Below are 63,548 nucleotides of genomic sequence, written 5' to 3'. Positions count from 1 at the left end.
TTTGACCCGTTTGCCGCCGCTGCTCCTCTCTACGGCGCGCCTCCCATGTCCAGGCTGCCTGCTCCTGGACACGCTGCTTGGTCCTTTTATGGTGGGTTTTTCTGTCACGATCGTCTAGAACAGATGAAGAGGACCAAGGCGCAGCGTTGCAGGCAAACATACTCATTTATTAGTGAAACGCGATCAAAACAACAAAAGACGGTAACGTGACAGTAAACGGTCAAACACAACCAACACGACACAAAAACCCACAAACACAAGGTGAACACAGACAGTTTAAATATGGCTCCCAATCAGAGACAACGAGCCAACAGCTGACACTCGCTACCTCTGATTGGGAGTCACTCATTCAAACAAAGAAATACAACCACCTAGAACAACCCAACCAAACAGAACACAACGAAACGAACACACCCTGGCTCAACATACAAAGTCCCGGAGCCAGAGCGTGACAAGAAATTGATATTTCAGGGCTACAATTTACAGCCACTACCCTCATTTGCTGTTTACTCAGCATCCACTAAGTTATGGCAGCAGGGAAGAATGGAGTTGGGGGAAAAAGAGAGGATTTATTGGTCTGTTGTCTGCGCCGGGAAGAGTATGGTGCCACTGCCTCTATAAATTACCCCAATACAGGGTGGCGTCCCAAATGGCACCCTACTGCCTGTGTAGTGCATAGGGCTCTCATAGGGCCCTGGTCAAAAGTAGTGCACTATATAGGGAATAGGGTGCCATTTGGGAAGCGGGCCAGAGAATTGCCACTGATGTTTTTGGCCTTGCACTGGTTCCGGAAGGAAACATACACAGAGCCTGTCTAACAGTGATCTAGTCTTAACACACACAGAGCCTGTCTAACAGTGGTCTAGTCTTAACACACAGAGCCTGTCTAACAGTGATCTAGTCTTAACACACACACAGCCTGTCTAACAGTGGTCTAGTCTAAACACACAGAGCCTGTCTAACAGTGGTCTAGTCTTAACACACAGAGCCTGTCTAACAGTGATCTAGTCTTAACACATAGAGCCTGTCTAACAGTGATCTAGTCTTAACACACACAGAGCCTGTCTAACAGTGGTCTAGTCTTAACACACAGAGCCTGTCTAACAGTGGTCTAGTCTTAACACACACACAGCCTGTCTAACAGTGGTCTAGTCTTAACACACAGAGCCTGTCTAACAGTGGTCTAGTCTTAACACACAGAGCCTGTCTAACAGTGGTCTAGTCTTAACACATAGAGCCTGTCTAACAGTGATCTAGTCTTAACACACACAGAGCCTGTCTAACAGTGGTCTAGTCTTAACACACAGAGCCTGTCTAACAGTGGTCTAGTCTTAACACACACACAGCCTGTCTAACAGTGGTCTAGTCTTAACACACAGAGCCTGTCTAACAGTGGTCTAGTCTTAACACACAGAGCCTGTCTAACAGTGGTCTAGTCTTAACACACAGAGCCTGTCTGACAGTGGTCTAGTCTTAACACACACAGAGCCTTTCTAACAGTGGTCTAGTCTTAACACACAGAGCCTGTATAACAGTGGTCTAGTCTTAACACACAGAGCCTGTCTAACAGTGGTCTAGTCTTAACACACAGAGCCTGTCTAACAGTGGTCTAGTCTTAACACACAGAGCCTGTCTGACTGTGGTCTAGTCTTAACATACAGAGCCTGTTTAAAAGTGGTCTAGTCTTTGCTGTGGTGTCGTTCGCTGGAATGGTGTGGCTGCCCTTGCCAAAACCAATGTTCAGGATCATCATGGAGTAAAAGTAATCATGTCAAGTCAAGGCTGACTGACTGAGGGGAAGACAGAGGATGCGTCCCAAATGGCACCCTATTCACTACCTACCCCAGAGGTCAAAAATAGTGCACTGTATAGGGAATATGGTGCCATTTCAGATGTAGACAGAGTGAGTGGACAACGTAAGACTTGAAGGAGCACGAAACGTTGGCGTTTCCATGGTGGAGTGATGTGATGGGTCAGTGGCCAGCTGTGTGTCCTCTTCCTGCTGGCCGGAGGTGCCAGGGTTTTAAGGCCCAGACAGACAGCTCAGTGTGTCTGCAGTAACACACTGTCTGCGTCCCAAATGGCACCCTATTCCCTATATAGTGCGCTACTTTTGACCAGGGCCCATATATGACGCCCCTATTGGCCATGGTCAAAAGTAATGCACTATATAGGGACTAGGGTGCCATTTGGGATCCATGTATTGTCTGTTCCTAACAGCAGGCCTGCTCTGCTCAATCTGGATACACACAAACGTTCAGGGGCGCTGAGCTTGCTGCCAAAAAGCAGATCAATGTCTTCATTGCCTCCCTCCTACAATGGAATGGCAGGAACTATAACCATTTTTTATTTAAACAAACAAGTTGTATCGATGTTTCTCTTGAAATTTAAGCTCACCTTTACATTTCAATTCCTTCAGTCCTCCACTCAAGATGTCCTCTTGGCAAATGTATTTCAGATATTTCAATATTCAATTTGTGCACTATATATACAAAAGTATGTGGACACCCCTTCAAATTAGTGGATTCAGGTATTTCAGCCACATTGGCAGTAGAATGGCCTTACTGAAGAGCTCAGTGACTTTCAACGTGGCACCATCATAGGATGCCACCTTTCCAACAAGTAGGCCACACAAGCTCACAGAACGGGACCGCCGAGTGCTGAAGCACGTCACAAGTAAAAACCGTCTGTCCTCGGTTGCAACACTCACTACCGAGTTCCAAACTGCCTCTGGAAGCAACGTGAGCACAATAACTGTTCGTCGGGAGCTTCATGAAATGGGTTTCCATGGCCGAACAGCCGCACACAAGCCTAAGATCACCATGCATAATGCCAAGCGTCGGCTGGAGTGGTGTAAAGCTCGCCGCCATTGGACTCTGGAGCAGTGGAAAAGCGTTCTCTGGAGTGATGAATCATGCTTCACTATCTGACAGTCCGAAAGATGAATCTGGGTTTGGCGGATGCCAGGAGAACGCTACCTGCCCCAATGCATCGTGCCAACTGTAAAGTTTGGTGGGGGAGGAATAATGGTCTGGGGCTGTTTTTTATGGTTCGGGCTAGGCCCTTTAGTTCCAGTGAAGGGAAATCTTAATACAATGACATTCTAGATGATTCCGTGCTTCCAACTTTGTGGTAACAGTTTGGAGAAGGCCCTTTCCTGTTTCAGCATGACAATCCCCCTGTGCACAAAGTGAGGTCCATACTTGACTTGTTATGATGGAAAAGAGCCCCTTAGTTAGGCCTAAACTGCCACAACACACATAGAACGGTTCAGAAGACAGACTATAGGCTTTTGCTTACATCTAATGTGGGTCAGAGAAGCCACAGAGGTCAAAAATGTGGAGGTGTGTTAAAATTGACAACACACTGTCAATGCCATAGGTTGCACATATCTGAGAGGTTCCTAAGTTTCCCCCCAAGTATGGGGCTGTGTCCCAAATGGTACCCTATTACTCCCTACAGATGGTACCCTATTACTCCCTACAGATGGTACCCTATTACTCCCTACAGATGGTACTCTATTACTCCCTACAGATGGTACTCTATTACTCCCTACAGATGGTACTCTATTACTCCCTACAGATGGTACTCTATTACTCCCTACAGATGGTACTCTATTACTCCCTACAGATGGTACTCTATTACTCCCTACAGATGGTACCCTATTACTCCCTACAGATGGTACTCTATTACTCCCTACAGATGGTACCCTATTACTCCCTACAGATGGTACCCTATTACTCCCTACAGATGGTACCCTATTACTCCCTACAGATGGTACTCTATTACTCCCTACAGATGGTACCCTATTACTCCCTACAGATGGTACCCTATTACTCCCTACAGATGGTACCCTATTACTCCCTACAGATGGTACCCTATTACTCCCTACAGATGGTACCCTATTACTCCCTACAGATGGTACCCTATTACTCCCTACAGATGGTACTATATTACTCCCTACAGATGGTACTCTATTACTCCCTACAGATGGTACCCTATTACTCCCTACAGATGGTACTATATTACTCCCTACAGATGGTACCCTATTACTCCCTACAGATGGTACTATATTACTCCCTACCTACATGTAGTGCACTACATTTGACATTTTAGTCATTTAGCAGACGCTCTTATCCAGAGCGACTTACATTTTCTTACTTTTTCATACTGGCCCACCTTGGGAATCCAACCCAAAACCCTGGCGTTGCAAGTGCCATGCTCTACCAACCAGGGCCCAGGTCAAAATAAGTGCACTATATAGGGAATAGGGTGCCATTTGGGATGTAACCTGAGATATTTCCCCCACGTGTAGACACATTCATCTTAGTCCTCCTTATGGGTATAAGATTATGGGCTAATTTGTCTGATATGGAGCCCAGGAATTTCACTGTAGGCTGCTTCAATAGGGTATTTAATGCATTCACCGACATCTAGGCTTACCACAGACCCACTGATTGATTGTATTTCCCTCTGTTGTAGGAATAACTGACTTGACTGCTGAATGCACTGTAATTACTGTAGTTAATATTGTATTAAACCTTGAATCATGTCTGAACTGAAGATATTCATCAACTGACACCAAAAACCCTGATGAAGGCCAAAGGCCGAAGCGCTTTCATCAACTGACACCAAAAACCCTGATGAAGGCCAAAGGCCGAAGCGCTTTCATCAACTGACACCAAAAACCCTGATGAAGGCCAAAGGCCGAAGCGCTTTCATCAACTGACACTGTCCTCCAAGAGGAATCTCCTCTTCAGTTCAGACTGCTCCTCAGTTCATGCACCTTGGTTGGACAGAGAGGTAGCGGCAACGTTCCTTTCCCTTCAACTGACAACAAAGGCATCTGCTCCAACCACCTACAGTAGCCTATGTATTTAAACTCTGGGACATGCATTGGAACTGGCTCGTGAATAATCAGCAGGGCTGATAAGCCACTAACTCTCCCCGCTAAAAACAGTCTTTGTGAGAATAGTTCCCCCTTCTGGTGAAGCCCTGCTAAACTGGCCAAATACAAAAATACAAGTTGTATCAACAAGGTAAGAAAAGTTATTTATTTGTAAAAATGCATTTCAGAAATCACAAAAATATACATAAAATATATATTCCAGAAAGGAGTCACACAATTTCATTAAGTGATTATTATGATAATTTTGCTATGTAGTATGTTTAACATAGTTTTCCATGTTGCTCTAAAAAGTCTAAAAAGTTAGACATTCTACAAGGGGAAAATATAACTATAGCATCACATTATTGTTATTTAATCAGTTATAGGTTTCTTCTGATCCAGGGTTTAATTATTTTACAAGGAATCAAACACTAATAAATAAAATCTACAATATTGATCACAGAATTAAAACATGTTGGCCTCAGAAACCAAGGACTAATATATGAAATACAACATCTGGTAACCTAACCATAACTCCTGATGTGCTCTTATTACATGAGAGATACAACAAAGTGCTCTGTCTTGATCTCATAGCAAGAAATATAAACTTGATGCAAATATCACTATACAGAAATTCTCTTTAAACAATGTTGTTATACACATGTAATAAACAGACAATGTGACAATGTCTTGACAGTATGGTCGGAGTTTGAACTGTAATAATGTAACGGTTTTGTTTTCTTTCTTCTGTGTCACATCACATCTTCCACCTCCTGAAGCCCATGAACAAACTGCAGGCGTAGCAGAGTGTCACCACAAAGGCAAATATCTAGAGGAGAACCAGGACAACAAAGGTTAGGCTAACTCACAGAAAGCCTTGAGCAATGACACCTAATGTAATACCAGCAGTTATACATTGCAGCAACAACAACATCACAACGGTATATCAGTGAACCAACTAGTAGTATAGAGAAGAATCAGGAGAACAATGGGCAAACATTAACTCATGGAATGCATAGGCCTACAGCTCTAATTACTAAAAAACATTGACTTAGATTAGGAGTTTCCTACAGAGCTTTTTGTTTGGTCTCCTTGGTAACGTGGTGTTCCATTCTGAAATAGCTTTGTGCAGTGTAGGAGCTACCAATACAGAAATGCAGGCTGCTGTCAGGTCGAAGCACAACATCCGTTCAACTCTCAACAGTTGAACACTGATTAAATGTAATACTACTACTACCTCACCAAGGCTCCAAAAACATCCCCATGTTACAGCAGTAACAGACCTGGGTTTCAAATACTAAAACAATAAAACATCCCCATGTTACAGCAGTAACAGACCTGGGTTTCAAATACTAAAACAATAAAACATCACCATGTTATAGCAGTAACAGACCTGGGTTTCAAATACTAGAAGAATGAAAACATCTAACAGTTCCACAACAAAAACATAATACACACAAATCTAAGTAAAGGAATGGAATAAGAATATATAAATACATGGATGAGCAATGTCATTATCAGAGTGGCATAGGCTACGATGCAATAGACAGTATAGAATACAGTATATACATATGAGATGGGTAATGCAAGATATGTAAACATTATTAAAGTGGCATTATTAAAGTGACAAGTGATTTTCAAATCTGTATGTAGGCAGCAGCCTCTCTGTGCTTGTGATGGCTGTTTAAAAGTCTGATGGCCTTGAGATAGAAGCTGTTTTTCAGTCCCTCGGTCACAGCTTTGATGCACCTGTACTGACCTCGCCTTCTGGATGATAGCGGGGTGAACAGGCAGTGGCTCGGGTGGTAGTTGTCTTTGATTATCTTTTTGGCCTTCCTGTGACATCGGGTGCTGTAGGTGTCCTGGAGGGCAGTTAGTTTGCCCCCGGTGAGGTGATGCGTTGTGCAGACTGCACCACCCTCTGGAGAGCCCTACGGTTGTGGCCGTTGCAGTTGCCGTACCAGGTGGTGATACAGCCCGACATGATGCTCTCAATTGTGCATCTGTAAAAGTTTTTGAGGGTTTTAGGTGACAGGCCAAATTTCTTCAGCCTCCTGAGGTTGGAGAGGCTCAGTTTCACCTTCTTCACCACACTGTGTGGGTGGACCATTTCAGTTTGTCAGTGATATGTATGCCGAGGAACTTAAAACTTTCCACCTTCTCCACTGCTGTCCCGTCGATGTGGATAGGGGGGTGCACCATCTGCTGTTTCTTGAAGTCCACGATCATCTCCTTTGTTTGTTGATGTTGAGTGCGAGGTTATTTTCCTGACACCACACTCCCAGAGCCCTCACCTCCTCCCTGTAGGCGGTCTCGTCATTGTTGGTAATCAAGCTTACTACTGTTGTGTCGTCTGCAAACTTGATGATTGAGTTGGAGGCGTGCTTGGCCACGCAGTCATGGATGAACAGGGAGTACAGGAGGGGGCTGAGCACGCCCCAGTGTTGAGGATCAGCGAAGTGGAGATGTTGTTTCCTACCTTCACCACCTGGGGGCGGCCCGTCAGGAAGTCCAGGACCCAATTGCACAGGGCGGGGTTGAGACCCAGGGGTTAACACGTTTAAATGTCTTACTCACATCGGCCACGGAGAACCAGAGCCCACAGTCCTTGGTAGCTGGCCGCGTCGGTGGCACTGTGTTATCCTCAAAGCGGGCGAAGAAGGTGTTTAGCTTGTCTGGGAGCAAGACGTCGGTGTCCGCGACGTGGCTGGTTTTCCTATTGTAGATGGGCAGGGTTTGCAGTTCTGGGACTTTTCCATTGGTTTCTTAATCCAGGTAAACTCACACAGGCACATACAGTATGAAGTATTTATACAGTATGAAGTATTTGAATTGAAACACCGGTCTGATCAGTAAACCCCATCATTTGCATTACAGAAAGCCTTGACATTTTGTGAAGGTGTACACTTACCGTAGCTGCCACGTTAATACTGTATTGTCTGTTGTCCAGGAAGGTGAGTATATTCCCACTAGGGGCTGTTATACATCCTGATATGGAGCTGTTAGTGGTACTGTTGACCCCTCTGGCAGCTGTAACAGCAGCCTCCAGCACCAAGGCACTGAAGTAGAACAGCAGTGCTGTGAAGTGGTAGAACATATCCTGCAATAAAGACGGAAAGAGAGGGTTATAATATGGATTGAGAGTAGTCAGGTCTCATTGAATGGATTGGGAAAATCACGTGTGCATTTAGGATATCTTATACCATGCTAATAAACAAATGTAGCTAAGGCAGGAATGAGCAACTCCAGTCCTTTGCCCTAAAAACACACCTGACTCCAATAATCAACTAATCATGGTCTTCAGTTTACAATGCAATTAGTTTAAATCAGGTGTGTTGGCTATATGGCTGGGTAAAAAGTGTGACCCCAATCAGGCCTCCGAGGACTGGAGTTGCCCATCGCTGAGCTAAGGTAACGTTGTTGTGTAGTTAATGTTGCTTAGTTTGGAGACATCTTGTTAACCAAGTTATAGCCTAGGGTCTAACCTTTAAAGAAGGGTTTTGTAATAATGGTCCCAAAGGTCCTTGTTTTTTGATATAGCATTACACAACTGATTCTACTAATTAAAGGTTTGACTACTACTACCATTACTACTGCTGTCATTACTACTACTACTACTACTACTGTCACTACTACTACTACTACCATTACCACTACCACTACTACTACTACCATTACCACTACTACTACTACCATTACCACTACCACTACTGCTGCTGTCACTACCACTACCACTACCATTACCACTACTACTACTACTATTACCACTACTACTACCATTACCACTATCACTACTACTACTACCATTACCACTACTACTACTACCATTACCACTATCACTACTACCACTATCACTACTACCACTACTATTTCACAACCATAAATACCAGAGATGGAATAGGACGCAAGACATCCCACTCTCTAGTTTTTTCTGGTTCATATACAGTCAATGAACTAAGCAGACCAGTCCCAGCTGCTAAAGCATTGGTGCCTATGGGAGAGTCACCACCTTAAGCAGACCGGAACTGACCATTTTTTCCCAATGGTAAACGGCCTGAGTGGGACATCTTAATTTATCCACAGTCTTTGATAAATACTTAAAAGACTAGCAATCAAGCACATTTATTTCAGGAAAGTTTCTTGTTGATTATTGGAAACAGGTGTGTAGTGCTAGGGCAAAAAAACAAATTGGCACCACTTTGGTCCCATGAGCAGTATTACGAAACACTAATTTAAAGAGTTAGTGCTACTATTCCAGTACCACCGATTCAAAAGAAAGTCACCCTTGATTCAGCCTTGTCTGAGGACTCAGTTCACAGTGTTTAGTTTACAATGTCAACAGAGAGATAGGGGGGTTACAGTAAGAGACTGGCTGCCTCCGAAATTGCACCCTATTCCCTATATAGTGCACTACTTTTGACCTACTTTTGAGCTGAGCCCTATGAATAGGGTGCAATTTCGAACGCAGCCACTGACTCTGTTCTGTTGACAATGGGGACTCAGGGCCCACAGACTGGCCATTGTCTGGTGTGAGCTCACTATTCCCTCAGTGGCTGTGTCACAAGCTATGTTTTCTCATTGTCTGTGAGATGACAACACACACACACACACACACACGCATGACTACATTTACGAGAAGAACTGGAGCCTGGTGGGTCTGAGGCCCGTCTGTGGCTACGTCCCAAATGGTACTCTATTCCCTATATAGTGCACTACTTTTGACCTGGGCCATTTGGGACGCACCCAGTGTCAGTACTGTACTGCAGCTTGTACTGAGGTCAGTACCCTTCAAGTCAACCTCTAGTGCAGTCAGTCATTAGCAGTTAATGTGTAAGTGTGGCAAAATCGTTTTGGATAAAAGCGTCTGCTAAATGGCAGAAATATCACTAAAATATGAAAGTGTTAATACATGTGGAAAAAGCATTGTGGATACATTAAGCACAGTAGCATTAACAGCAGAGCTGGGATCAGGGCCAGTAGCATTAACAGCAGAGCTGGGATCAGGGCCAGTAGCAGTAACAGCAGAGCTGGGATCAGGGCCAGTAGCAGTAACAGCAGAGCTGGGATCAGGGCCAGTAGCAGTAACAGCAGAGCTGGGATCAGGGCCAGTAGCATTAACAGCAGAGCTGGGATCAGGGCCAGTAGCAGTAACAGCAGAGCTGGGATCAGGGCCAGTAGCAGTAACAGCAGAGCTGGGATCAGGGCCAGTAGCAGTAACAGCAGAGCTGGGATCAGGGCCAGTAGCAGTAACAGCAGAGCTGGGATCAGGGCCAGTAGCATTAACAGCAGAGCTGGGATCAGGGCCAGTAGCATTAACAGCAGAGCTGGGATCAGGGCCAGTAGCATTAACAGCAGAGCTGGGATCAGGGCCAGTAGCATTAACAGCAGAGCTGGGATCAGGGCCAGTAGCATTAACAGCAGAGCTGGGATCAGGGCCAGTAGCATTAACAGCAGAGCTGGGATCAGGGCCAGTAGCAGTAACAGCAGAGCTGGGATCAGGGCCAGTAGCAGTAACAGCAGAGCTGGGATCAGGGCCAGTAGCAGTAACAGCAGAGCTGGGATCAGGGCCAGTAGCAGTAACAGCAGAGCTGGGATCAGGGCCAGTAGCAGTAACAGCAGAGCTGGGATCAGGGCCAGTAGCATTAACAGCAGAGCTGGGATCAGGGCCAGTAGCATTAACAGCAGAGCTGGGATCAGGGCCAGTAGCAGTAACAGCAGAGGTGGGATCAGGGCCAGTAGCATTAACAGCAGAGCTGGGATCAGGGCCAGTAGCAGTAACAGCAGAGCTGGGATCAGGGCCAGTAGCATTAACAGCAGAGCTGGGATCAGGGCCAGTAGCAGTAACAGCAGAGCTGGGATCAGGGCCAGTAGCATTAACAGCAGAGCTGGGATCAGGGCCAGTAGCAGTAACAGCAGAGCTGGGATCAGGGCCAGTGTGAGGACTGACTGGCACAACACTAACTGGGGCTGCCTGTCTGTCTATCTGTCTGCCTATGCCTGCCTGCCTGCCTGCCTGCCTGCCTGCCTGCCTGCCTGCCTGTCTGTCTGTCTGTCTGTCTGTCTGTCTGTCTGTCTGTCTGTCTGTCTGCTTGTCTTACTGCCTTCCTAAGACTGTTGTTTTTCAATAAATGAATGACTGAAGACGGTTTTACATGATGGCTCACCCACCACATGCAATGCGTCCTTGCCGTTATAATGTGCACTAGGCTCTACCCTGTTATTATACAGTTACATGGCTTTAAGTTTCTTGACAGACTAGTAGAGCAAGCTCTCTAATGTTTCAGTGTTTCTGGTCAGTTTTGATACCTGCATCTGTAGAGGCACCCTCATGACTAAAGTTGTGATGAGATCATACTCATTAGGTGTGGTGACATACTCTGTACTGTAATTAGGACTATCACAGAGCGGGATTGTTCTACACCTGTAGTGACATGTTACTGAATTGAACATCCTTTCAGGAGTTAGGGGGAACTGCCATGGCGTCTGCAGCATTTGAATGTGGCTCCTGAAGAACACGTAGCCTGATTATTCTAAGCTATTGTGCTTGATTTGCAGGGGATCTCCAATTCATCGGATTCAAATAGCAAATGTCCAGACTGAAGACTACTATTTGTTTATCATTTGAATTGTGTTAGTGGAACTAAACCCTGCACCAACCAGTAGCTCTCCAGGACTGGAGTTGGACAGCCCTGAAGTGATAAACCAAGCAGACCAGGAAGACTGGAGTTGGACAGCCCTGAAGTGATAAACCAAGCAGACCAGGAAGACTGGAGTTGGACAGCCCTGAAGTGATAAACCAAACAGACCAGGAAGACTGGAGTTGGACAGCCCTGAAGTGATAAACCAAACAGACCAGGAAGACTGGAGTTGGACAGCCCTGAAGTGATAAACCAAACAGACCAGGAAGACTGGAGTTGGACAGTCCTGAAGTGATAAACCAAACAGACCAGGAAGACTCTACCTCTGATAAAGACGTCATGTGACGTCGAAATGTCAGTTTACCTGTGTATATATGATTGTAAGAAGATCTGTATCTCTGCCGGTTTTTCAGTGCTCCAACCTGTTTACCAAGAATGAGTTGTTTTTGTGAAGTGTTCCTTGGGTAAGCCTTGTCACTAGACTCACCATAAAGTTCCAGTCAGTGTTGATCCTGTCAGCCAAGCCCAGGAGGAAGAGGAGGAGGTACACGGTGGAACAGAAGAACATGGTGAGAGAGACAAACATCACCCAGCCCTGTAGCAGGGGCACGGGCACGTTGGAGGAGGCCACCAGGATCCATACCAGCCCTCCAAATATCTGGAAGAACCGAATGGAGAAGATTTGTTAGACAAGTCATCATATGCGAGACTGATTGATATTTGTGACATAATACATGCTTAACAATTTCAAGACTGTTTGACCAGACTGTGTGATCTGATCATGACATGAACGTCAGTTTATTTAAAATGCGTCCTAGGCCTGACACAGGGTTTGATTTCCATTTGTGAAAAGGAGTAGGCTGTTATTGAACAGAACACAGAGTATTTATAGGCCTAATAGCACACTGCTATAAGACTTAGCTGGAGAACAGTTGTATCTATTTTGTCATTTACTTCACAATGACATTTACGTCATTTAGCAGACGCTCTTATCCAGAGCAACTTACATTTAGTGAGTGCATAAATTTTTTCATACTGGCCCCCCGTGGGAATCGAACCCACAACCCTGGCGTTGCAAACGCCATGCTCTACCAACTGAGCTACACGGGGCCATACTGAGTACAGTATGTTCAGTTGCTTATCACTACTGCACTATCAGATTGTACAATAGGGAGTTGCCTATATGCCGTTAATAAAACACGGCCCAAGTTGTAAGGTTCTGTATTATTTTCTTAGTCAACCTTGTGTTCTTGAACGTAGCCCTGTTTCTTTGTGTTCTTGAATGTAGCCCTGTCTTTAATTTTTGTTCATTGATTTCACCTGTGTTAGTTACTCATCTGGTCTCATTAGCTCCTTATTTAGTTCAGTTCATTCTGTTTGAAAAAAAAATACATTGAAAAAAAAAGGAATGCACTCTAACTGTAAGTCGCTCTGGATAAGAGCGTCTGCTAAATGACTAAAATGTAAATGTCTAAAATGTAATGTTTGTGCCTTGTGAGGTATTGTTTGTTTTGACTCTACTCAGCCTTTTTCTAGCTCGTTTGTGAGAACCAGTTATATAGCCTTCAGTCCTAGGGAAAGGGAAAGCGCAGATGTGATTTGTTTTTGATTCTCCTGCCTGAAAGCGCAGATGTGATTTGTTTTTGATTCTCCTGTCTGTTTGCCTACTACCTGTGTATGACCATTGCATGCCTGTGACCACGATTCCTGCCTTTTGCCAAGGCGAAATAAATACCTGCCGCGCTCTGCGCGTGAATCTACACCTTTTCCTCCCTGAGTATCCATTACTATGAGGCGCCCTGCCTGGCGCCTCTGATACTGGTATACATAACTAACTGTACGATGATAAGACGATGAAAAAGCAAATCCTAAAGCTCAACTGAACAAAATGAACTAAGTAGAATTAATAAAGACTATCGATTAGACCGCAGTTTCCCAATTAGGCCTACTTCAAACAAGGGTGTAACCAGAATCTTATCTTACCACCGGTGATGCATTTGCTTACAACACTCGTAGTCAGAAATAGAGATGCGACACTCACAATTTCCAAGCAGATCAGAGCACCGGAGTACGTCCTCAATATTTGTAGTCCCAATGGCAACGATATCGTCGGCGCTGGGAATGCTGTCGCCGCAGGATTCGTCGCTGGCTCCGACATCCTTTCCGTCTTGTATCTCGACAAAGGACACCAACTCAGGCAAATTATTCTGCAGTCATGTGTCCCTAACTGGTCTGACAGGTGCACGGCCACTCCTTTCACTTTCTCCAACTCTACCGGCCCGAGGAGTGGAGGCAGTCGCAGATACCGCACCTCGATCTCTCTCTGTCGCGACTCGCTAAAGATGAATCCGCTACAAATTGAACGTGCCTGACAAAATGAGAGATAGGCCCTACTATACAAACAGGCGGACTAGATGCAGTGATGCTGATCAACCTTCGCAGCTGTTGATAGGCCAGTTTAAAGTCAATATTAGTCTACCTGCAGAGGAGGAAATTCCAAGGTGAGAGGAGTCTGAGATACGGAAAGGGAAAGCGCAGATTTGCAACCTGAAACAGCTTCATGGTGTCGGTAAATAATTGCACAACTTTAAGTGTTTACTCAGGAACCATGACCCACAGTGACGCGTCACCAAATGGCACCTTATTCCCTATATAGTGCACTACTTTTAGGGTGCCATGTGGGGCATAATCATAGCCCACACCGGCAAGCCTCTGAATTTAATAGAACAGGAGTCCTGTCTGTCACTATTGCCAGAGAGAGTGAGAACAGTATTAAGAGAGAGTGATATTTATTTTATATAGGGGCAGTAACAGGTTGGTGGGCTTTTCTAAAGCCCCACCAGGTTAATGTTTACCTGGAATATGTGGATAAACTCAGCTCCTGTTGACATAACCCCAAGCTGCAAATGCTGTTAACAATGTTAGACAGAGTTGGTCCAATTAAGGACTGAGGTATTTCACTGACTGTACTGTATTCCTAAAGTTAGTAGTGCAATTCATGTTTTGCTTTTTGGTTCCTCTAGTGGTTTCTTCCTTTCTTCTAGGGAGTTTTTCCTTGCCACTGTGCTGCTGCTCACTAGAAACAATCTTACCTGTTCTGATCTGAATAAATGGACAATCAAAATTAGGTGGTTGATTTGTATGGTGTTTATTACAGAAAGGAAAGGTTTCATATGCTATCCCAAATATAAAAGGTTCAAGTGTCAAAAGGGATACCAACTTTTATCTCTAGTTAATATCTAATTACAACGAGTAGGCTAGGTTATATCAATGACCTTTGTCTAGTTACTATAGGCTACATGTTTATCTATAAGTTAAAGTACTATTGGTTTCTGTCTTAGTATAAAGGTATAATGTCCACATCAACAACCTTCGACCGACTCCCAATGGAATTTCTTGATGACATCACAGCACGGTGGCGAGACCTCTCCTGCTCTTCTTGAACTCACACACGTAGTACATGGTGGCGTCACACTCCACCTGGTTCCAGGTGCCTGTGGGTGATTACAATCAGGAGGACTAGTCCAAATGGAAGTGTTGATGGTTGCGTTCCCCTGCTCAGATGTTGCCGACGCATTGCAGGTCTCACAACACCTGGATAGGTATTTTATGTATCAGCTTTAACCATATCGTGTGTCATAGCAATCTGGTGCCAGACGGCACAGTCGATGACGTGGCACGCAACCATTGGTTGATACATGCAACGTCTGAGCAGGGGAACGCGGCCGATATCTTGACTCAGAAATGGTCCTAGTCCAAATGTATTTATTGGTTGTGTCTAAAGAGGCACCCTATTGCCCTAGCCTAGCGCACTACGTTTGACCAGAGTAGTGCACTCTATAGGCCAGGGAATAGGGTGCCATTTCAGTTTTGCCCCTTTATATCTAGAATTAGAATTAGGACTAGTCAATAGTAGTGATTAAATGTTAAAATGTCTTGCCGTACCTGTGCTGACCATCTCCACACAGCTGGTGTTGGTAGGGGCCCCTGATGGCTCCTCTAGGCCCCAGGCTGTATAGTTCCTCACTGGGGTCAGGTCTGCATAGACAGGCCCTCCCCCCTTCTGCCCAGCCTGCAGCCCAATGAAGACCCGGGTAAGGCCAGCCTGGGTGACATAGTCTGCTATCAGGGAGTTGGTGTCTATTGTTTTGGGCATGGCGAGCATACCGCCCCTCAGCTTACAGTTCATCAGAGCCTCTCTGTACTTTCTGGCCTCTTTCACAATCAGGTAAAATGTCTCCTCTGTTTCCTTGATGCCTAAAATGACTGAATATGACATATGAGATGTAATAAGTTGGAGTCAAAACTCCTTATTCATTCAATCCAATATCAGTCAAAACTCCTTATTCATTCAATCAAATATCAGTCAAAACTCCTTATTCATTCAATCCAATATCAGTCAAAACTCCTTATTCATTCAATCCAGTATCAGTCAAAACTCCTTATTCATTCAATCCAATATAAGTAAAAACTCCTTATTCATTCAATCCAAGTCAAAACACTATTTTTTGTGTTGTAGAATGCCAGTTTGATTTACACTGGGCTAAACATTGGCTGAGATTTTCTTAGATTAGTTTAATTGTTTTCTAATGATCTGACTTGAAATGATGATTTAAGCAGAATAAAATGACTTACCATTTTTCACAAATTTGACTGCATTCTTCAGCTTTCTGACATTGATGTCCATCTGTCCAACTACCTTCCTGTACCTCCCACAGTCACATGTTGTTCCTGTCAGACATGCATGTAGTCAGGTACAGCAGTGTCTTACAATAAACATAATTATCTTTCAGGAAAACCCTTTTTGCAACTCTAGCCCACTCCAGAATGTGAAGACACAACATTGTGTGCTAGTGACTTGGAGGTGCTATCTCCATTGGTTTGGAAACATACATGAACAAAGAATAAGGCTGAATAATAAACGAGTTCACCTGCTTTCCCTTTCAGTCCAGAGGGTCCTTCAACTCCTGCTTCTCCCGCGTCCCCTGGAATTAACATGTACAGTTAGACTACATATAAGGGACAGCAGCATAGCCCAGTAAGGATAGCGACCAGCCATATCCATTTTGCTGAGTAGATCTCTGCTTCAGGATGAAAACTATTTGCAGTGGAAAGATATCACCACTAGACAGCAGCACTCCACAGTGCTTCACTTCACAGAGCAGAGATGTGGCTGGAGGGTGAGTCAACCTCTCCCTACAGTAGGTGTTTACCCCCTAACTGACAGGAGGGTGAGTCAACCTCTCCCTACAGTAGGTGTTTACCCCCTAACTGACAGGAGGGTGATTCAACCTCTCCCTACAGTAGGTGTTTACCCCCTAACTGACAGGAGGGTGAGTCAACCTCTCCCTACAGTAGGTGTTTACCCCCTAACTGACAGGATGGTGATTCAACCTCTCCCTACAGTAGGTGTTTTACCCCTTAACTGACAGGAGGGTGAGTCAACCTCTCCCTACAGTAGGTGTTTTACCCCTTAACTGACAGGAGGGTGAGTCAACCTCTCCCTACAGTAGGTGTTTTACCCCTTAACTGACAGGAGGGTGATTCAACCTCTCCCTACAGTAGGTGTTTTACCCCTTAACTGACAGGAGGGTGAGTCAACCTCTCCCTACAGTAGGTGTTTTACCCCTTAACTGACAGGAGGGTGAGTCAACCTCTCCCTACAGTAGGTGTTTTACCCCTTAACTGACAGGAGGGTGAGTCAACCTCTCCCTACAGTAGGTGTTTTACCCCTTAACTGACAGGAGGGTGAGTCAACCTCTCCCTACAGTAGGTGTTTTACCCCTTAACTGACAGGAGGGTGAGTCAACCTCTCCCTACAGTAGGTGTTTTACCCCTTAACTGACAGGAGGGTGAGTCAACCTCTCCCTACAGTAGGTGTTTTACCCCTTAACTGACAGGAGGGTGAGTCAACCTCTCCCTACAGTAGGTGTTTTACCCCTTAACTGACAGGAGGGTGAGTCAACCTCTCCCTACAGTAGGTGTTTTACCCCTTAACTGACAGGAGGGTGAGTCAATCTCTCCCTACAGTAGGTGTTTTACCCCTTAACTGACAGGAGGGTGAGTCAACCTCTCCCTACAGTAGGTGTTTTACCCCTTAACTGACAGGAGGGTGAGTCAACCTCTCCCTACAGTAGGTGTTTTACCCCTTAACTGACAGGAGGGTGAGTCAACCTCTCCCTACAGTAGGTGTTTTACCCCTTAACTGACAGGAGGGTGAGTCAACCTCTCCCTACAGTAGGTGTTTACCCCCTAACTGACAGGAGGGTGAGTCAACCTCTCCCTACAGTAGGTGTTTACCCCTTAACTGACAGTTGACAATTTAGGGGAAGTAAGTAGATTCCAAACACAACACAGGTTGTTTTTATGACAGTTCGACTACTGGGGTGCAATAATGTGTAGGTGTCACATTATTATGTCACAAAATAGCTCAAGGATCTGATATTTTCACTGAGATTGATTTGAAGGCTTTTCTCTTGACTTGATACAGCTTCATGAAATTGCCTATATTTTCCACAGTTACCTGGGACAATGGTACTAGCTTAATGTCTTCATATAACCCATTGTGGACATTTTTAGATTATTGTTAGGCCTATATCTTAACCTACTAAGTTGATAGTGTCATTATGTGCCTGCTAAGTGAGGTCTGGATTTCTGTAGGGCTCTCAAAGCATTACAGGCAGGATTGACCAGACTCTTGATTAAGCCTTGAAGTATATGTACATGTCACTTCAGAGAGGGGCTGCATCATAAATGGCACCGTATTCCCTATTAGAGCACTACTTTTGACTACTTTTGGTCAAAAGTAGTGCACTATATAGGGAATAGATGCCATTTGGGACGTACACAGGGTTTTAAGGAGGATATATGGTCATGGTTTAACTCTCAGTAAACATGTTCCTTACACCTAAATATGAGTCCCTTCCAAGCTAATCACATTGATGACCATGGAAAATAATTCTCTACTAGCAGACCTGAATTCAAATACTATTTGACATTATTTAAAGATTAAGATTAAGATCACTTTATTGGTCAATTGCACACAAGGTCCAACGGAACTTTGACTTCTGCTTTTAACCCAACCCCTCAGAAAGACACACATACACACACATAAACAGGTTTTATGGAGAGGTGGGGGGGGGGGGGCATCTAGGTAATGGCATCTAGGCAAATACTTTAGCTGTGCTTGATTGAGCTTGCCTGGCTAAATAGACAGATCGAATAGTCCCAACCCTGTAACCCCTGTCCATCTGATACTCCAGGCAGGCCAGGCTAGAGCAAATGCTCAAAGTATTGAAAGATTTCAAATATTGTTTGAACCCAGGTCTGTCTAGTAGATGCGTTAACAACCTGAGTTGAAGGGTTCAATGGGAAGAGAGGTGAATACATTGGATAAAAACTAAACAAGTACCCGTTTATGTAAACAAGCTTGATGAAGGTCTCTCCCAGGTAGTTTGGGTCTGGCAGTGAGTCTCTGTGGCTACGCCCCAAATGGCACCCTATTCCCTGTATAGTGCACTACTTTTGACCATTCCTATGGTCAAAAGTAGTGCACTATAATGGGAATAGGGTGCCATTAGAGACACAACCTCTGTATCATTGGCCTGAGATGCAGCCAGAACAGTTTTCTTCTCCATAAGCAGAATATTTCTCAGTTAGTCTGATTACTAAATTATTACCTTTGTCTCCAGCAGGACCCATCTTCCCCGTCCGGCCCACCTCTCCTTTACCTCCGAGCTCCCCTGTCAAACCTGAGAGAGGGGAAGGAGAAGACTGGTGAACTGCCCACCCAAAGAAAACTGTAAATAGGTAGGGTGATTTTTTATCTGTTTCTTTATTGCTGTTTTCTTATGATTTTGTGTGGCAGTTAGGTTTACTTGTTGGAATTTAAAGAGAGGAACTAAAGGCCAGAGAGAGAGAGAGGGGGGAGAGGGAGAGAGGGGGAGTGAGACAGAGGGGGAGAGAGAAGGGGAGGGAGAGAGAAAAGGGGAGAGAGGGTGGAGGGAGGGGGAGATAGAGAGAAGGGGGAGAGAGGGAGAGAGAGAGAGGGAGAGAGAGAGGGGGAGAGAGAGGGAGGGGAGAGAGAGAGAGGGAGGGAGAGAGAGAGAGAGAGAGAGAGAGAGAGAGAGAGAGAGAGAGAGAGAGAGAGAGAGAGAGAGAGAGAGAGGGGGGAGAGAGGGTGAGAGAGAGGGGGAGTGAGAGACAATAGGGGAGGGGAAGGGGAGAGAGATGGGGATAAAGAGGGGGGAGAGAGAGAGGGGGAGAGAGAGGGGGAGGAGAGAGGGAGGAGAGAGAGGGAGAGAGAGGGGGGAGAGAGAGGGGGGAGAACGAGAGGGGAGAGAGAGAGAGAGAGAGAGAGAGGGGGGGGGAGAGAGAGGGGGGAGAGAGGGGGGAGAGAGAGGGGGGGAGAACGAGAGGGAGAGAGAGGGGGGAGAGAGAGGGAGAGAGAGGGAGTGGGAAGTCTGCTTTTATGCCTGAGGCGTTCTGCCAGGACCAAAATGAGTATTTCCTCTGGACATATTCATCTGCAAATGGATAGTAGTTTAAATAAAACTGATGCAGGACCCACTTCCCAAAAGCCTGTACCACACATGAACCATCTACCATCAGTCAATATTGCTTTTCACAAGTACTACTTAAGTAGTTTTTTTTGGTATCTGTACTTTACTTTACAATTTTTATATTTGAGAACTTTTACTTTTACTTCACTACTTAACTAAAGAAAATAATGTACTTTTTACTCCATACATTTTCCCAGACACCCAAAAGTACTTTTTACATTTTGAGTGCTTAGCAGGACAAGAAAATGGTCCAATTCACGTCCTTATCAAGAGAACATCCCTGGTCATCTACTGCCTCTGATCTGGCAGACTCAATAAACACAAATGCTTTGTTTGTAAATGATGTCTGAGTGTTGGAGTGTGCCCCTGGCTATCTATAAATAAGTAAAAAACAAGAAAATGGTTCCGTCCGGTTTGCTTAATATATGGGGGGGCATCTAGGTAATGGCATCTAGGCAAATACTTTAGCTGTGCTTGATTGAGCTTGCCTGGCTAAATAGACAGATCGAATAGTCCCAACCCTGTAACCCCTGTCCATCTGATACTCCAGGCAGGCCAGGCTAGAGCAAATGCTCAAAGTATTGAAAGATTTCAAATATTGTTTGAACCCAGGTCTGTCTAGTAGATGCGTTAACAACCTGAGTTGAAGGGTTCAATGGGAAGAGAGGTGAATACATTGGATAAAAACTAAACAAGTACCCGTTTATGTAAACAAGCTTGATGAAGGTCTCTCCCAGGTAGTTTGGGTCTGGCAGTGAGTCTCTGTGGCTACGCCCCCAAATGGCACCCTATTCCTGTATAGTGCACTACTTTTGACCATTCCTATGGTCAAAAGTAGTGCACTATAATGGGAATAGGGTGCCATTAGAGACACAACCTCTGTATCATTGGCCTGAGATGCAGCCAGAACAGTTTTCTTCTCCATAAGCAGAATATTTCTCAGTTAGTCTGATTACTAAATTATTACCTTTGTCTCCAGCAGGACCCATCTTCCCCGTCCGGCCCACCTCTCCTTTACCTCCGAGCTCCCCTGTCAAACCTGAGAGAGGGGAAGGAGAAGACTGGTGAACTGCCCACCCAAAGAAAACTGTAAATAGGTAGGGCGATTTTTTATCTGTTTCTTTATTGCTGTTTTCTTATGATTTTGTGTGGCAGTTAGGTTTACTTGTTGGAATTTAAAGAGAGGAACTAAAGGCCAGAGAGAGAGAGGGGGGAGAGGGAGAGAGGGGGAGTGAGACAGAGGGGGAGAGAGAAGGGGGAGGGAGAGAGAAAAGGGGAGAGAGGGTGGAGGGAGGGGGAGATAGAGAGAAGGGGGAGAGAGGGAGAGAGAGAGAGGGAGAGAGAGAGGGGGAGAGAGAGAGGGGGAGAGAGAGGGAGGGGAGAGAGAGGGAGAGAGGGAGGGGGAGAGAGACAGAGAGAGAGAGAGAGAGAGAGAGAGAGGGGGGGAGAGAGGGTGAGAGAGAGGGGGGAGTGAGAGACAATAGGGGAGGGGAAGGGGAGAGAGATGGGGATAAAGAGGGGGGAGAGAGAGGGGGGAGGAGAGAGGGAGGAGAGAGAGGGAGAGAGAGGGGGGAGAGAGAGGGGGGAGAACGAGAGGGGAGAGAGAGAGAGAGAGAGAGAGAGAGGGGGAGAGAGAGGGGGAGAGAGGGGGAGAGAGAGGGGGAGAACGAGAGGGAGAGAGAGGGGGAGAGAGAGGGAGAGAGAGGGAGTGGGAAGTCTGCTTTTATGCCTGAGGCGTTCTGCCAGGACCAAAATGAGTATTTCCTCTGGACATATTCATCTGCAAATGGATAGTAGTTTAAATAAAACTGATGCAGGACCCACTTCCCAAAAGCCTGTACCACACATGAACCATCTACCATCAGTCAATATTGCTTTTCACAAGTACTACTTAAGTAGTTTTTTTTTGGTATCTGTACTTTACTTTACAATTTTTATATTTGAGAACTTTTACTTTTACTTCACTACTTAACTAAAGAAAATAATGTACTTTTTACTCCATACATTTTCCCAGACACCCAAAAGTACTTTTTACATTTTGAGTGCTTAGCAGGACAAGAAAATGGTCCAATTCACGTCCTTATCAAGAGAACATCCCTGGTCATCTACTGCCTCTGATCTGGCAGACTCAATAAACACAAATGCTTTGTTTGTAAATGATGTCTGAGTGTTGGAGTGTGCCCCTGGCTATCTATAAATAAGTAAAAAACAAGAAAATGGTTCCGTCCGGTTTGCTTAATATATGGATTTTGAAATTATTTATACTTTTACTTTTACTTTTGATACTTAAGTAAATGTAAAACCAAATACTTTTAGACTTTTACTCAAGTAGTATTTTACTGGGTGACTTTCACTTTCACTTGAGTCATTTTCTATTAACATATACAGTGGGGAAAAAAAGTATTTAGTCAGCCACCAATTGTGCAAGTTCTCCCACTTAAAAAGATGAGAGAGGCCTGTAATTTTCATCATAGGTACACGTCAACTATGACAGACAAATTGAGATTTTTTTTCTCCAGAAAATCACATTGTAGGATTTTTAATGAATTTATTTGCAAATTATGGTGGAAAATAAGTATTTGGTCACCTACAAACAAGCAAGAATTCTGGCTCTCACAGACCTGTAACTTCTTCTTTAAGAGGCTCCTCTGTCCTCCACTCGTTACCTGTATTAATGGCACCTGTTTGAACTTGTTATCAGTATAAAAGACACCTGTCCACAACCTCAAACAGTCACACTCCAAACTCCACTATGGCCAAGACCAAAGAGCTGTCAAAGGACACCAGAAACAAAATTGTAGACCTGCACCAGGCTGGGAAGACTGAATCTGCAATAGGTAAGCAGCTTGGTTTGAAGAAATCAACTGTGGGAGCAATTATTAGGAAATGGAAGACATACAAGACCACTGATAATCTCCCTCGATCTGGGGCTCCACGCAATATCTCACCCCGTGGGGTCAAAATGATCACAAGAACGGTGAGCAAAAATCCCAGAACCACACGGGGGGGACCTAGTGAATGACCTGCAGAGAGCTGGGACCAAAGTAACAAAGCCTACCATCAGTAACACACTACGCCGCCAGGGACTCAAATCCTGCAGTGCCAGACGTGTCCCCCTGCTTAAGCCAGTACATGTCCAGGCCCGTCTGAAGTTTGCTAGAGTGCATTTGGATGATCCAGAAGAGGATTGGGAGAATGTCATATGGTCAGATGAAACCAAAATATAACTTTTTGGTAAAAACTCAACTCGTCGTGTTTGGAGGACAAATAATGCTGAGTTGCATCCAAAGAACACCATGCCTACTGTGAAGCATGGAGGTGGAAACATCATGCTTTGGGGCTGTTTTTCTGCAAAGGGACCAGGACGATTGATCCGTGTAAAGGAAAGAATGAATGGGGCCATGTATCATGAGATTTTGAGTGAAAACCTCCTTCCATCAGCAAGGGCATTGAAGATGAAACGTTGCTGGGTCTTTCAGCATGACAATGATCCCAAACACACCGCCCGGGCAACGAAGGAGTGGCTTCGTAAGAAGATCTCAACCCCATAGAAAATCTTTGGAGGGAGTTGAAAGTCTGTATTGCCCAGCGACAGCCCCAAAACATCACTGCTCTAGAGGAGATCTGCATGGAGGAATGGGCCAAAATACCAGCAACAGTGTGTGAAAACCTTGTGAAGACTTACAGAAAACGTTTGACCTGTGTCATTGCCAACAAAGGGTATATAAAAAAGTATTGAGAAACTTTTGTTATTGACCAAATACTTATTTTCCACCATAATTTGCAAATAAATTCATTAAAAATCCTACAATGTGATCTTCAGGATTTTTTTTCTCTCATTTTGTCTGTCATAGTTGACGTGTGCCTATGATGAAAATTACAGGCCTCTCTCATCTTTTTAAGTGGGAGAACTTGCACAATTGGTGGCTGACTAAATACTTTTTTCCCCCACTGTATTTACTTTTACTCAAGTATGACGATTGGGTACTTTTTCCACCACTGATTAAGGCAGCCCTCCACACCTCTCTGATTCAGAGGTGTTGGGTTAAATGCAGAAGACACATTTCAGTTGAATGCATTTAGTTGTACAACTGACTGGGTATCCCCCTTTCCTTTCCCATATGTTCAGCTCAAGTATTTCGGTCATAATTTTTCAGCACAATCATTTCAGCATAATGTTCTGACTGAATACACCCTATTGTTAAGTTGTGTCAATTCAAATCTGGTATTGGAACAAAAAGAGGTCAATACACGTCTTCTAAAATAGACTAGTATTTTAATTAATGCAAAACACTTCAATGGTAAATATGATGTTCGTATATACGGGTCCACTGAAATACCACGCAGGGCAGACAGAGAACTGAGCCATCGTTATAAGTTCTTCTTTAAATACTCTGACAGAGATAGTTCCTGCTCCAAGCAGGCCTATCAGAGTAGAGGCTGGGCGTGGTTTAAACTTACCCAGCCTATCGTTGGCGCTCAGGATGGTCCCATCCCCTTAGCGCTTCACTGTTGCCAGGCATTAGTTGTTATCTCCACAACTTGTCTCGAGTCAGCAACCCCAGACACAGTTTGTTCCTGAGATTTCAGTACTTTCCCACTCTAACTGTGCTCTTTGTACATATGTCCTTGGGCAGTTCAACAAAGAGGCAGTGTGTGTGTATGTGAGACACAAGCCTTATCTCAGCCTACCCCCTAATGGTTCCTCACATTAATCACAGCTTGTTATGTTAAACAGTCTATATCAGTACAGCACAAACCTATTATGTTTAATCATTAATGTATTCTTTCTAAGCTAGGCATCACATCTAGTTATAAGAAAATAGATCCCCACACTATTTTAAAGAAAAGATCCTAACACACGGAAACATTTCTCAACATGGATCATCATTATGGTGTCTGCTTTCATATTCTAGCAGGTGGGACATTTAGAAGGATAGACTGAACGTGAAGAGATTGTTTGATTTAGTCAGGAACAGTCATTATAAAACAGGTTGTTTGGATCCTGGATGCTGACTGGACGGGCAGCGTTCCAAACCGTGTTGTATTGGCCGTCACAGACACACCTATGCCTGATAACACTTCCATCTGAAAAGTATCACTGCACCTCCATAAGACTATCATGTTCATGTTGCTGTCTGAATCTGCTCTTGTATTTATCCCAACTCTGACATTATTTCCCCTTGCTTCCAGCCTAGCATTTAGTTTGGTACAGCGGGGGTTAATATAAACCTCGCTGTCTACCTCGGAAACAATGTTTAACTTTTGAATTTAGATCTCTGTAGTACCATACAGTGAACAGTGCCCAGACGAGACTAGACAACTTTTTCTGAGCCAGTCGAAATCACCCATCAAAGTCATTATCATGGACATATCCAAGTAAATGCCAATAGAAAAAAAGCTCAAACAAACGAAAATGCAGCTAGTGTACTGTCATTCCAGGTTCAATGTTTGACGTGACTGAGTTAGCTGAAGTCGGCTAGCTAGCTAGCAAGTGACAAGAACGTTAGCTATACAGCCTGCATAGCAACGGATGACCACCCCTTTTGCATAGCAACTATGCAAAAATAATTTACAACTCGGTCACGTCTGTAGCAACATTACCAAAATAACTAACAACCAGATTTTTGTCTTCTGGTGGAATAATTAAATTGTATGTATTGAGTTATCAAAATAACGTTTTAATGAAAATATGTAACCATTGTTATTGTAGCGACCCGCACAGACAGCTGTGTGTTATGTGTTAGGCTAGTAGATGGTTGTGTTGTACCTACCAGTACCCAGTGTTCGCGGGGTCCGACATGTCAATCAACCTGCTATCTGCCAATCACGGGAATGCCTGGAATGTTCTGATGCCGGGCATCCTGGCGGTTGGCGGAGTGGCGTGGAGGGGGGTTGGGCAGGGGGATGGAGCATTGGAAGTTAAGACCAGGTTTAGTCTTTGTTCTCTCTCTTTACGTCTGGGCTTCACAAGAGAAGGTCACGATTGGCTTGTGGGTTATCTTTCATTTATTTGGCGTGGGCTACGGCCAAACAGTAGCCTGTGTAAAGTTGGTTTAATAAACCGTCCATTCGTAAACTCAATCCTCTGTCTGGACAGTTGTTCTTTTATGATCTAGTCAGGTCATTACATTGGTGTCAGAAGTAAAAACGTTGATAAAAGTTAGCCAGCTAGCTAGCTGACTTCTGTGGCTAGCTACCGTAGGTGAGAACGGGGGTTGAAGATGCTTCGAGGGAATCCGAAAGTGAAGGTGGAGGTAGGGGGACGATTATGGCCAAGGAGGTGCGTGTGCATGGACGTCGGGGGTTCTGGCTGAGGAGATCGCCAGGGCATCGGAGCCCAGAGGCCGCTTGAGGGAGGACGTTAGAGTGATGGCGGCTGAAGCGGGCATGAGTGCTTCGTCGACTGTGTTTCGCGCGGATTCTGGTGGGCGGACCGAAGGGGTGACGTCGACGCGGCGGGACGAAGAATCTGGGGCTCAGGATGTAAACAAACATGGCGGCGCCCAGTTCCCGGCTGCGTCCGTATCCGTTAAGACCCCGAAGTATTCCGGTAAGGCGGATTGGGAAGCTTTTCATGCTCAGTTTGAACTGTTAGCTCATTTTAGGGGGTGGTCGGATGAAGATAGGGCACTGCAGTTGGCTTTATGCCTCACGGATGAAGCTCTGGCCTGTTTGATATTGATTAGCCCCGAGGACAGACGTGATTATGGTGCTTTAGTGGGAGCACTGAGGAGGCGCTATGGACAGTGTGTACAGCCCGGGCTACTGCGCTCCGAACTGAGTAATAGACGCAGGCAGCCTGGAGAGCCTCTACGGGTGCTAGCTAATGACATTGAGAGCCTCTCTCGGCGGGCATATGCTCACATGCCCCCCTCCGTGCAGAGCGAGCTAGCACGGGACCAGTTCATACAGGCGCTCTCTCCTACGGAGCTGCGCATACAGACCCAGCTGGCTCATCCTGAGTCATTGCAGGTAGCCTTGGAGATGGCTTTGGAGAGGGAGCTAGTGTGGGCTGGGGCTTCAGCTGGGGCTTTGGTGGGGGTGCAGGGAGACAGACCCTCTGTGCGAGCTGGGGGGCAGAGCAGCCCGGAGCCGGAAAAGCCTGCATGGGTGGCTGAAATGACAGAACTCATTCGTGCTGTGTCGCTACAGGCGGCACGAAACACACGCCCTGGTCCCAGGGTCTGCTGGGGTTGTGGCCAGCCAGGCCATCTGCGCCGAGATTGCCCCATGTCCCCCAGAGCTCAGGGAAACGGCTCGGGGTCCGCATAGACCGGGTAGTGCGGACCCCTGGCTTTCTATCCCAACCACCATCTTCTTCAGGAGGAGCCCACCGGCACAGACGGGGAAGCAAGGCTCCACTTCCCCCAGAAGCAGACGAGGGCAAGCGGATGGAGCCTGTTGTTGTGGTGGGCCGGACCTGTGTTGGGGACTTTTGTCATGTCCCTGTCACTGTGGAGGGGGTGCCCTGCTCCGCCCTGGTGGACACTGGGTCCACAGTAACCCTGGTGAGGCCAGATATTGTGCCAGGTTGGACTCAGTGTGAGCCTACAACTGTGCAGCTCCGCACAGTCACAGGTGAGCTGGCACCCATGAAAGGGAAGGGAATAATGACTCTGACAGTAGGGGGCAGGACTGTGCGTCATCCTGTGTGGGTGGCGGCTGTGCAGGACCCTTGTATCCTGGGGTTGGCCTTTCTTAGGAGTACAGGCTGCCAGTTAGACCTAAATAGGGGCACACTGAGCTTCCAGGGAGGGCCGGAGGTCACCATGGCCCCTAATGTCACATTCACTCAACCCAACAAACCCTTTACTCCAACAGTTAAAGCAGCAGAGACTCATGGCTGCCCCCCCTCCCCCACATCTGGGTGTGACTTTTCCCCAGCTCCCCTGTCACCTACGGCGTTGTGTTACATTCCCCCAGCTACCTCCACGACACAGCCCTCTGTGAGCCCGGGCCGCGCCCCCCCAGCCCAGCTACCCCAGATGGGAGGGGAGAGGACACTGTCTGCAGTGAGGGAGATATGGGGGAGGAACTGTGTTGGTCTTGACCCCGAGCAGCAGGAACGGTTGAGGCAGTTGCTGTTTGAATTCAGAGACAGCTTTGCGCTGAGTGAGGAAGAGGTGGGTCAGACTCATCTGGTGCAGCATGAGATCGACACAGGTGATGCTCGACCTATCAAGATGCGTCCCGCCGTATCCCGCTGGCACGCCAGGAGGCGGCAGACAAGGCTGTGTTGGAGATGCAGCGGGCAGACTTCATTGAGCCCTCAGACAGCCCCTGGGCGGCGCCAGTCGTCATGGTTCCGAAGAAGGGGGGCAAGCTGAGGTTCTGTGCGGACTACAGGCGGCTGAATGAGGTAACCAGGAAGGACTCATACCCCATACCACGTATCGATGAGTCGCTGGACCTGGTTAGGGGGTCCTCCTGGTTCTCCTCACTAGACCTCCGCAGTGGCTACTGGCAGGTGCCCCTCTCCCCAGAGGCCAGAGCCAAAACTGCGTTCTCCACTAACAGAGGACACTGGCAGTTCAAGGTCCTGTGCTTTGGCCTGTGCAACGCTCCAGCTACTTTTGAGCATTTGATGGACAGGGTGCTGGATGGCATCCCCCGACAGCAGTGTCTGGTATACCTCGATGACATCCTGGCCCATGGCATCTCCTTCCAGTCAGCCCTGGGGGCGCTACGGTGTGTGCTGGAGAGGGTGGCTGCCGCAGGTCTGAAGCTCCACCCCGAGAAGTGCCACTTCATGAGGAGAGAGGTGTCCTTCTTGGGCCACCGAGTGGGGAAGGAGGGGATCAGCACCATGGAGGACAAGGTAGCGGCTGTCAGAGACTGGCCCACCCCCACCGACCAGCGTCAGCTGAAGAGCTTCCTGGGCCTGGCCTCGTACTACAGGAGGTTTGTACGGGGCTTCTCAAGCGTTGCTGCTCCACTGAACCGCCTGCTGCCGAAGGACAAGGCTTTCACTTGGACAGTGGAGTGTGAGGAGGCGTTCAACACCCTCAAACGTGCACTGATCGAGGCCCCCGTGCTCGCCCCCCTGACCTCACATTGCCCTTTATCCTGGACACAGACGCGAGCAATGTGGGCATGGGTGGGGTGCTGGCCCAGGTGGGGCCAGAGGGGGAGAGAGCGGTGGCGTACTTCAGCAAAACATGAGCGCCGCTGCTGTGTCACCCGGCGGGAGCTCTTGGCTGTTGTGGCTTCCGTCAAACACTTCAAGTACTACCTGGGTGGTCTGCCCTTTACTGTAAGGACTGACCACTCTGCTCTCCAGTGGCTCATGTCTTTCAGAGAGCCAGAGGGGCAGGTGGCACGCTGGTTGGAGGAGCTTCAGCCGTATGACTTCACGGTGGTGCACAGGGCAGGGGCACGCCACTCCAACGCCGACGCCATGTCCCGTCGGCCCTGTACTGCAGACGGCTGCCGCCACTGTGAACGGAGAGAGGGACGGGAGAGAGAGCTGTGTGCAGAGGAGGGGGTCTGTGCCACAGTGTGTCGGGCGAGCGGGCCTGTCTGCTGTGAGCTGCAGACTGTCGACGTGGCTGAATGGGGGCAGCAGCAGGGACGGGACACAGACCTACAGCCAGTGCTACAGTGGGTAGAGGCGCAGGTGAGGCCACCATGGGAAGAGGTGACAGCGCTCTCACTCGCGACCAAAGGGTTGTGGTCAAAGTTTGAGCGACTGCGGCTGGCTGATGGCGTGTTACAGCGGGCATGGAAGGAGTCAGCTACGGGGAGGAAAGGTGGCAGGTGGTGGTCCCAAAAGCATTGCGGGAGGCTGTGCTCCAGAGTACTCATGGGGGGTGGGGACTGGACACTTTGGGGTCACAAAAACACTGCGCCGCCTCCGTCAGGGCTTTTACTGGGGGCAGCACAAGAGGGATGTGGAAGACTTTTGCCGCCGCTGTGACAACTGCACAGCGAGAAAGGGCCCCCCAGGCCGCTCTCATGCTCAGCTCCAACAGTTCCCAGTGGGGGCTCCCATGGAGAGGGTGGGAGTGGATGTAGTTGGGCCGTTCCCCACCACAGACAGTGGAAACCGCTGGGTGCTCACGGCCATGGACTATTTCACAAAATGGCCCGAGGCCTATGCTCTGCCTGACCAGGAGGCAGAGACCATCGTCGACGCCCTGACAGCGGGGATGTTCAGAAGGTTTGGAGCTGCAGAGTCCATCCACAGCGACCAAGGCAGAAACTTTGAGTCCCGTGTGTTCGCCACCATGTGTGAGAGGCTGGGTATGCACAAGACCCGCACTACTCCTCTCCATCCTCAAAGTGATGGCCTTGTGGAGCGCTTCAACAAAACGCTTGGACAGCAGCTGGCCATCGTCTCTTCCAAACACCAGCGGGACTGGGACAAGCACCTGCCTATGGTCCTCATGGCATGCCTCTCCGCTGTCCAAGACTCCACCTCCTGCACGCCTGCCCTCCTCATGCTGGGGAGAGAGATCCGTACCCCTGCGGAGATGGCGTTTGGTCGGCCCCTGGATAGCCCTCATGTTTCCCCGGGGCCAGAGTATGCCCGGAGACTCCAGGACCGCCTGGAGACAGCCCACACCTTCGCCAGAGAGCAGCTGCTGAATGCAGGTGTGAGGCAGAAGAGGAACTATGACGTGCACACCCGGGGAAGGCACTTTGTGGCTGGGGAGCTGGTCTGGGTCTACAGCCCGCTAAGGAAAAAGGGCAGATGCCCCAAGTTGGACAGTCACTGGGTGGGACCCTGCAGTGTCCTGGAGAGGGTAGGGGAGGTTGTTTACCGGGTGCAGCTTCCTCCCAGGGGGAGAAAGGTGACACTGCACCGGGACAGGTTAGCCCCATATAGAGGGGCCTCTTCTCCCCAAACCCCAGGAACCCCCACAATTCCCCTCTCTGGCAATGACATTCTCCAGGCACCCACCCCCAGGTGCCGCAGACAAGGCTCCAGACAGCCCACTCCCCCTGTGTCACCGCGTGGTTCCCCAGAGCCACGGACTGTATTACCCGTTCCCGCTTCCTTGTCCCCCATGTCCTTGCCTTCATCCCCTGGTTCTCAGAGGGGCACTCTGCGGCCATCACAGCCACGCAGGCAAAGGAGACCTCCGGGTCGCTTCAGAGACTTTGTTTGTTCCCTCGGGGACGAGGGACTTTGTGGTGGGGGGGCTGTGTAGCGACCCGCACAGACAGCTGTGTGTTATTTGTTAGGCTAGTAGATGGTTGTGTTGTACCTACCAGTACCCAGTGTTCGCGGGGTCCGACATGTCAATCAACCTGCTATCTGCCAATCACGGGAATGCCTGGAATGTTCTGATGCCGGGCATCCTGGCGGTTGGCGGAGTGGCGTGGAGGGGGTTGGGCAGGGGGATGGAGCATTGGAAGTTAAGACCAGGTTTAGCCTTTGTTCTCTCTCTTTACGTCTGGGCTTCACAAGAGAAGGTCACGATTGGCTTGTGGGTTATCTTTCATTTATTTGGCGTGGGCTACGGCCAAACAGTAGCCTGTGTAAAGTTGGTTTAATAAACCGTCCATTCGTAAACTCAATCCTCTGTCTGGACAGTTGTTCTTTTATGATCTAGTCAGGTCATTACATTATTTTAAATATGTTGGTAAGAGTTTTATAAAAGCAATAAGGCACACAAGGCAGTGCCTTATTACGTCAGGCCGAACAATGTCATTTACCTGTGACTGTAGTCATAATACAGCAGTGCCTCTTGTGCCTTACATTTACATTTTAGTCATTTAGCAGACGCTCTTATCCAGAGCGACTTACAGTTAGTGAGTGCATAAATGTTTCATACTTGCCTTATTGCTTAATTATCCACTACCCATACAGGCTGGGCCCAGATTCACAAAACACTTCTTACGAAAAAACGTAAGATGTATCTTAAGAAAATAAATAAGTTCATAGATAGTTCGTACTTGCAATTCCTCAACAATATCTTAAGATGTAATGATTTTCCTACTAAGTTCTCAAATATCTTCTTACAAATCTTCTTAAGATGTTTGTTGCTAGGCAACTGATTTAGCTAGCTATCTAGCTAGCAATGGCAATCATGTTAGCATATTTCCAACTGAGATTACTGTTCTAAAACATGTTCTTGGGTTTAAAATAATCAATACTGAAACTTTCAGATGAAGTTTGTGAGTGAATTAAACATGTTCAATTGCTTTCATGAGCTTTTTCTCTCACTGCCAGTAGTTTAAGACAAAGGTTTAGCTATCTTGGAATTAAGAACATTTCCAATAAATGTATTTTCAAAAATCTAATTTCTTCTTAACTTGTTGCTTAAGGAGAAACGTAAGAAATTGCACAATGACATTTCCAAGAACCTTTTTGAGGAAGAGCAACTTTGCTTAACTTTCTTCTTAAGTCTATATATAGTTAAGAAAAAAATGGCAGTTAAGAAGAAATGTCTTCTTAAGAAGGTTTTGTGAATCTGGGCCCTGATTATTGACATTTTCCCACTGATACAGTTGAAGTCGGAAGTTTACATACACTTAGGTTGGAGTCATTAAAACTTGTTTTTCAACCACTCCACAAATGTCTTGTTTACAAACTATAGTTTTGGCAAGTCGGTTAGGACATCTACTTTGTGCATGACACACGTAATTTAACCAACAATTGTTTACAGACAGATTATTTCATTTATAATTCACTGTATCACAATTCCAGTGGGTCAGAAATGTACATACACTAAGTTGACTGTACCTTTAAACAGCTTGGAAAATTCCAGAAAATTGGCTTTAGAAGCTTCTGATAGGCTAATTGACATCATTTGAGTCAATTGGAGGTGTACCTGTGGATGTATTTCAAGGCCTACCTTCAAACTCAGTGCCTCTTTGCTTGACATCATGGGAAAATCAAAAAGAAATCAGCCAAGACCTCAGCAAAGAAATTGTAGACCTCCACAAGTATGGTTCATCCTTGGGAGCAATTTCTAAACGCCTGAAGGTACCACGTTTATCTGTACAAACAATAGTACGCAAGTATAAACACCATGGGACCACACAGCCATCATACCGCTCAGGATGGAGACACGTTCTGTCTCCTAGAGATGAACGTACTTTGGTGCGAAAAGTGCAAATCAATCCCAGAACAACAGCAAAGGACCTTGTGAAGATGCTGGAGGAAACAGGTACAAAAGTATAGTACAATCCTATAGAAAATGTGTGAGCAAGGAGGCCTACAAACCTGACTCAGTTACACCAGCTCTGTCAGGAGGAATGGGCCAAAATTCACCCAACTTATTGTGGGAAGCTTGTGGAAGGCTTCCCGAAACGTTTGACCCAAGTTAAACAATTTAAAGGCAATGCTACCAAATACTAGTTGAGTGTGTGTGAAGAAAAAAAGCTGAAATAAATCATTCTCTCTACTATTATTCTGACATTTCTGTCACCATCGTTCATGAACGAGAAGGACCAAGGCGCAGCGTGATATGCATTCATATTTATTATCGACTAAACACACGACAAAACAACAGTCCAAGGTAGCATACAAACAACATACCTTTACGGAACAAGATCCCACAACCCACTAGTGCCAACCGGCTACCTAAGTATGGTCCCCAATCAGAGACAACGAGCTACAGCTGCCTCTGATTGGGAACCACCCTGGCCAACATAGATCTAAACGATCTAGAAACTAAACATAGAAACTACACACCCTGGCTCAACATTTAAGAGTCCCCAGAGCCAGGGCGTGACAGTACCCCCCCTAAAGGTGCGGAATCCGACCGCGCAACCTAAACATAACAGGGTAGGGGCCGGGTGGGCATTCCACCTCGGAGGCGGATCCGGCTCCGGGCGTGACCACCACCTATTATCCGCCTCCCTGTTGCGCCCCTGGTCTGGTCTGGACCTCGGCGCGCTGCTTCCCCTCTCCTTCCTCCCACGACGTACCAAGCCCTGTCTGGACCCTGGTGTGGGAGACCCCAAACCTGGAGAGGGGCTGACGTCTGGGTCTGGACTGGAACCGCTGACTGGAGCTGGACCCGACGACGGTGGAGCGAACTGCTCTGACTCCGGCGTGGAGCCGCTGACCGGAGCTGGATCAGGCACCGGTGGAGCGGACTGCTCTAGCTCCGGAGTGGAGCAGCTGACCGGTACCGGACCAGGCACCGGTGGAACAGGCACGGGCCGTGCCGGACTGGACACACGCACCACTGGCTTGATGCGAGGAGCAGGAACAGGCCGGACCAGGCTGGCGACGCGCACCACTGGCTTGGTGCGAGGGACAGGAACAGGTCAGACCGGGCTGGCGACGCGCACCACTGGCTTGGTGCGAGGGACAGGAACAGGCTGGACCGGGCTGGCGACGCGCACCACTGGCTTGGTGCGAGGGACAGGAACAGGCCGGACCGGGCTGGAGACGCACACCACTGGCTTGGTGCGGGGAGCAGGAACGGGCCGGGCCGGACTGGGAACACGCACCACTGGCTTGGTGCGGGGAGCAGGAATGGGCCGGGCCGGACTGGGAACACGCACCACTGGCTTGGTGCGGGGAGCAGGAACGGGCCGGGCCGGACTGGGAACAAGCACTTCTGGCTTGGTGCGGGGAGCAGGAACGGGCCGGGCCGGGCTGGCGACGCGCACCCTAGGCTTGATGCGAGGAACAGGAACGGGCCAAACCGTACTGGGAACACGTACCACTGGCTTAGTGCGGGAAGCAGGAACGGGCCGGACCGGACTGGCGACACGCACCACTTGATTGGTGCGAGGAGCGGGACTGGGTTCCTTCATTAACCCCCGCTCCTTCTGCTGCCTAACCAGCTCCTCTCGCCGTGCCTCTACACTTTCCTTCTGCTCCCTCTGAACCAATGGCCCCCCTAATCTGGTGGCCTCCTCTGCTAACCAGCGGAACCGCCCTGTCGCGGCCTCCTGCTGCCTCGTCGTCCACGGCGTGAGCCCCCCCCCCCCCCATTTTTTGGGGGGCTTGTCTCTCCACCGTGATCAGGGCCTCCATACTTCTTGCCAGCCTCTCTCTCATCTCCTCCCAAGTCCATCCTCTCTCCTCATCACGCTGCTTGATCCAGGATTGGTGGGATCTTCTGTCACGATCGTTCATGAACGAGAAGGACCAAGGCGCAGCGTGATATGCATTCATATTTATTAACGACTAAACACACGACAAAACAACAAACGAAACGTGAAGTCCAAGGTAGCATACAAACAACATACCTTTACGGAACAAGATCCCACAACCCACTAGTGCCAACCGGCTACCTAAGTATGGTCCCCAATCAGAGACAACGAGCTACAGCTGCCTCTGATTGGGAACCACCCTGGCCAACATAGATCTAAACGATCTAGAAACTAAACATAGAAACTACACACCCTGGCTCAACATTTAAGAGTCCCCAGAGCCAGGGCGTGACAATTTCACATTCTTAAAATAAAGTGGTGATCCTAACTGACCTAAGACAGGGAATTTTTACTAGGATTACGTTTCAGGAATTGTGAAAAACTGAGTTTAAATGTACACTGCTCAAAAAAAATAAAGGGAACACTTAAACAACACAATGTAACTCCAAGTCAATCACACTTCTGTGAAATCAAACTGTCCACTTAGGAAGCAACACTGATTGACAATAAATGTCAAATGCTGTTGTGCAAATGGAATAGACAACAGGTGGAAATTATAGGCAATTAGCAAGACACCCCCAATAAAGGACTGGTTTTGCAGGTGGTGACCACAGACCACTTCTCAGTTCCTATGCTTCCTGGCTGATGTTTTGGTCACTTTTGAATGCTGGCGGTGCTTTCACTCTAGTGGTAGCATGAGACGGAGTCTACAACCCACACAAGTGGCTCAGGTAGTGCAGCTCATCCAGGATGGCACATCAATGCGAGCTGTGGCAAGAAGGTTTGCTGTGTCTGTCAGCGTAGTATCCAGAGCATGGAGGCGCTACCAGGAGACAGGCCAGTACATCAGGAGATGTGGAGGAGGCCGTAGGAGGGCAACAACCCAGCAGCAGGACTGCTACCTCCGCCTTTGTGCAAGGAGGAGCAGGAGGAGCACTGCCAGAGCCCTGCAAAATGACCTCCAGCAGGCCACAAATGTGCATGTGTCTGCTCAAACGGTCAGAAACAGACTCCATGAGGGTGGTATGAGGGCCCGACGTCCACAGGTGGGGGTTGTGCTTACAGCCCAACACCGTGCAGGACGTTTGGCATTTGCCAGAGAACACCAAGATTGGCAAATTCGCCACTGGCGCCCTGTGCTCTTCACAGATGAATGCAGGTTCACACTGAGCACATGTGACAGACGTGACAGAGTCTGGAGACGCCGTGGAGAACGTTCTGCTGCCTGCAACATCCTCCAGCATGACCGGTTTGGCGGTAGGTCAGTCATGGTGTGGGGTGGCATTTCTTTGGGGGGCTGCACAGCCCTCCATGTGCTCGCCAGAGGTAGCCTGACTGCCATTAGGTACCGAGATGAGATCCTCAGACCCCTTGTGAGACCATATGCTGGTGCGGTTGGCCCTGGGTTCCTCCTAATGCAAGACAATGCTAGACCTCATGTGGCTGGAGTGTGTCAGCAGTTCCTGCAAGAGGAAGGCATTGATGCTATGGACTGGCCCGCCCGTTCCCCAGACCTGAATCCAATTGAGCACATCTGGGACATCATGTCTCGCTCCATCCACCAACGCCACGTTGCACCACAGACTGTCCAGGAGTTGGCGGATGCTTTAGTCCAGGTCTGGGAGGAGATCCCTCAGGAGACCATCCGCCACCTCATCAGGAGCATGCCCAGGCGTTGTAGGGAGGTCATACAGGCGCGTGGAGGCCACACACACTACTGAGCCTCATTTTGACTTGTTTTAAGGACATTACATCAAAGTTGGATCAGCCTGTAGTGTGGTTTTCCACTTTAATTTTGAGGGTGACTCCAAATCCAGACCTCCATGGGTTGATAAATTTGATTTCCATTGATACTTTTTGTGTGATTTTGTTGTCAGCACATTCAACTATGTAAAGAAAAAAGTATTTAATAAGATTATTTCATTCATTCAGATCAAGGATGTGTTATTTTAGTGTTCCCTTTATTTTTTTGAGCAGTGTATTTGGCTAAGGTGTATGTAAACTCCCGACTTCAACTGTATTGCCAGTTCAACCGTCAATCAGAAGTTGAAGATAACATGCTCTCATTTCACTTTCCCCTTTTCAAAGGCCAACCGTTCTAAGTTGTCACTAACCACTCCCCTTCTCCCAGGTGCTGAAGGCACCAGCAGCTGATGGTAAGGAAAGGTTCTGAGTAAACTTTAGTTTAGTGGCCCAAATGACACCCTATTCCCAATACCTACATAGTGCACTACTTTTGACCAGAGCTCTATGGGCCCTGGTCAAAAGTAGTGCACTATTTAGGGAATATGGTGCCATTTGGGATGCAGATTAGTTTAGTGGCCCTTTCATGCAAAGGAAAGTTGTGTTATATACACAAATTAAAGGCAATTACCCTTTGGCTTCAGTCAATCTTAGCTTAGTCAACTACAGTCGTATGTAGGGGATGTTTTAAGAGGCCAGCCAGCCAGAAGTCAATTTAGCGCCTGGCCCTGCCTCCCTGCCTCCTACTTCTACCACCCGCAGAACACATATGGTGCTCCCGCCGCCCGCCATCCTGTAGCAGCATTTAACACGTCTGCTTCCCTCTGCTCTGATGTGACTTCCTTCAAGGAAAAGCAGAGAGTCAGGCTCACAGAGGCTGTCGGATCTGGCCTAGGCTACTCCGCTGTAACTCAGCTCACTGCTGGAGCCAATTAGACCTCACTCACTCACGTCAGAGTCAGACACACTGTTGCTTCTGAATCTAGAAAGACTGGGGGGATAGCTAGAGTCTGTTCTGGTTCTGAATCTAGAAAGACTGGGGGTATACCTAGAGTCTGTTCTGGTTCTGAATCTAGAAAGACTGGGGGGATAGCTAGAGTCTGTTCTGGTTCTTAATCTAGAAAGACTGGGGGTATACCTAGAGTCTGTTCTGCTTCTGAATCTAGAAAGACTGGGGGGATAGCTAGAGTCTGTTCTGCTTCTTAATCTAGAAAGACTGGGGGTATACCTAGAGTCTGTTCTGCTTCTGAATCTAGAAAGACTGGGGGGATAGCTAGAGTCTGTTCTGCTTCTGAATCTAGAGTATTGAGGGCTTATATAGGCATTTACCTTCAACTGAGGGGGTTTACATACCTTCATCTCTGGGGAGTATACAAAACGCCTCAGCTCACTTGGATGTTAACAAACTCTGTTTAGATACTCTGTTTAAAACCATCAGGAAACTCTGTTTAGATACTCTGTTTAAAACCATCAGGAAACTCTGTTCAGATACTCTGTTTAAAAGCATCAGGAAACTCTGTTTAAAACCATCAGCAAACTCTGTTCAGATACTCTGTTTAAAAGCGTCAGGAAACTCTGTTTAGTTTAGTTTACGAATCACACATTTAAACAATCAAGACAACAATTTAAAAAGGAGCAGTAGAACATGCCGGAGAGTTTAATCAACTCCATGGCTTTTATACCACTTCCTTTTAATCTCTCAATGATTCATGTATTTTAATTTTAAACCAATAAAAAATATATAAGGAGGAACCTAGTAGTCCTGGTGGGCCGGTCTTCCCCAGCCGTCCCTGATCTCCCTGATCTCCCCCTTCACCCAGGTCTCCTGTTAGGAGAGGAAGAAAAGTCGAGAGGAGATTCAGCAACTCTTGGGAGGCCAATGGAAGTAAATAAAAAAGCGTATTTATTGTTGCAAGTAAAACCAACGTGTTTCGGCTTTTCGCCTTCAGGGTTTTTACATAAATAAAATAACAATGAGGCTTTTATGCATTTCAAAATGGCCTCCCATGAACTCAGAGACCAATCACAATGAGAGGAAGATAAAGCATATAATCAATTTTATGACAATGTAATAAATATATCAAGCAAACTACAGAGAGAAGAGACTGGAAATAGAGACAGAGGTTTGCTCAGTGGGCTGAAAGGGTCTCATTTGAACTGAGAAAAACTGACTCAGGAGTGCCTTGGCTTTTCTGTGCATGGTTTACAGGTTCACTGACTTCAAGACAAACCGTAGCCATTGTTTCTCAGTCCATATAGACAGTACTGTTTGGGATGGGTCTTAACTAAATAAACTCCTCTATTGTGGAGCAGCTGTTTCAATAGACAGTCAGCCAGACAGTCATAGTGGCCACTTCTCTGTGGCTAGCAATAGCACGCAAAACAAAGTGAAACATTTCCTTGTATAAAAATTACTCATGACATATATACTCCTCCTAAAATCCCCAAAGAATTGTTACCTCTACTGTCTAAGGATGTTAGTTCTAGTCTAAACTACATAGCCAACACCATGTTAATACTGTACAACACTACAACAGTAGCAGCCTCTCAAACCAACCATGTCTTTTGGCTGTTGCCCCAATAAAGGAGATGGAAGTGACTGTACTATTTCAACACATGGTTATCATTTACTACCAGCAGGGTCTCTGTAGGAAACAAGCTACTGTTGTAGTAAAACAACAAAACATTGTTTACTTGTAACATCAGGGTTTCTGTAGTAAACAAGCTACTGTTGTAGTAAAACAACAAAACAGCAACCGAGGCATGGTATCTCCATTAACCACCTGGTTTAACATGGTGCAGACAGATCATGCTATCTCCATTAACCACCTGGTTTAACATGGTGCAGACAGATCATGCTATCTCCATTAACCACCTGGTTTAACATGCTGCAGATAGATCATGCTATCTCCATTAACCACCTGGTTTAACATGGTGCAGACAGATCATGCTATCTCCATTAACCACCTGGTTTAACATGGTGCAGACAGATCATGCTATCTCCATTAACCACCTGGTTTAACATGGTGCAGACAGATCATGCTATCTCCATTAGCCACCTGGTTTAACATGGTGCAGACAGATCATGCTATCTCCATTAACCACCTGGTTTAACATGGTGCAGACAGATCATGCTATCTCCATTAGCCACCTGGTTTAACATGGTGCAGACAGATCATGCTATCTCCATTAACCACCTGGTTTAACATGGTGCAGACAGATAATGCTATCTCCATTAACCACCTGGTTTAACATGGTGCAGACAGATCATGCTATCTCCATTAACCACCTGGTTTAACATGGTGCAGACAGATCATACTATCTCCATTAACCACCTGGTTTAACATGGTGCAGACAGGCTTTAGATCATCATTTGTTTGCTTCACATTTAAATGATTGGAATTTACATAACATATCTATTAAATGGCAATATCTATGATGAGGTTTACAGATGTTTTCGGCCCTGACTATTCCCAAGCGCTTACATGAAATCAGAAAGATTGCTGTACTGTGGAGAAACACTATAGTTCTAAAATCCTTTAGAAAGCCAGAAGATGGAAGATTCAAAACATCACCTATAGATCCTGGTAGAATAGTGTTGGAACAGAATTGGACAGCATTAAGAGAATTGAAGATGGTTGAAAGAACAGAGAGCACCAGTAGCCTCCTGCTGAAGTTGTTGTGATGTTCCATGTTCTCAGTATGAGGATTCAGTACAGCACTAGGACCATACAGTATATTTAGAGGCAGAGCTGTGTTCTATCTTTGTTTACCAAACCTTATCACTTCACTGTCATGCTGTCAGACAACATTATCCAGGGTAGGTAATTAGCCAGAGTAGGTAGGGGACACATTCTTTCTCACTCTTGTATCTGGAATTTGAGTGAACAAATGATTGACTCTCTTTGCAATGTTGTATTTGCCCCAGGATTATGTTATATCAATGTATTGTCACTACTGTTTTTGATTGTGTCTTAGTTTATGTAGTGTCCATTAGGAGTGTCTCTGACAGTATGTAGTTTATGTAGTGTCCATTAGGAGTGTCACTGACAGTATGTAGCTTATGTAGTGTCCATTGTGAGTGTCTCTGACATTATATAGTTTATGTAGTGTCCATTAGGAGTGTCTCTGACAGTATGTAGTTTATGTAGTGTCCATTGTGAGTGTCTCTGACAGTATGTAGTTTATGTAGTGTCCATTAGGAGTGTCTCTGACAGTATGTAGTTTATGTAGTGTCCATTGTGAGTGTCTCTGACAGTATGTAGTTTATGTAGTGTCCATTAGGAGTGTCTCTGACAGTATGAGGTTGTGAGTCCTGGTAAAGGGGCAGCAGGAGCATCTTAAGTTGAATGAGAGAATTGTTAGTGAACTGAAAAAATTATGTTCCATAAAACATCTGATCTACATGCCAGTTCAATCTGCAGGTCGTCATTAGGTCTTGGCATACAGATGGAAAGGTTACAATGTTCTAGTCAGTATAGTATCAACACTGCTTGAATCAGAGGGTGTGAAGGTCTTATCAATACCAAGGGAATACCTCCCCTCCCCTCCCTCCCCCCCCCCTCCCCTCCCCTCCCCTCCCCTCCCCTCCTCTCTCCTCCTCTCCACCCTGTTGACCACAGAGTCAGACACGGCAGTTGGAGTGGGAGGAGGAGCGGTGTGTCTGTGTGTTCCAGCCTGGTTCCAGCAGCTCAGCCCTGCAGGCGTGACCGACGACAAGGCTGCGTCCCAAGATGCACCCTATTCCATTTATAGTGCGCTGCTTTTGACCAGGCCACATAGGGAGTAGGGTGCTATTTGAAACCCCTGTTTCCCCCGAGACATTCTCCCATAATTGCGTCCACCTCGTTTGACACCATGTGATGAAAAATGCATTGATTACAGCGGGGTTGGGAGGAGTGGAATTCCCTCTGAGAGGAAAAGCTGTCTGCACTGAACCACATATCTTGGCTAGAGCCGTTTCCTCCAGTACTTTTAGCTCTTCATCAATATGAAACGAGTTGTGGAGTTGCCCCTCCTAATCTTTAGAGGGGGGGGAGAGAGGACAGGGGCCTCTAATCTTTAGAGGGGAGGAGCGAGGCCAGGGGCCTCTATCTTTAAAGGGGAGGAGGGAGCATATTTTCTTTCCAGGGGCCTTTAATCTTTAAAGGGGAGGACAATTGGAGCATCTTTTCTTTCCAAGTGACTCTAATCTGTAAAAAGACATGACACTATTGGAGCTAGGAACACAAGCATTTCACTACAGCCGCAATAACATCTGCTAAATATGTGTATGTTACCAATAATATTTGATTTTATTTTATTAAAACCTAATCAGGGTATGGCACTCTTGTTCTCTCTTCCGTATTCCTTTTTCTCTCTCACTCCCTCTCTCCCTCTCTCTCTCCCTCTGTCTCCCTCTCTCTCTCACTTCCTGCCTCCCTCTCTCCCTCTCTCTCCCTCTCTCACTTCCTCTCTCTCACTTCCTCCCTCCCTCCCTCAAACCCTCCCTCCCTCCCTCCCTCTCTCTCTTTCTTTCTGCTCTCTTTCTCAATTCAATTCAATTCAAAGGGCCTATATTGGCATACTGTATATGGGCTCTCTATCTGTCTCGCTCTCTTAAAATATTTCCTCTCCGGGGCCTCTTCCTCCTCTGCACCCATCATCCATCCTGCTACATCAGTATAAATAGTACTGACAGACGTATTACCTTGAGGGCTAATTGTTGACATGGGGTTCAATGGAAGCCCTTTCATTTAGTGTGATTCACACTCCTGGACCGAGGATGTTAACATTGTTGGTGAGCAACGCTGTACCACAGATTATTTACAGGAACAATGACTGACCGACTGCATTGCAAGGTTGGTTTTCTTAATGACTGTTGTGGGAAATCCATGCAACTGATCTCTCAGTTATTGGAGAGCTGAGAGCCATGCAACATGATGATGACCACATGCACACTTTTACTGGTCGTCTGGTTTTATGATTTCACTTTCAGAGAAATGTTTTCATGTTTCTCTGTCAAGAATAGTTGGGATATTAGAGAGAAATGTACTATTGTGGTCAGACTTCTTGTGTGTGTGTGTGTGTGTGTGTGTGTGTGTGTGTGTGTGTGTGTGTGTGTGTGTGTGTGTGTGTGTGTGTGTGTGTGTGTGTGTGTGTGTGTGTGTGTGTGTGTGTGTGAGTGCATGGAATATAGCATCTCAATGTCGTCAAATTCCAAATGATTACATGGGATTCATTCCGTGAATCCTGTAAACTAATTTTACCCTCTTAGTTTTTTTATGCAGATGTTCTAGTGAGCTAAATGTCAGTATCATCAAAGGGTAACCAGCTATTCAAATGAGCAGAGATAACATGTCTTTGTGACTGTGTTGTCAATGGCTGGTGGTTATATGGCCCTACTCTACTATGTCCATTACCCATGTATCATAAAGCTGTCATAAGCATGACATAATAGATCCCAGCCAGTCATAACAACTGGTGTCAAGTTAGGACAACTTAGCTACTTGACACCATTATGACATGCTTCACCATGTACTGTTGGAGCTATGATGACTTGACCCCTTTTCAGCTGGGCTTGCCACTGTGTTTTAACGACCAATAATATGGATCAAGAGGGATTCTGTGTGTTGTCTTTGCCCTGATTGTTAGACCAGCTTTGTAGCTATCCTCAGTTGTCAGTCGGTTTGGAGCCAATGGCACTCCATTTTCCCTATATAGCGCACTACTTTTGAACAGAGCCCTATGGGTCCTGGTCAACAGTACTTTATAGGGACTAGGGTGCCAGTCTTGGTCAACAGTACTTTATAGGGACTAGGGTGCCAGTCTTGGTCAACAGTACTTTATAGGGACTAGGGAGCCATTTGGGATACAGCCTTGCTGTGTGTCTAAATATACTTCCTGTCACACTTTGGTTCTGCTCCGATCCATCACCTCTCTGGACATTGGTGTTGATGACATCACTGCTGAAACACGACTGTCTTATTCCAGTCCACAAGAAACTAATATTCTTGTGGGGAACACAGTTTATACCAACTGTTGTGTGGGGTATGTGCTTCCTGTAGGTCTACCTCAGCTCTAGCCAACTGTTGTGTGTGATGATGTTATATGTTGCTTCTTTACTCCAGATTTTCATATGGTGGCATTTGATCAAAATCTACATCGGAAAGTTTTGTTTGCCTCCAGTGACCTTCCATTGATATGCCCTGAGAGACCAACTCGTAAACAGCTGAATGCCTTGTCATGTTGATCTTTGTGTAAGGCCAATTGGAAATCATTATAGCATACTGTTCTGTGCTGATGCAAGGAAATATTTTAATACATTACCAAACTTCCCTCAACAAGTCTCTTCCTTCCTCTCCCGACCTAAAAATGGCAGGTTTTCACTCCTGAAATGAACCTAGCGTCACATTCGTTTCAACTTAATATTTTATGCAGCTTTTGATTTTAGGCGTAGTTAGACAGTTGATTTGACTAGGGGAAGCTCAAAGCTGTGCGTTTCACACGTTATGGCCTTCGGAAGAGCCGTGGAGGAAGATGGTGGGAGGCATTAGTATCCATGGAAACTCAGACAGTCAGTCTGTCTCTCCCAGGCCTCCCTGGACCATCGTCACAGCAGGACCTGGCAGTGCTGAGCTCAGACTGAGACTCACTCAACCATCTGACGAGATCTTGGACCTGGCAGTACTGAGCTCAGACTGAGACTCACTCAACCATCTAACGAGATCTTGGACCTGGCAGTACTGAGCTCAGACTGAGACTAACTCAACCATCTGACGAGATCTTGGACAACAGCAACACTCAAGGCTTTGACTGAGATGTGCAAGGCTTTCGATCAGAAGCTGTGCAGTCGTTTGCTTTGTAGCTCAGTTGGTAGAGCATGGCGCTTCAACGCCAGGGTTGTGGGTTCGATTCCCACAGGGGGGGCCAGTATGAAAAAAAGAAAATGTATGCACTCACTAACTGTAAGTTGCTCTGGATAAGAGCGTCTGCTAAATGACGTAAATGTAGCTGAGCTGCAATTAAGTGTTTTACATTTTTAATTGTGTTCTAGGAGGATTAGGGTTAGGGTTTGACAAAGCAGCACTCAATTGTTTCACTGAGAGGCTGTGCTTATACACTGGTATGCCAGCACTTACTACATCACTATGCAAAGACTGGGTTTTTAATCGTTTCTGTTGTTGCCAAAATCCTAAATTAAGCAATACAATACAAATAAAAAGTGATTTCACCGACACACAATGATTTTATTTGGAGATGTGGTAATATTTTCAATGGCCTCCGATACAGACCATATCTGATGATGTGCCAGTGTTCACTCCCAAGCTTTAGGATTTAGGCTTGCCCACCATTACGTTTATTCCTCACTGTCGATGAAATGTGGGATTAGCAGAACTATTTCAGAAGAAACAGCTAAGCAATATGACTCAGGAGGGTGTTAAAAGCACAGATCTCTTCAAATGTCATGGTGAACACTGAACAGTAGGTCTGGTCCTCCTTCGTTTATCAGGACTCGGTTACGAAAACAAAGGTGTTTTTTCTGAGAAAGCTTATATGTTCCTTCCAGTCGGACAATTTAGTTTTAGTGCAGTTATGGGCATGGTGGACTTGATTTAGCAGTATACGTAAATGTGGTCCAAGGGAATTGACAAAGAAGGTGTTTCTTTTTCTGAGAGAGGATGTATCTGTTCTGTAAAGTTTATTCGCTATTCCAGTCAAGCAATTTTGTTTTAGTGTGCAGTCATGACGGCCTTGTTTAGTGGGACATATGTGTGGTCCAAGGGAATTGACTGAGAATAAAAGCCAGGGAGGGGAAATCTCTGATTGTCTTTTAATGAAGAGCCGCCATCGTGACCGACCGAATTAAGCTAAGAAAATTCCCCATCTACCCTCGAACACATTGTGAAACACCAGTTCTTCCCCGGCTAGTTCCCGTTCCCCTCTGTTTCTGTCTGGCAGTTAGGGGCTGTTTGTAGCAAGCTGTGCCCATGGAGAGTGACCACTACATTCCACCAGACACAGCCCATCAAGCTCTTGAGTGGTAGGACTCCTGAAGCCGTAAGTCTGTGTCCCAAATGGCACCCTATTCCCCATTTAGTGCACTACATTTGACCTAAGCCCACATGGCTCTGGTCAAAAGTAGTACACTAGCCTATAGGGAATAGGGTGCCGTTTGAGACACAACCTAAGACTGAGGGCCTTTGACAGCAGGGGGTTAGATTTAGCATGGAAGCAACATTAATGAATGAGTAGACGTCATTCATCCATCTTTTATGGCCAGGACTCACCTTTGTGTAAACTCACTCTGTAGTAAAGCCCATCACAGTCAATGGTCATGTCTGAATACCCATACTTGCATTCTAAATAGTAGGCCGTTTGAGTATGCAGAAAAAAAAGAATGTTTAATAGTATGCGACATTTAGAAAATCTAGTAGACTTTAAATGCCCTGATGTCATACTCATTTTGGCTTTGACAACAGCTGATCAATTGGGATGCGCTACGAATAGCGGGAAACAGCACAACGCGCATGACGCATTCTCAGTGTGCGGAAAATATAATGTTTTATAGTGTGTGAATTTTCTAAAATGGAGGATGGTTTAAATGCCAGGATGTTGTCCTCATCTCAGCTCTTCATCTAGTAGAATTTGAAGAATTTGCTAAATGCATTGGAAGAGGTGGGCTGCGAGCACAGGGGGTTGGTGGCACCTTAATTGGGGAGAACGGGCTCATGATAATGACTGGAACGGAATTGGTGGAATGGTTTCAAATACATTAAACACATGGTTTCCAGGTGTTTGATGCCATTCCATTAGCTTCGTTCTGGACATTTTTATGAGCCATTCTCCCCTCAGCAGCCTCCTGTGGCTGCGAGTGATAGGACCAAACAAATAACAAAACTAGGCTACTTAATTGGGAAGATGCCGAGTAACGAAGCTACTGCGGTGGTGTTCAAATGTAGGCTAAGTAGTTTTTTTTCTCCTTAAAATGATCACGAGTATTGGATCGTAGGCTACATCTTAGAAAACAGTTATCTTTTTATAAATTGTTTTACCCAAAGTGGTGTTTTGTTTTCTCATTGAAAAGTGTTGTTCTCTTGGCCTTCGTCAGAGCTTTTAAACTAAATACTAAACCATATTTTAAATTCTGAATGTGTCGGCACCAGGGACTCGGGATGTGGCTGTGGTATTGATGTCATGTTGATCAGGGCTTTTGATTTGAACATATGGATTGTTTTAGTTTTGTAGGCTAGGCTACCTTTATCATTATTTTAATTGATGGATCAAGCCTTAGCAGTCATTCTGATCTCATTCCCAATGATCAGTACTTTAGTTTATTATGAATTTGCAATGCACCCGACTGTCCATGTTTTTCTGTACAATAGCCTTTTGATTTGAATTTGATTTAATTTATGTTGAAATGGAACCAAATGATCTGTTTCTGTATTCAGTCCTTTTTAAATAGGATAGATGGGCTATATGGCCTACGGTATAGGTTGAATGTGATAGTCTGTCTATAACCAGCCTGTAGGCCTATAACTCCATTCCCATTCTATTCAGAGTTTAGAGAAATCGAATTAGAGATGAGCTATTATCAGGCTGGTTAATGCCATGCATGTCTGTTGAATTTGGAAAAATCCACCTGTACTCGGCCCCGCCCCCACCTACTCAGCCAGTCAGGAGCCGCTACTGTGTTGCAGCCTTGGCACTGCATACTTTTTACTAAACAGTACGTGCTAAATAGTATGCGACGATGAGTACATAGTATGCCGTTTAAGTATGTAGTACGCTAGTATGGGTATTCGGACATGGCCACTCTCTCCGTCCCTGGGACACAGGCTCACAACCTCTGACCTTCTTTCTAAATCTGTGGAATTTCTAACTGCACCTAGAAGGTGTCCCACCACCGCTGGAGCCTAAGGGGCCATTATCTGGTACTTCACACCTCTGTTGCTAGGCCAGGTTACTAGGGTTGCCTTATCACACTGTGGGGTCAGCCAATCACAGAAAACCAGCCACGTCGCGGACACCGACGTCTTGCTCCCAGACAAGCTAAACACCTTCTTCGCCCGCTTTGAGGATAACACAGTGCCACCGACGCGGCCAGCTACCAAGGACTGTGGGCTCTGGTTCTCTGTGGCCGACGTGAGTAAGACATTTAAGCATGTTAACCCCCGCAAGGCTGCCGGCCCACATGACATCCCTAGCCGTGTCCTCAGAGTATGCGCAGACCAGCTGGCTGGAGTGTTTACAGACATATTCAATCTCTCAATTTCCCAGTCTGCTGTCCCCAAATGCTTCAAGATGTCCACCATTGTTCCTGTACCCAAGAAAGCAAAGGTAACTGAACTAAAGGACTATCGCCACGTAGAACTCACCTCTGTCATCATGAAGTGCTTTGAGAGGCTAGTTAAGGATCATATCACCTCCACCTTACCTGACACCCTAGACCCACTTCAATTTGCATACTGCCCCAATGGATCCACAGACGATGCAATCACCATCACACTGCACACTGCCCTATCCCATCTGGATAAGAGGAATACCTATGTAAGAATGCTGTTCATTGACTATAGCTCAGCATTCAACACCATATGACCCTCCAAGCTCATCATTAAGCTCGGGGCCCTGGGTCTGAACCCCGCCCTGTGCAATTGGGTCCTGGACTTCCTGACGGGCCGCCCCCAGGTGGTGAAGGTAGGAAACAACATCTCCACTTCGCTGATCCTCAACACTGGGGCCCCACAAGGGTGTGTGCTCAGCCCCCTCTCTTGTACTCCCTGTTCACCCATGACTGCGTAGCCATGCACGCCTCCAACTCAATCATCAAGTTTGCAGAAGACACAACAGTAGTAGGCTTGATTACCAACAATGACGAGACAGCCTACAGGGAGGAGGTGAGGTCCCTGGCGGAGTGGTGCCAGGAAAATAACCTCTCCCTCAACGTCAACAAAACAAAGGAGCTGATCGTGGACTTCAGGAAACAGCAGAGGGAGCACCCCCCTATCCACATCGACGGGACCGCAGTGGAGAAGGTGAAAAGCTTCAAGTTCCTCGGCGTACACATCACTGACAATCTGAAATGGTCCACCCACACAGACAGTGTGGTGAAGAAGGTGCAATACTGCCTCTTTAACCTCAAGAGGCTGAAGAAATTCTGCTTGGCCTCTAAAACCCTCACAAACCTTTACAGATGCACAATTGAGAGCATCCTGTCTGGCTGTATCACCCCGCTATCATCCAGAAGGTGAGGTCAGTACAGGTGCATCAAAGCTGGGACTGAGAGACTGAAAAACAGCTTCTATCTCAAGGCCATCAGACTGTTAAATAGCCATCACTAGCCGGCTACCACCCAGATACTCAACCCTGCACCTTAGAGGCTGCTGCCCTATATGCATAGACATGGAATCACTGGTCACTTTAATAATGAACACTGGTCACTTGAATAATGTTTACATACTGCTTTACTCATTTCATATGTATATACTGTATTCTATTCTACTGTATTTTAGTCAATGCCACTCCGACATTGCTCATCCTAATATTTCTTAATTCCATTCTTGTACTTTTAGATTTGTGTGTGTTGTTGTGAATTGATAGATATTACTGCACTGTTGGAGCTAGGAACACAAGCATTTCGCTACACCCGCAATAACATCTGCTAAATATGTGTATGTGACCAATAACATTTGATCTGATGATTTGATTTGATTTGTGTCCTTGTAAATAAAACCACTATTCACTTCCACTAGTTCCCTTCTACTTCCTGTTTGCTGTGTGTGTGTGTGCCTGTCTTGAGCCTGCAGTAAAGCGTGTTCTGTACATCTGTCTCCTACTGGTCATTACCAAGCCTTCTAACAGAGGTCATTATTACTGGTCATTACCAAGCCTTCTAACAGAGGTCATTACTACTGGTCATTACCAAGCCTTCTAACAGAGGTCATTACTACTGCTCATTACCAAGCCTTCTAACAGAGGTCATTACTACTGGTCATTACCAAGCCTTCTAACAGAGGTCATTACCAAGCCTTCTAACAGAGGTCATTACTACTGGTCATTACCAATCCTTCTAACAGAGGTCATTACTACTGGTCATTACCAAGCCTTCTAACAGAGGTCATTACTACTGGTCATTACCAAACTTTCTAACAGAGGTCATTACTACTGGTCATTACCACGCCTTCTAACAGAGGTCATTACCAAGCCTTCTAACAGAGGTCATTACTACTGGTCATTACCAATCCTTCTAACAGAGGTCATTACTACTGGTCATTATCAAGCCTTCTAACAGAGGTCATTACTACTGGTCATTACCACGCCTTCTAACAGAGGTCATTACTACTGGTCATTACCACGCCTTCTAACAGAGGTCATTACTACTGGTCATTACCACGCCTTCTAACAGAGGTCATTACTACTGGTCATTGCGACACCTTCTAACACAGGTGCCGGGACGATTGTACTGATATTTAACCGGCACCTCTTCCGGAGACCACAGCCAGTTGGTGGCACTCTGTTTCACACTCACAGAGGAGAGGGGAAAGTTAGCTGTCAGTCATGTCATGCTGATAAGTAAGATACAAATTTTGAGAGTGTTGAGAATCAGAGTTGCAATAATACATTAACTGACAATATCACAGGGTCCACTAAAATTGTTTTTGAAGAATAATGGTCTGAATAAAAGTGGTTCTGAAAGTTATTTTCTCAGGTTGAAAAACTGTTAAGAACATTGCTTTGTCAAACATTCAAGACAGCGATTTGTACTTTCATGCTTTTGCCTGGTTGCATAAATCACACACGATATTTAATTTGTGGTCTATGATTTATGAAATGACTACAGACTACAGACAGAAGTTGGAGCTGCTAGTGTTTCTTTAGGCAGACTGGTCCAGAGTTAGGAAGAGCCTGACTTTACGAAACCAACTATATCTTGATGTGTGGTTTCAGGGCCTTTATTAAACCCTTCCTTTATGTGTGGTTTCAGGGCCTTTATTAACCATTTCAGGGCCTTTATTAAACTATACCTTGATGTGTGGTTTCAGAGCATATATGAAATATAGACCCAGGCTATAAGTGAAACACAGCAGTTGTCCAAAAGCGTTCTCCTATACAGTTCTCCTTCATATGTTAGATAGGTGGGAAAACGTTCCCAGATCGTAGTAGAATAAATGAATCTCCTATACAGTTCTCCTTCATATGTTAGATAGGTGGGGAAATTTTCCCAACCCATAGTAGAATAAATGAATCTCCTATACAATTCTCCTTCATACAGTATGTTACATACCTACAGTGAGGGAAAAAAGTATTTGATCCCCTGCTGATTTTGTACGTTTGCCCACTGACAAAGAAATGATCAGTCTATAATTTTAATGGTAGGTTTATTTGAACAGTGAGAGACAGAATAACAACAAAAAAATCCAGAAAAACGCATGTCAAAAATGTTATAAATTGATTTGCATTTTAATGAGGGAAATAAGTATTTGACCCCCTCTCAATCAGAAAGATTTCTGGCTCCCAGGTGTCTTTTATATAGGTAACGAGCTGAGATTAGGAGCACACTCTTAAAGGGAGTGCTCCTAATCTCAGCTTGTTACCTGTATAAAAGACACCTGTCCACAGAAGCAATCAATCAATCAGATTCCAAACTCTCCACCATGGCCAAGACCAAAGAGCTGCGACCATAGTCACCAAGAAAACAATTGGTAACACACTACGCCGTGAAGGACTGAAATCCTGCAGCGCCCGCAAGGTCCCCCTGCTCAAGAAAGCACATATACATGCCCGTCTGAAGTTTGCCAATGAACATCTGAATGATTCAGAGGAGAACTGGGTGAAAGTGTTGTGGTCAGATGAGACCAAAATCGAGCTCTTTGGCATCAACTCAACTCGCCGTGTTTGGAGGAGGAGGAATGCTGCCTATGACCCCAAGAACACCATCCCCACCATCAAACATGGAGGTGGAAACATTATGCTTTGGGGGTGTTTTTCTGCTAAGGGGACAGGACAACTTCACCGCATCAAAGGGACGATGGACGGGGCCATGTACCGTCAAATCTTGGGTGAGAACCTCCTTCCCTCAGCCAGGGCATTGAAAATGGGTAGTGGATGGGTATTCCAGCATGACAATGACCCAAAACACACGGCCAAGGCAACAAAGGAGTGGCTCAAGAAGAAGCACATTAAGGTCCTGGAGTGGCCTAGCCAGTCTCCAGACCTTAATCCCATAAAAAATCTGTGGAAGGAGCTGAAGGTTCGAGTTGCCAAACGTCAGCCTCGTAACCTTAATGACTTGGACAAGATCTGCAAAAAGGAGTGGGACAAAATCCCTCCTGAGATGTGTGCAAACCTGGTGGCCAACTACAAGAAACGTCTGACCTCTGTGATTGCCAACAAGGGTTTTGCCACCAAGTACTAAGTCATGTTTTGTAGAGGTGTCAAATACTTATTTCCCACATTAAAATGCAAATCAATTTATAAAATTTTTACATGCGTTTTTTCTGGATTTTTTTGTTGTTATTCTGTCTCTCACTGTTCAAATAAACCTACCATTAAAATTATAGACTGATAATTTCTTTGTCAGTGGGCAAACGTACAAAATCAGCAGGGGATCAAATACTTTTTTCCCTCACTGTAGGTGGTAAAACTTTCTCCAACTTGTAAACAAATTCGAACTGAAATAAATCAGTGTTAAACTGTGCCATATGGCTTTGGCTGTAACCTAATGCCTGATAGAGTCATGCAGGGAGACTAGAGATGAATGATCAGCCTATATGGATTGATAGCAGGGCGGCGGAGAGCAGTGACAGCAGATTGCTAACAGATTCCTCCCAGGGGGAACCATAGCAACACATGATCTGGGTTACATCCCAAACTGTACCCTGTTCCCTTTATAGTGCACTACTTTTGACCAGGGCCCATTTATATAAGGAATAGGGTGCCATTTGGGCAGACCGCTGGTGACCCTGAACGCAACACCACAGCAGGTGATTGATTGGGATTTTGCAGCTATCGGAGAGGAGCGGTTGACTTCACTGGTTTGTGTCAAAACCATGTTGTGTCAAAACACGGTTGGTTGCCGTGCTGTCAACAAAGTCAGATTCCCGGATGATCTTCATCTTGATTATATAAGTGCCGTAACATCATTGCACTTTAGGGATCTTTGCGTTTGCACACTTCTGGGAAAGGAAAACACTGGTTACATCCCGTTAAAAACATTTTAAAAATATGGTTGAAATTATGTGGTTATAGGTGAAATATAACCATGGTAATCAGGGTTGGTTACAGTGTCTTCAGAAAGTATTCATACCCCTTGACTTATTCCACATTTGTTGTGTTACAGCCTGAATTCAAAATGGATTAAATAAAAAAATAAATCTCACCCATCTACACACAATACCCCATAATGATGAAGTGAAAACATTTATTTAAAATGAAATATAGAAATATCTAATTTACATACACTACCAGTCAAAAGTTTGGACACACCTACTCATTCAAGGGTTTTTCTTTATTTTTACTATTTTCTACATTGCAGAATAATAGTGAAGACATCAAAACTATGAAATAACACATATGGAATCATGTAGTAAGCAAAAAAGTGTTAAACAAATCAAAATATATTTTAGCCACCGTTTGCCTTGATGACAGCTTTGCACACTCTTGGCATTCTCTCAACCAGCTTCACCTGGAATGCTTTTCCAACGGTCTTGAAGGAGTTCCCACATATGCTGAGCACTTGTTGGCTGCTTTTCCTTCACTCTGCGGTCCGACTTATCCCAAACCATCTCAATTGAGTTGAGGTCGGAGGATTGTGGAGGCCAAGTCATCTGATGCAGCACTCCATCCCTCACCTTCTTGGTCAAATAGCCCTTACACAGCCTGGAGGTGTGTTGGGTCATTGTCCTGTTGAAAAACATATGATAGTCCCACTAAGCCCAAACCAGATGTGATGGCATATCGCTGCAGAATGCTGTGGTAGCCATGCTGGCTAAGTGTGCCTTGAATTCTAAATAAATCACAGACAGTGTCACCAGCAAAGCACCCCCACACCATAACACCTCCTCCTCCATGCTTTACGGTGGGAAATACACATGCAGAGATCATCCGTTCACCCACACCGCATCTCACAAAGACACAGCGGTTGGAACCAAAAATCTCCAATTTGGACTCCAGACCAAAGGACACATTTCCACCGGTCTAATGTCCATTACTCGTGTTTCTTGGCCCAAGCATGTCTCTTTTTCTTATTGGTGTCCTTCAGTGGTGGTTTCTTTGCAGCAATTTGGCCATGAAGGCCTGATTCACACAGTCTCCTCTGAACAGTTGATGTTGAGATGTGTCTGTCACTTGAACTCTGTGAAGCATTTATTTGGGCTGCAATTTATGATGCTGGTAACTCTAATGAACTTATCTTCTGCAGCAGAGGTAACTCTGGGTCTTCCATTCCTGTGGCAGTCCTCATGTGAGCCAGTTTCATCATCACGCTTAGGTTAAATATAGCCATGGTAATCAGGTTGAAATGATGTGGTTATATGTTAAATATATTTAAAAACATGTTTTCACTTTGTCACTATGGGGTATTGTGTGTAGAAAAAATATAAACTTAATCCATTTTGAATTCAGGCTGTAACACAACAAAATGTGGAATATGTCAAGGGGCACTGTACATCCCATTCAAAATATTACAAAACTCTTGTTGGAATGAAGTGGTTATAGGTGAAATATAGCCATGGTAATCAGGTTGAAATTATGTGGTTATAGGTTGAATATAGCCATGGTAATCAGGTTGAAATTAGGTGGCTATAGGTGAAATATAGCCATTGTAATCAGGTTGAAATTATGTGGTTATAGGTGAAATATAGCCATGGTAATCAGGTTGAAATGATGTGGTTATAGGTGAAATATAGCCATGGTAATCAGGTAGAAATTATGTGGTTATAGGTGAAATATAGCCATGGTAATCAGGTTGAAATTATGTGGTTATAGGTGAAATATAGCCATGGTAATCAGGTTGAAGTGATGTGGTTAAAGGTGAAATATAGCCATGGTAATCAGATTGAAATTATGTGGTTATAGGTGAAATATAGCCATGGTAATCAGGTTGAAATTATGCGGTTATAGGTGAAATATAGCCATGGTAATCAGGTTGAAATGATGTGGTTATAGGTGAAATATAGCCATGGTAATCAGGTTGAATGATGTGGTTATAGGTGAAATATAGCCATGATAATCAGGTTGAAATGATGTGGTTATAGGTGAAATATAGCCATGGTAATCAAGTTGAATGATGTGGTTATAGGTGAAATATAGCCATGATAATCAGGTTGAAATGATGCGGTTATAGGTGAAATATAGCCATGGTAATCAGGATTGTTTGTAGTATCCCAGGACGTTATTCCGTACATGACAATTCATCACCGTACGAGACCTCTTACACGCCCGTTAATATCGTCCAACAAGAAACAGACGATGTCATCCAAAGTTGCCTGCCAGTGAGTTCTTCATCTTTTATTCATTTAGTCTGAACGGAGCCGTTATTCATGTTGTTAGTTTGTTTAGATTCAGGGTTCAGGGTCATTTAGATCATCACCATAGTAGTAACAGCCTTGGAAGGCTTCATAATGTGGAGAGAGACGCTCTCTGGCACCCAGACCTGAACAAAGAGCCAAAGCTGTGACCTTCTTTGTGCTTTATTAAGTAAACAGACAAATGAAAATATGGACAGAGTTGGTTCTGTTTCTGGTCTTGGCCATCTGTTGAGAGAACCAGATGTGATATTGGCACTGCAGCCCCAGTGGTACCACTGGAAAACATTGGTCGCCATGCAGAGGAGACCATAGGGTCGGTCACACTCTCTGAACAATATTCCTCTTGACCGTAATTAAGAACGGCCTTCTGCTTCAGAGAAGAAGTGCGCCGAAGTCCAGACGCTTTTTGTGCGTCCCAAATGGCGCCATGTTGAATAGGGCTCTGGTCAAAAGTAGTGCACCATATAGGGAATAGGGAATCATTTGGGACGCACACATTGTCTTCATAACGAGGTCAGATTGATTGTGATTCACAGCTGTATATTTAGACTCAGGAGAACGTATTGGAGTCATGATTTTCTGGTCAAACTGACATGCCATATTCAGTTGAATTCCTATTAATATCTAATTACGATCCTGTGTCTTGGGAGAAGCTTGTGGCCACAAGTTGTATGGCCTGAGTCAGAGGAGTTGATGTGTGGTACATGACACACAGCATAAAATATGTCCCTGACAAGAAAGGACATGGATGGCCTCAAAAGTTCCAACAACATAGTTACAGTATATGCATCATTTTGACAAAAGCTTTACTTACCCTTTCTCCTTTGATTTCTGGTCAGAATATATCTAATAGCATTAGGCATGTTTCTATTTTGGTTGGGGAAGAGCAATTGGTCTTAATTCAACATGAGGCATTGACTGACTACACACGCTGTGTACGCCTCACACTTGTTATGACGCGATAACATCTACACCCAGAGAGTGAGGGATATTTTGCATTAAGATAGAAAAAGGGGTGGGCAAACGTTTATGCAGACCCACAGTACACAAGTAAGCTATTCATCTGGTGCTGACTGTGGAGCTCTGGAAACTCCCCAGTCACAGCCAGAGATCAGGCTTGGCTTTGTGTGGCCATCATAACTAACTGTCTAAAACGTGGAAAAACAGTTGGACTGCTAAAGCACCCATAACATTCCATATACTTAAAGAAATTCATAACAATAATACATCTCTAAATGTTTTCTTCTCTTGGAAGTCTGGGTCGGTCACTCAGCTCCATATAATATTAGAGAGTTGTTTTCCCGCCCACTTAAATCATCAAAGCATGGATTTAGTTAACTAACCAAGTGCAAAAACCAAGTGAAGTGAAATACTTTACCAAGGAGACCAGCAGTGCAGTAGTGTTTGAATCCCTGGTAGCTTCACCCCCATTCTTCTCACATAGTTGACAGAACGTGTTACTAAACTGCAGCTCCCGCTGTGTCTCCTCTGAGATGAATGGAGGAAGGTGAATGTTTCATTGGCTATGTTGCTTCTGGTTGGAGAGGATCCGACCCCCTAGTCACAGAGGCATCATCATTCATCATCGCTCTATTTCAGGGGTTTTATTGCCTCAGTAATTACTCTCACTGATACTTTACACTTCCTGTTTTATTGGATTTCTTTGGATTCATGGGTATCCGGCATGTCCACACCTTGATGTGTGTCTGACGGTCCTTCCTCCTCCGTTTAAACGCTCTCATTGAAGCGTGGTATCACATTTCCTTCAATTTCCCATAAATGCCTCCCTCCATCCTTCCATGGAATATCTTCCAGTATGAACCAGCAATAGTGATTAAACTCAGACTTCAGGCATTTAATTTGGCGGCTCCTTGATGCAACTGCAGAAGTTATAAAAAAAAGGAAATTGGAAAAAAACATTGTGACCATAGAACGGCCCACGGTTCTAATCCAGTGTCACGCCCTGGCTCTGGGGACTCTAGTATGTTGAGCCAGGGTGTGAGTTTTCATTTGTTTTTCGTTCTAGTTTTGTAGTTCTATGTTGGCCAGTGTGGTTCTCAATCAGAGGCAACGTGTATCAGCTGTTGCTTGTTGTCTCTGATTGGGAACCATACTTAAGCAGCCAGTTTTCCCACAGTGTTTGTGGGATCTTGTTCCGTGTTGGTTTGTGTTTTGCACCTGTGGACGTCACGTATCGATTTGTTGTTTTGTTCGTGTATCATTTAATAAATAAGTATGTTCACCTTCCACGCTGCGCCTTGGTCCTCTATATCCGACGATCGTGACATCCAGAGCTTTAGTAAAAAGTAAAAGGCAGAAAAACAAAAGGTCTGGGCAGCTAACACTTTGATGAAGCATCTATTTCACAATGGCCCAGGACAGCTGCAGGCTGGTGCAGGGTTGGGGTGTGTCTGTGGCTGCAGTGACATGAGCTCCCTCTGAACAAACCCATTCCTATGCTGGAGGAAGCCATCTGTGGCCTATTGGCTTCAGGCAGCTGGTGTTCTTGGAAGCAGGCTTCCTTTGGTTCAGAGGCAGCAGCCCCGGCCACACCAACGCCAAGGCACTTGCCTGGGCTTTGGAAATGGGTGGTCCATTATGGGCGAAGATCAAGAAAGCCCCGATGGCAGTTCAGATGTCCTGTTGATTTGGTGAACTGCACATATCTGAAGAGATGGAGTGGGAGGGGTGTATCCCTACCAAGGTTCTGTGTTTACATCATTAAACCACTCTGGTGGATGTATAGAATCGGCAGTGATGTCATCATTACCATCCTCATCCTAGACCAATGTAGAACAAGAGAAAACAGCCCTCATCCTAGATCACTGTAGCAGCAGAGAGAACAGCCCTCATCCTAGATCACTGTAGCAGCAGAGAGAACAGCCCTCATTCTAGATCACTGTAGCAGCAGAAAGAACAGCCCTCATTCTAGATCACTGTTGCAGCAGAGAGAACAGCCCTCAGACTTCAAAGGAACTAACGAATGATCCCAAACTCAGTTAATCCATTCACAAAATACAGCATGGTACAGCCTTATAGAGAGGGACAGATTTAAATTGGTAATTACTTAATCAAAGGACAGTGAGCTTGGAAAGGAATTACCCTCTGGAGGATCATGGTCAGAGTCAGGACTTTAAAGTCACATTTTAGTAGGGACACTGGCTGAATACATGGCATTAACTCTTGGAGGCTGATGAGTCGTTTAGCAGAAACCAAATTGATATCAGGAAGCACTGTATAATTGGAAAGGACACTGAGATGAGTATAGCCTGGACCAAGCTCTGTTTAAGAGGAAAGGACATGAAAAGGACAGGGAGGAGTTCTCTGTTGAAGAGAAGGGAGGGACCAAAACGTACGCCAAGTTCAACATGTCTGAGGTAGGATCAATATGGCAGGAATAACCCAGGCCTTATCTTGGTGGCCTGATCACCATACAGGAAGAACATTGTACATTATATACTGTATGTGTCTTCTCAAGTATTCAGGCTAACCAAGAGACCATTTGAACCTGCCTTGTATCCCCGCGGCCGTACCCATATTTGAAGCAGTTGGTAGGCCTACATCCATTCCTCTTGGACCACAGTTCTCAACAAATGGTAAAAGAGTATGATGAAGCGGCATTCCCTCTAACCCTTTGGGAGTCTTTGAAACACGGTAGATTTAGAGAACCTTTTGAGCTTCATTCATGCTCTGGTTAGCCACGGCCAACCACACACTGGGCTCTGATGTTGCCTTCAAGGGCCAGATGTTGATCTCTCCACTAGTCTTTGTAGTGTGGCAGTTTCCAATAACTGGGGACTCTGTAAGGAACAACCAAAGAAATCATTGATTCACTCCATTGCTATTTGGGCCTCGTTTTCATGATACAGCAAGGATATCCTGCCTCGATTCCCTTTCCCTGATAGCATACCTTTTTACCTCAGTTAGTTTTGTGAGTCTGAGTCATGTTTGTAAATGGAAAGACTTTTACTGCACAGTTCAAGACCTCTGAATCACACCCTTATAAAAGTAGAACTGGACCGTACTGTACAGTAGCATTCACAGCCCTACACCTCCAGGTTTCCAGATAAATATTAGCCCAATACATAACTCACCTTCTGCCTGCCGCAGCCCAGCCTACGATGCCCTCAGCCTTTTAGTCAAACCAGGAGAACTTTGACTCATCGCACCGCAGGATTCACTCAAGATCTACTGTACAACGCAACGCTCTGACAAGTGTGAATTTAAGACTTGCTGTGGTTTCTGGGTTCTCCTAGGGGTTTCTGCCAGTCCGCATTTACATGGAATAGCGGCGGTGGTGGTGTTGTCATTGAGCTGCCTTCAACAGGGGCAGACTGGAGCGCTGAAGCATGGGAGCGTAGGAGAGACACATTTCAGAACCTATCCAAACCAACCTCCAGCTCACCCCACCCCCCCATAGGCCTACTGTACCACGGCACACCTCTATCCATCTGGCAAAGTCCCACCAACATCACGCCCTGCCTCAAACCCAGCCTTTCAAGACACATCGTGGCTGCCTCCGCCGACTCTACCAAGCCTTACCCTGACCGACTGTGTTTCCAGTGGTTACATCATGTTATGTTCTCTAATGCTCTCCATGTGGAAATAAATCGTTTCTGAACTGGGAGGAATTGCAACACTTTAGTTCAGTTCTTGATTTTCCACATCACCTGGGTTACTGGTTTTAGTCGCCTGTAAACTGACTTCACACACAGAAGTTATTTGGTCATGCAAGGGTTTATGTGCTTATATCCTGCGGTGTAACTGCACAATTAAAATATTATTCGTTTTCAGAGTCTGATTCTTGCTACAGAGATGGAACCACTGGATAGTTTGACAGACTGGGAGGATTAGTGGCTTAAACCAGGAATGTTTGAATTGTCTTCCATTTTTTCGATTTGACTGAATGGAATAACTGTCAAATATCGCATGAATGAAGAAGATTTTACTTAAACAGTTTGACAGATTGATTACATTTCAATCTGAAACAATAAAGCATATTCCGTAAAATGCCACCGATCCACCGACCCAAGGCCATAGTTATAGAATCAGACTATAGTAGCCAACACCTGTTTAGTTGGCCCAGGTTCATAGCTTCTGTTCCTTTCCCAAGATACCTATGTTGCATCCCAAATGGGACCCTGTTCCCTTTATAGTGCACTACTTTTGATCAGGGCCAATAGGACTCTGGTCAAAAGTAGTGCACTATATATATATAAATAGGGTGCCATTTAGGACACAACCCTACTCTTACACCAAACATTCCCCTGATTTCCAGGAAACTCTCGTGCTGGTTCCCACATAACCTCACTTGATGAAGAGGTCATTCATGCTAGTCTGCAGTGTCTGGGATGCCCAGGTTATCCCCCTATAGACGAGTCATCGTCATCGGAGCCCTTTTCAAACGGAGGGCAGAAGACTTGGCTTCCCTGAAGCCATTCATGTGGTCATCTCGTGCTTCCAAGAAAGAAGAACTGGTCCGTAATGCCACCGCAGAGTGACCGTCAGCGTACCACCACTGTGGTTTCAGGGGATGCGTCCCAAATGGCACCCTATTCCCTATATAGTGCACTACTTTTGACCAGAGCCCTATGAGCCCTGGTCAAAAGTAGTGCACTATATAGGGAATAGGGTGCTATTTGGGACACAACCAGCTCTCTCTGAAAACTCCTCTGGATGGAGCAGCTTAAGAAAATTCTCTTGACAACCCCTTAAACAAATATGGTGTGGTGAAAACCAAGGAGCACATTCACTGATATTTATTTCTTTCCCCTTCGGAACGGGATCTCTTTCTGAATGAGAGACTTATTTCCATTCTGCACCTATCAATTTCTACTGAAGGATTAAACAGTTTCTTCTGTTCTCTTTCCAGTCACAAAACCTCGGCAGACAAATATAGTTTCAACGTCCTTTTACTGGCAATGAATTCATTTGATTTAGCTCTCCTTGTTTGGCTTTTTACAGTAGTCAAAGCATCTGTCTGTCTGTCTGATCCTGAGTATGGAATAATCTGCATTCTGTGTATCCTATGGCTCATTGAGGTAAAATTTGCCCGGGACTACGAGTCATCAGAAAACAATCATGGATAATCGAAAGAAAAGCAAATGGGGGAAGTTAACTAACGTTCAGACCTTGAGAAGATTCACAGCTAATTACATTTCTTCTGGGGTGGCATCATGTCTATTTACGATGACTGTGTATGAGGGTGTATAAAGGCACAATATACGAGGGTTTAGGGTATATAAAGGCACAATATACGAGGGTTTAGGGTGTATAAAGGCACAATATACGAGGGTTTAGGGTGTATAAAGGCACAATATACGAGGGTTTAGGGTGTATAAAGGCACAATATACCAGTGTTTAGGGTACGTGGGTAGTGCACATTGAATAGTCAAAAAACTTGACTTGCCTCTTGCCTTGATTTCCGGGAAGTAAACATAATTGTAGAAAGTAATTTTCCAGGATGGTTTTATTTGACTGAGTCATGATAAAACTGAGGACCATTCCCGGCTTGTTTGCTGCTGTGAATTCTTTTACATTATTAACTCCTCTTTTCCCATGAAAAGCTTTTTCTTTATGATGTGCCTGTCTGACCATTGTACAAAGGCTGGCTGGTCTAATGATAGGAAATGTGAAACATGAATACAAAAAATCCAATTGCCATGGAACGGAAATGGTGCAGAAAAGAAGGTCAATCAAAACATAGTGAAAATAACAGTGAATGTGTCTACGCTGAGACAGACAGGTCAGATAGTTTACTGTGGGAGAATATCATTAGTTATGTAAGTATAGATGCCCAGCCCCCCATCCCACACAACCCTCAGTAATGTCTCTCCTAGCTGTATCTAAAGCTGTTAATTGCACTGTGATTACCTACAGTGTAATTCTCAAGGATCCTGAAACATTGACTAGGTCTGTTTCCCAAATGGAACACTATTCTCTATATACTGCACTACTTTTGACCAGAGCCCTACGGCACTACATGGAGAATAGGATGCCATTTGGGATGCGCCCCATGTCTTTAGGTACCCTTTGATAGTCTTAGGAAAGCCCTTGGGATATAAGTGACCTCTGTTGACGTTGCTGGAACGCCCAGTAATTTATTAGAGAGCTACTTATAGACTGTTTGTCATGTTCTCCAAGGTAACCAGAGAGCTGTGGAGGTGTCTCCAAGGTAACCAGAGAGCTGTGGAGGTGTCTCCAAGGAAACCAGAGAACTATGGAGGTGTCTCCAAGGTAACCAGAGAGCTGTGGAGGTGTCTCCAAGGAAACCAGAGAACTGTGGAGGTGTCTCCAAGGAAACCAGAGAACTGTGGAGGTGTCTCCAAGGAAACCAGAGAACTGTGGAGGTGTCTCCAAGGTAACCAGAGAGCTATGGAGGTGTCTCCAAGGAAACCAGAGAACTGTGGAGGTGTCTCCAAGGTAACCAGAGAACTGTGGAGGTGTCTCCAAGGTAACCAGAGAGCTGTGGAGGTGTCTCCAAGGAAACCAGAAAACTGTGGAGGTGTCTCCAAGGTAACCAGACAGCTGTGGAGGTGTCTCCAAGGAAACCAGAGAACTGTGGAGGTGTCTCCAAGGTAACCAGAGAGCTGTGGAGGTGTCTCCAAGGAAACCAGAGAACTGTGGAGGTGTCTCCAAGGTAACCAGAGAACTGTGGAGGTGTACTGTATGGAACATGCTTACACAGATAGTGTTGGGAAAAACATAGTCAGGAAGACCCAATGTGGAAATGGATACACCAACAGGCTTGATTTAGAGGTAGATCATGTGCTGTCTATAAATGTCGCACCTCGCCGTTATCGAATGAAGAGTAGTACACTGCCTCCAGTTTCACTAAAATGCCAGATTATCCCGGCTCAAAGATCCACATTTATTTTAGTGACTCAACGTTTCTTAGTGAGAAATAAAAATACTGCACTCCTCCAAATGTGTGGCATCCTGGAGACTGAGGCAACAAGCTCCATTTCCGATGACTATAATTAGCTTTCAAGGTAATTATTTCATTAGTGAGGGTCTGCAGTGTTCAGGGGTGAAACCTTACAGTACCCGCACAGTAAGTTGCTCTTTATTTTGGTCCGACTCCACAGGAGATTGTGGCCCCAGTGAAGAAACTGCTCAACCAGACTCTAGTTTTGGATTGCAAATA

General features: G+C 45.7%; 2 protein-coding genes across 3 annotated transcripts; both read right to left on the bottom strand.

The window, feature by feature from the left end:
- Nucleotides 1-5,033: 5,033 nt before the first annotated feature.
- On the bottom strand, nt 5,034-14,112 carry LOC121586067 (protein MAL2). Its single transcript, XM_041902519.2, has 4 exons — nt 13,568-14,112; nt 12,014-12,184; nt 7,800-7,988; nt 5,034-5,717 (listed from the first exon to the last, which is right to left on the bottom strand). The coding sequence occupies exons 1-4, from the start codon at nt 13,682-13,684 to the stop codon at nt 5,646-5,648; spliced, it is 549 nt and encodes a 182-aa protein (XP_041758453.1). The 5' UTR covers nt 13,685-14,112; the 3' UTR covers nt 5,034-5,645.
- A 546-nt stretch (nt 14,113-14,658) lies between these two features.
- LOC121585474 (collectin-10-like) lies at nt 14,659-40,597 on the bottom strand. Of its 2 annotated transcripts, XM_041901817.1 has the most exons (8): nt 40,472-40,597; nt 38,650-38,721; nt 21,055-21,126; nt 19,206-19,277; nt 16,458-16,511; nt 16,162-16,257; nt 15,472-15,792; nt 14,659-15,020 (listed from the first exon to the last, which is right to left on the bottom strand). In XM_041901817.1, the coding sequence occupies exons 1-8, from the start codon at nt 40,587-40,589 to the stop codon at nt 14,932-14,934; spliced, it is 894 nt and encodes a 297-aa protein (XP_041757751.1). In that variant the 5' UTR covers nt 40,590-40,597; the 3' UTR covers nt 14,659-14,931. The 2 variants fall into 2 exon arrangements, with proteins under 2 accessions (XP_041757751.1, XP_041757752.1); XM_041901818.1 differs by lacking the exon at nt 19,206-19,277.
- Between the last annotated feature and the right edge of the window lie 22,951 nt (nt 40,598-63,548).

Source organism: Coregonus clupeaformis, chromosome 17 (assembly GCF_020615455.1).
Source record: "Coregonus clupeaformis isolate EN_2021a chromosome 17, ASM2061545v1, whole genome shotgun sequence".
NCBI lineage: Eukaryota > Metazoa > Chordata > Actinopteri > Salmoniformes > Salmonidae > Coregonus > Coregonus clupeaformis.
This window is presented reverse-complemented; position numbering and strand designations above follow the sequence as displayed.

What these genes read in the sequence shown, in the direction of transcription:
- LOC121586067 (XM_041902519.2), bottom strand. Translation starts at nt 13,684, where the DNA reads ATGTCGGAGCCAGCGACGAATCCTGCGGCGACAGCATTCCCAGCGCCG. An exon ending in ACACTGACTGGAACTTTATG is followed by an intron (nt 7,989 to 12,013) that starts GTGAGTCTAGTG and finishes TCTTTATTGCAG; the next exon opens with GATATGTTCTACCACTTCAC. An exon ending in GTATTAACGTGGCAGCTACG is followed by an intron (nt 5,718 to 7,799) that starts GTAAGTGTACAC and finishes GTTCTCCTCTAG; the next exon opens with ATATTTGCCTTTGTGGTGAC.
- LOC121585474 (XM_041901817.1), bottom strand. Translation starts at nt 40,589, where the DNA reads ATGGAACATCACAACAACTTCAGCAGGAGGCTACTGGTGCTCTCTGTT. An exon ending in TATTCTACCAGGATCTATAG is followed by an intron (nt 38,722 to 40,471) that starts GTGATGTTTTGA and finishes CTCTCCTAACAG; the next exon opens with GAGACCTGGGTGAAGGGGGA. An exon ending in GGGTCCTGCTGGAGACAAAG is followed by an intron (nt 19,278 to 21,054) that starts GTAATAATTTAG and finishes CCCCTCTCTCAG; the next exon opens with GTTTGACAGGGGAGCTCGGA.